At 38.3% G+C, this 70,886-nt stretch overlaps 1 protein-coding gene across 1 annotated transcript; it reads right to left on the bottom strand.

The window, feature by feature from the left end:
- Positions 1-40,796: 40,796 nt before the first annotated feature.
- LOC311588807 (vomeronasal type-2 receptor 116-like) lies at positions 40,797-67,642 on the bottom strand (the record flags this gene model as incomplete). The annotated part of the gene is made up of 6 exons (XM_084766775.1): positions 40,797-41,713; positions 45,498-45,621; positions 46,677-46,904; positions 50,732-51,538; positions 53,530-53,821; positions 67,434-67,642. The coding sequence occupies 6 exons, from the start codon at positions 67,640-67,642 to the stop codon at positions 40,797-40,799; spliced, it is 2,577 nt and encodes an 858-aa protein (XP_084622901.1).
- Positions 67,643-70,886: the final 3,244 nt, after the last annotated feature.

Here is a 70,886-nt window from a genome sequence, read left to right as displayed (position 1 = left end):
GTGTAGCCTGCTCTGAAAACATTAGTGTGGGAGAGAAATTCTTCCTGGTTCTGTCAAAAGTATAATAACCTAAATGCATCACACTGTGTCCTTAAATGTAATCTACTAAAGGATGCTATCATGAGCAGGGTTCTATTTCTAGCCACCAGGAGTTTATGGTAGTGAATGTACTAGATATTTTGATATGGCAGTGAATAAATTCCCCTCCCCTGAAACAAATTAACTCCCCTAAGAAAGGATGGGAGAAAAGAGTGAACAAAATCCAGATGAAACATTAAAACACTACAATAAGAAATGGTTGTTTTCTTGGTCTATAGATGTTTACTTTCATTGGAAACTGGTTATAAGTTATCATTGATCTTATTCAGAGAGAAAACAAGGTTGGAGTCAAGGAGTTCTCTTTTTTCCTTTATCCTTCTCTCTTAGATATAGAGATACTGGTGTAAAAGAAAGAAGGGGAAATATAGAAATATATAGAGAAGAGAGGTCAAAAAGTAGACTATTGTATCTACTCCTCAACCTAAGGCCTTAACTGTTACTCACAAACAAGGTTATTTTTAATTCATTGGTATAGAATTTTGTGTATTGAGGCAAAGAAGTTCAATTTTCAAACTTTGTTATAGAATTCAAATTCATGATTATTCTTCATACACATTAAATATATTGCTACTCTAATAGGAGACAGTGTACTCATACAACTCAAATATATTACAAAATTTACTTCCAATACATTGAAGGTGTTATTGCAGGCTGTTTAGGATAATTAAGTAAGACAAGTTAGTTGTTAGTTGATAAACTCATGGTCATGTCAATTACTAGTCTATTTCCATCACAAGAATATATACCCTAGATTTAACAGATATATAGGACTCTATAGATAGGTAGGGTAAAATAGATAAGGTTTTCAATAATCTCAGAGACTTACAGACTATGGCATTTAAAGATGTTTTAATGATTTTAAGGGTCCTGTGACAGTCAGACAGGTTAACTCCTGGCAACAACAAGCCTACCTCAGAGAAAATGATGAGCATCAGAAAACCTCCTTATGGAGATGGCTTCAATTGTGGCAAAAAAGGGCCACTGGGAAAAATGTCCTACTTTCTGCTACAGACAGAATTCTGCCTAAAACTTGGCAAGCTTGACTGCAGACAGAATTGATGGCCAAACTCTGGCAAGACAGGGTAAGCAAGTCCTCAATAGTTCTTGCTTCACAAATATGACTGCCAGATATAATGGGACAGAAGGCTGAAGATGATCCTTCAGTGTTCTAGAGAGTTTGGGGTGACTGTCCATATTTGACGATGTCCCTTTGATGAGGAGTCCCGGTGTCACTCAGAGGAAGGATAACAGGCTACTAAGAAGATACTTGATAAACTATGATCCAATAGAGGGGAAGGAGGTACCCCTCAGTCACAGACATAGGGGAGAGGAATAAGGTGAAGATGGGATGGAGGGAGGAATGGGAAGACACAAGGGATGGAATAAAAATTGAGATGCAATACGTAACAATTATTTTTTAAAAAAGAGTAGACAGTAGAGCACTTTCTCCAAATACATATGGACTTGACACTGTGATCTAACCTGATATTCTCACAGTTGTTCTTATTGTATATAATTGATATTTAGAAGAAAGAAGCCTTTTATTGCACATAAAAAGGGTAATGTAAAGAGGATATCTTGTGTATTGTGTGGATACAACACCTGTAGATAAAAATCTATGGACTATAGGAAAGTATAGAATAGAAGGTGGGACGTCGTCAGACAGAAAGTATTCTGAGATATCCTGGTGTGAGAGATTTTTTGGTGAAAATGTGGGAGGAGATATGTATGGTACCAGAACAGAGGTAACTAGCCATGTGGCAGAATGTAGATTAGTATAAATAGATTATTTTAAATGATGAGCTAGCAAAAGAAGAGCCTAACTGAATGGCCTATGTATTTGTAAACATATGAAATATCTCAACTTTTCAAAATAAAGAGATTATGAAGAGAACTGTGAGGCGAGATGTTATATGAATGTAATGTTGATTTAATGTTGATTTTTCCCTCTTCTTGCCGTGTATTTTGTAAAGGATACTTACACATGGTTTTGTATTGACCTCCAGACAGGGAAGAAAGTATGTTTATGATCTAAATCTTATGCTTCCCTATTGCAGTGCCCAGGAAATTAATAAAAAAAAGTCACAGTGCTGATATTACAATGCACTGGAAAGATTATTACCTGCCAGTGGAAGAATACCATTTCTTATCCATTACCATATTGCTGTATCTGTGTTTGTTGAAGAATCATTTCATGCAGACTGTAGGCCACAGCATACACTGCATTGTATATATTATAACTCTCCTCACTCATGGCTGGGTCAAAAATATGTCTGGGCAGTAACTGCAAAGAAGCATTTGGTTGGCAGTTCTTCAAAATTTGACAATGAAACCCATAAAATGAGCAGTTGATGAATAAAGCCCAAAGCTTAGGAAGAAAAGTGTCTTCTGGATATTTGTAGGGAGTAAGTGTGTGAAGAAAATCGGTAAATCCAACCATCTCTTCATGGTGGTGTGAAAATATGAGACTCCCATGAAGTGAGCCTACCATGAAATAATCATAATGGTTGTCAACATCCCATGGAAAGTTCAAGACCCAGACTTTCCATGTCACTAAGAGTTTTGCAATGTGAAACATTAAGCCTTGTGAAGAAACAATGTTCCCATAAATAACTGTCACATTTGCTGATGATTTCAGAAAGATCTCCAGATTTTCCTCCAAGTTATTGGAGTCTATATATGAAGTGGCAGGAATGATATTCACAAACTCAATACAGATGCTACCATTGTCCATATTGTCTCTCAATTCTGACAGAAACTGAGTCCCTTTGTGGTCGTTTGGGAGGATCAGACCAACCCAGGACCAGCTGAAATGAAGCAGCAAAGAGACTATGGCAAGTGAGAGATAGGTGTCCTTAGGAGCCATCTGATAGAGAGAAGGAAACTGACCTTGGTCATTCAAGGTAGAATCAAAAGGCCCAAAAGTGAGCTGAAGAGAAAACACAATGGGAAACCAGAGAAAGTACACTGGCATCAAACACAAGCTCAGTCTTGAATCAACAGACGGAAACTGTCATGATGAGAATGGGATTGATACTTCTTTGTACAAACCCATTACAAAGTTATCCACAAAATTTGCAGACAAGTGTTCAGTTTAAATAATCTAGCAGGTCTCATCCACCTCTCCTTCCTTTCAATTTCAAGTACTGGAAATGTGGATATATCATGTACCCTTATACTTTCTTTTGGTAACTTGACATCAAACCATTTTTTTCACCTGAAGTCATTGTAGGCCTAGGAACCTAAGCCTCATCCTTAAAGCCTTTAGTCTTCATAAAATCTCAATTAGGACTATAATGAGTTCAAACTCTGAGACTTACTGCTGAATAAGCTCACCCTTTCTTGTTCATTCTGAGTTCATTCTGACTGATTCTACTCAGATGTTCTGGATCAAACTCCTTTCTAGGATGATTGATTCAATCTGGGTACTGTCTCTGACTCTAACTGAATTGCTCTGCTTGGCCTTAAACTGACTCTAGCACTCTAGCAGTCTGTTTTAATCTTTGTGCTTCTTATTCTCTGGCTCCTTTTATCTTTACCTTTGTCTCTCTTGTCCTCTCTTCAACCCATCAGTAAAATCTCTAGGTAAAACTTTTTTCCCCATCTCTCTGTGCCCAGATTCCCTAAGTCTGCCACTATTCCTTGGAAGAGTTGAGCATACTTTATGATGATCCATTCTCTTTGCTTTTTCCCCCTATGTTCACTGCCTGTCAACTGGTTGCTAGCTCTGCCTGCTGACCTGTTGTTGACATAATTTAATCTTGTTTACAGAAAACTCTTGGATTAAAGGATGCATGGAAGGGGTGAGTGACACTACAGTAAGAGCAAGTTTTTCCAGTACACAATTTTGGGGTTCACATTGTAAGCAAAGAGACTGCAACAATATGATTAATTCAAATGTACCTATTTTGCATTTTGAGACATCTATAATGTCAACATAGGATATTTGTCTCCTGGTACTATTTGTCATCTTCAGGAGCCATTCTCTCAAAGGAGATGATTAGGCATGTGAGCTTTCTAGGAGCTGACCTCTTATTTTGCAAGATCTGTACCATGATGCACCCAAAAAATTGCTTCCAGCCTCTGAACCGTTCCGTAAAATGAGTTTTAAAAAAGGCATATGAGCTTTCTGGTAAGGATCTATTAATTTTCAAGGTCAGTACCATGATGCACCCTAGAATTCCTTCTATCCCCTGACGTGATGTCAAGAGTCATTTGATGATGTTCTGTAGGCATGAGAACTGCCTGGAAGGGATCTGTTATTCTGCAAGTCTGTACCTTGATACACCCCAGAATTGCTTCCGATGTCTGACAACTCTCTCAGTTGTACACTGCTGCATCTTTTCTTTCTGGGAATTGACAAGATCAGTTTGACCAAACTGAGTAGACTATCTTAGTGAAAGATGTACTGCTGTTTCAGATGAACTAATTCCTGATTATTGAATTCCTGATTTGATTCAAACAATTTTATTTTATTTTTATTTTTTAATTAAAAAATAAAATCATTCATATTGTATCTCAATTGCTATCCCATCCCATGCATTCTCCCATTCTTCCCTCCCTCCTGCTTCCACCCCACTCCCCTTCCCTATGACTGTGACTGATGGGGACCTCCTCCCCTTGAATATCATGCTAGGGTATCAAGTTTCTTCTTGGTAGTCTGCTATCCTTCCTCCGAGTGCCATCAGGCCTCCCCATCAAGGGGACATGGACAAATAAGGGGGACCAGAGTTCATGTGAAAGTCAGTCCCAAGTCTCCACTAACTGTGGAGAATATTCTATCCCCTGGCTAGGTCTGGGTAGGGGTTTCTGATGACTGCACATATTGTCCTTTGTAGGTGCCATAGATCGAGCAGAACCCCTGGGCCCAGATCTGCCCATCATAGTATTCTTCTTGTAGGTTTCTAGGACCCTCTGGATCCATCTATTTCCCTATCTCCTATATTTCTCCCACCTTAGGATGTCCTCACCACTATCTCATTTTCCTGGTAGGTGAAGACTTTCATGAGACATACCCCTTGGCCTAGTGTCCAGATATAAGTGAGTATATACTATTTGAGTCTCTCTGTTTCTGGGTTAGCTCACTCATTATGATCATTTCTAGTTCAATCCATTTGTCCGCAAATTTCAGAAATTCCTTGTTTTTAATAGCTGAGTAGTATTCCATAGTGTAAATGAACCAGAGTTTCTTTATCCATTCTTCTACTGAGGGACATTTAGGCTTTTTCCATGTCCTGGCTAGTATGAATAAGGCTGCTATGAACATGGTTGAGCATATGTCCCTGTTATATGCTGGAGCATCTTCTGGGTATATTCCAAGGAGTGGAATAGCTGGGTCTTGAGGAAGCCCTATTCCCAGTTTTCTGAGATAGTGCCAGATAGCTTTCCAAAGTGGCTGCACTAGACTGCATTACCACCAGCAATGATAGAGTCTTCCTCTCTCTCCACATCCTCACCAGCATGTGGTGTTGCTTGAAGTTTTGATCTTGACCACTCTGATGGGAGTAAGATGGAATCTCAGCGCTGTTTTGATTTGCATTTCCCTGATGACTAAAGACATTGAGCATTCCTTTCAGTGTTTCTCAGCCATTTGATATTCCTCTGTTGAGAATTCTGTTAGTTCGGAGCCCCATTTCTCAATTGGATTATTTGGATTGGCGGTGTTTAATTTCTTGAATTCTTTATGTATTTTGGATATTAGACTTTTGTCAGATGTAGGTTTGGTGAAGATCTTTTCCCAGTCTGTAGGCTGTCACTTCGTTCTCTTGACAGTGTCTCCTGCCATACAGAAGCTTCTCAGCCTCAGGAGGTCCCATTATTAATTGTTGACATTAAGGCCTGGGCTCTTGGTGTTCTGTTCAGGAAGTTGTCTCTTGTGCCAATGTGTTCCAGGTTCTTCCCCACTTTTTCTTCTAACTGATTTAGTGTCTCTGGTTTTCTGTTGAGGTCTTTAATCCACTTGGACTTGAGTTTTGTACATTGTGACAAGTATGAGTCCAATTGCATTTTCCTACATGTAGACATCCAGGTAGACCAGCACCATTTGTTGAAGATGCTATTCTTTTTCCATTTAATAGATTTGGCTCCTTTGTCAAAAATCAAGTGACCATATGTGTGTGTATTAGTTTCTGGGTCTTCAATTTGATTCCATTGATCAGCCGGCCTATTGCTGTGTCAGTACCATACCATTTTAATTACTGTTGCTCTATAGTACAGCTTGAGATCAGGAACGGAGATTCCTCCAGAGGATCTTTTATTGTATAGGGTTATTTTTGCTATTCTGGGTTTTGTTTTTCCATATGAAGTTGAGAATTGATCTTTCAATGTTTTCAAAATATTGTGTAGGTATTTTCATAGGGATTGCATTGTATCTGTAAATTGCTTTTGGTAAGTGGGCATTTTTACTATGTTAATTCTCCTGATCCATGAACAAGGGACATCTTTTCATCTTCTGATGTCATTTTCAATCTCTTTCTTCAGAGGTTTAAGGTTTTTTTTTTAAAAAGTCTGTCACTTGCTTGGTTAAAATTACTCCTGGATATTTTATATTGCTTGTGGCTATTGTGAAGGGTGTAGCTTTCTTAATTTCTTCCTCTGCATGTTTTTCATTTGTATATAGGAAGGCTACTGACTTTTTTGAGTTAATTTTGTATCCAGCCAATTTGCTGAAGGTGTTTCTCAGATGTAAGAGTTCTCTGGTGGAATTTTGGGGGTCACTTATGTACACTATCATATCATCAGCAAATAGGGATAGTTTGACTTACTCCTTTCCTATTTGGATCCACTTTATCTCCTTTTGTTGTCTTATTGCTCTGGCTAGAACTTCAAGAACTATGTTGAAGAGATTATGGAGAAAGTGAGCAGCCTTGTCTGGTCCCCGATTTTAGAGGAATTTCCTTGAGTATCTCTCCATTTAATTTGATGTTGGCTATTGGCTTGCTGTATATAGCCTTTATTATGTTTAGATATGTGCCTAGTATTCCTTATTTCTCCAGAACTTAAACATGAAAGGGTGTTGGATTTTGTCAAATGCTTTTTCTGCATCTAAGGAGATGATCATGTGGTTTTTCTCTTTCAGTTTGTTTATATGGTGGATTACATTGATGGATTTCCGAACATTAAACCAACCCTGCATGCCAGGAATGAAGCCTACCTGGTCATGGTGAATAATGTCTTTGATATGTTGTTGTATTCATTTCGGTGTATTTTATTGAGCATTTTTGCGTCAATGTTCATAAGAGAAATTGGTCTGAAGTTCTTTTTTTTGTTGTTGTTGGGTCTTCATTGGGTTTAGATATCAAAGTGACTGCGGCCTCATAGAATGAATTTGGTAGAGTTCCATCCATTTCTATCTTTTGGAGTAGCTTGAAGAGTATTGGTATTAGCTCTTCTTTGAAGGTCTGGTAGAATTCTGTGCTGAAACCATCTGGCCCTGAGCTCTTTTTGGTTGGGAGACTATCAATAATTGCTTCTATTTCTATAGGAGAGATAGGACTGTTTAATTTGTTTATCTGATCTTGATTCAATTTTGGCAAGTGGAATCGATCAAGAAAATTGTCCATTTCCCTTAGATTTTTAAATTTTGTGGCATATATGCCTTTCAAATAGGATCTTATGATTCTTTGTATTTCAGCAGTGTCTGTTCTTTTGTCTCCCTTTTAATTTCTGATTTTGTTGATTTGGATAGTTTCTCTGCCTTTTAGTTAATTTGGCTAGTGGTTTGCCTATCTTGTTGATTTTCTAAAAACACCAGCTCCTGATTTTGTTGATTCTTTGAATTGTTATCTTTGTTTCTAATTTATTGATTTCAGCCCTGAGTTTGATTATTTCCAGACATCTACTCCTCTTGGGTGTTTCTGCTTCTTTTTTTTTTCTAGGGCATCTAGCTGTGTCGTAAAGTTGCTGATGTGGGATGTTTCCACTTTCTTCTTAAAGTCACTTAGTGCTATGAATTTTTCTCTTAGCACTGCCTTCAATGTGTCCCACAAATTTGAGTATGTTGTTCCTTCATTTTCATTGAATTGTAGGAAGCCTTCTATTTCTTTCTTTATTTCTTCTCTGACCCAGGTGTCATCAAGTAGAGAGTTGTTTAGTTTCCATATGTGTGTAGGCTTTTTATTGTTTCTGTTGTTGTTGAAGTCCAATCTCAGACCATAGTGATCTGATAGTATACAAGGTATTATTTCAATCTTCTTGAACCTGTTGAAGCTTGCTTTGTGACCTATTGTGTGGTCAATTTTGGAGAAGGTTCCATGGGGTGCTGAGAAGACAGTATAATCCTTTGTGGTTGAGTGAAAAGTTCTATAGATATCTGTTAGATCCATTTGATTCATGACATTGGTTAATGTTGTTACTTCTTGATTTAGTTTTTGTTTCAATGACCTATCCTTAAGTGAAAGTGGGGTTTTGAAGTCTCCCACTATTAGTGTCCCAGGATCGATGTGTGACTTGACCTTTGTTAATAGGTCTTTTACAAATGTGGGTGCCCTTGTATTGGGAGCATAGATGTTCAGAATTGTGATGTCATCTTCTTTGACTTTACCTTTGATGAGTATAAAGTGTCCTTCTCATCTCTTTTGATTAATTTTGGTGTAAAGTCTAATTTATTAGATATTAAAATTGCTACACCAGCTTGCTTCTTTTGTTCATTTGCTTGGAATACTTATTCCCAGCCTTTTACCCTGAGGTAATGTCTATCCTTGTGGGTGAGATGTGTTTCTTAGATGCAGAAGAACATTGGGTCATGCTGACACATCCATTCGATTAGTCTGTGTCTTTTTGTTGGAGAATTGAGACCATTGATGTTGAGAGATATTAGTGACCAGTGACTGTTAAGTCCCATGATTTTGATGTTGGTTGCAGTAGACTACTAATGTGGTTGTCTTTGCAACAGTATAGTTATCTAAATCCCATATAGTTTTGGTTGTAGTTTGTCACTTTGGTTTGGAGTTTTCCTTCTATTAACTCCTTTAAGGCCGGATTAGTTGGTAGGAACTGTTTGAATTTGTTTTTATCATGGAAAATCTTGTTTTCTCCATCAATATTTATTGAGAGCTTTGCTGGGTAGAATAGTCTTGCCTGGAACCTATGGTCTCTTAGGGTTTGCAGGACCTCTGTCCAGGCCCTTATGGCTTTTATGGTCTCTGTCGGGAAGTCAGGTGTAATTCTGACAGGTTTGCCATTAAATGGTAATTGTTCTTTTTCCCTTACTGCTTTTAATATTTTTTCTTTATTCTGTATATTTTGTGTCTTGATTATTATGTGGCAGGAGGATTTTCTTTTCTGGTCTATTCTATTTGGTGTTCTGTAGGCCTCTTGCACGTTTGTTAGCACCTCCATCCTTAGATTGGGGAAATTTTCTTCTATGATTCTGTTGAAGATATTTTCAGGTCCTTGGTGCCAGGCATCTTCTCTTTCCTCAACTCCTATTATCCTCAGATTTTGTCTTTTTATGGTGTCCTTTATTTCTTGGATGTTTTGTGTCAGGAACTTTTCAGATTTAGCATATTCTTTAATGTTTGTTTCAAGTTCTACCATAGAATCTTCTACTGCCAAGATTCGTTCCTCCATCTCTTGAATTCTGTTAGAGAAGCTTAGGTCTGTATTACTTGCATGCTTCTCTGAGTTCGTTTGTTCCCATATTTCTTCTGTCTGTGTTTTTATCATTGTTTCCATGTTCATCTTCAGATCTTGAACCATTTTATTGATTTCCTTCATCTGGATGTTTGTGTTTTCTTGAGTTTCCTCCAGTGATTTTCTATGGGCCTTCAGATCTTGAACTGTTTTATTGATTTCAATCATCTGGCTGTTTGTCTTTTCCTGGATTTTTTCTAGTTCCTCTCTATAGGCCTTTTTAATGTCTTCGATTTGTTTCGCTGCATCTTTCTGCATTTGTTTTCAGATATTATTCATTTGCTCCATTATCATTTTCATTACTATAAATTGGAGGTCATTTTCTTGAATTTCAATTGGGTTTGAGTTCTTAGGGTTGTTTTCATTGGGATAGTTGAGATCTAGAGATGTCATATTTTTGGGTTTTTTTTTTTTAAGGTTTGCATTGACCTCTAGTCATTTTGCTGTCTCTGAAGTTGGGGCCCTGATCCACCCTCTCTTTTCCGCCTGGACCAACAGGCCCACTGAGCATCGAGAGAGGGAGACAGAGGGTAGGCAGGTGTGAAATGCCCACAGGCATGCCTGCTTGGCAGTGGGAAGCCTTAAAGCTGTGGCTGGAGGTGTGACTGCAGCTGCCTGTGACCTTGTGTGGACCCTGGGTCTCTCCGAGGGCTGGTGTGCTTGATACACACTCTCCATTCCTCCTGGGCTAGCATGTCTGCAGGTGGTCAGGGAGGAAGACAGGGGGCACAACTGATACAAACACCCTTGGCTCAGAGTTCTGGTTTTGTGCTCACACTGCAGTGGTTTCCAGACCCTGAGGCTTTCTCAGGACTTGCAGGTTTTTCTGAGATCAGAACCACCTGTTTTCCTGAGCTAGTAGCCCCCGTCTGCAGTTACACTACCCACAGTTCAGTCTCAGATACCAAGTTCCTGGTTATCACTGGCGGGAACCTGCTCAGTTGTTGGGCAGTGTGCACCCTTCCTCCAGGTTCTTAGATTAAACCATCTGGGTGTACCACTTTAGCGCTGTGTCTTGGGGGGGGGGGAATAACCACAGCTGCTTGGTCCCCTGTGATGGTCCTGGGTTTCTCTGTGGACTGAAAGGCTCAGATCCACGTTTCCTGTTCCCCCTGGGGCAACAGGCCCATGAATGGTCTGAGAGGAAGACAGGGGGCGCAGGTAAGGCTAACACCCCCAGCTCTGGCTTTAGGTTTTGCACTCTGCTCACCTGGACACTGGCCCCTGGGGCTTTCTCAGGTCTAGTGGGTTGGTCTGGTGTCAGAGCCACCTGTTCTTTTGTGTTTTTCCCGGGACAGTCGAGATACACCACCCACAGTTCAGTCTAGATACAAAGCTCCAGGTTAACGATGGCAGGCACCTGTCCCATTTCTGGGAAGAGTACACCCTTCCTCTAAACTCTTAGAACAGAACAGACAAGCTGTAAGCACAGCTTTAGCGCTGTAGCTGGTGGGTGTATCCCCACCTGCCTGGTCTCCTGTCAGGCTCTGGGACTCTTTGCAGACTGGTGGGCCCAGAAACACACTCTCTGATCCCCTTGGACTTAGTATGGTCCAGATCTTCCAGACAACGTGCCAATCAATCACACCTGTAGGCAGGTCACCACACTAATCACCTCCGTAGGCGGGGTCTTGTCTTTGCTTCTGTTTAGCCACTTGGGTGGCTGCAGGCCTCGTGTCTACTCTTCAGGGCGGTCTGTGCTCTCTGCCAGGGCTCTAAAACTTTCTGTGGGTTCCCAGAAATATGCTTTGTTCCTACTGGGCCTAGTATTGTCCAGATTTTCCAGGCACCATGCCAATCACCTCAGCCGGCAGGACCTTGTATACTCCAGGCTATCCACTTGAGAGTCTGCAGCCGCAGTGGCTGCTAGCCGGTTCTGGGTCTCACTGTGAACCCCCAGAAGCAAGCTCTCTGTTACTCCTAGACTTGTTACTGTCCAGATCTTCTGGACTCCGTGGTAAACACCTCAGTAGGCGGGGCCGTGCCAATGACCTCCATTACCCATCTGAGTGTCGCAGGCACAGCAGCTGCTCTCTAGGGGGTCCGTGCTCCTCACGGGTTCAGGGTCTCACTGTGGACCCCCAGAAGCATGCTCTCTGTTTCCCCTGAACCTATTTCTGTTCAATTCTTCCAGACTCCCTGGCAATCACCTCAGTAGGCAGGGCCTTGCCAGGGATGTGCACTACCCATTTGAATGTCTGCAGGTGCAGCGGCAGCTCTCTAGGGGGTCTGTGCTCTGCATAGGATCAGGGTCTCACTGTGATCACCCAGCAGCATGTTCCCTGATCCCCCTGGACCTGTTACTGTCCAGGTCTTCCAGACACTGCGCCAAACCACTCTGCAGGTGGGATCTTGCCTGTATCCCCGGCTACTTGTTTGTGCGACTGCTGCCACCACAGCAGTTCCTTGCCAGTTGGTCCATGCTCTCCGTGTGTTCTGGGGTTGCAGGACTTCTGTAGTTTATTTCTGTTGAACAGTGGAATTCTCCCACTGTGGTGGACTCAGAAGCTCGGTATTCCTGGTTAAGAAAACAGTCCAAATCTCTGACTCGATTACTCTGCTTTCTAAACAAGGTCCACCCCGCTTGCCGCCATCTTGGATCTCCAATTCAAACAATTTTAAAAGCTTAAATTGTTTTAGATCTTCTAAAACAATAGCATCAATAAATACCTTTGAGGACCTCTAGATGACTCACTAGGGAACAACCTTGAAGCAGAATTGTGGCCTCAGATAAGCTTTCAATCCAGATGGCATCATGTATCTTGGCACATATCATAAATATGAACAAGTTGGTTTTAACTTCCCATGAACCCAAAATATGATGGAGCTACCTGAACATGTCTAAATTAAGTATAAAATTTACTCTCTAAATGTACAAACTGTTCTGTTATAATTCCTTATGCCTTGTCACTTTATGTTGTTACATGCTATCATTTTAAATTTACTTTGTTTCTTAGAAAGAAAGAAAGAAAGAAAGAAAGAAAGAAAGAAAGAAAGAAAGAAAAAATAATTGTCCCGAATTCACTATAAACTAAGAGATAAATAGAAAATGGGTGGTCAGGTCAGTCTTACTGGAAAAGACACATATTCTTGGAAATTTTAGACCGTGTTAAGCTTTATTCTTTGACAAACTTTGTCATTCTGAAGTCACTATGAGATTATGTAATGGACACATAGAGAACAAATTTTTAATTTTAAAACATGTAACCTGATGTATTTTAGCATGTATCTGTTTTTTTTTGTGATTAATTGCCTTTTTTACAATGAGGCAATTCCTTTTCTTATAAGTATAAACTTTAAACCCCTACCCAGATCTAGCCAATGGACAGGACATTCTCTACAGTTGAGTGGAGAGTGGGGTATGACTTTCACACCAACTCTGGTGACTCATATTTGACCATGTCCCCTGGAGGGGGAGACCTGGTGGCACTCAGAGGAAGGACATCAGGTTACCAAGAAGAGACTTGACACCCTATGAGCATACACAGGGGGTGGTAATCCCCCCAAAGAACAGTCATAGTGGAGTGGAATAAGGGGAAAATGGGAGGGAGGGAAGAATGGGAGGATACAAGGGATGGAATAACCATTGAGATGTAACAAGAATAAATTAATAAAATATTTTTTAAATGTATAAATATGATGACCAACAATAAATGGAATTGAAATTAAGATGTTTAACTTCATCCATATTTTCTCTTGAGTGTGTGTGTGTGTGTGTGTGTATTTTCTATTTTTCTCTTATTTATTATTTCCCTGTGGATTAGAAATAAGTGAATAGACTCAGGGCTACCAAACAGCCCTCTCATACAAACAGGGAAACTTTAGCTTACCAGGGATCTCCACAAAAGGGCTTATCTACAGAGCAAAGAGCCTCTTTTCATGACTCTCCCAGGTTTTTTTTTTTTGCTTGAATCTGCATTTACTGCCCTGGATGTAGGAAACTTGTGGTCAATTTAAGTCCTCCTTAGCTGCAGTAAAGCCAGTCCCTAGAGAAGGCACCCTGGGCTCCCTCCTGTTGTACCTCTTTAAATCCCAATTAGTTGCCTGAGATGAAGTGAATGGAGATTCTGCATCCAGTACCAGAAATCTAACTCTGGACTTGCCAGAGCAAAGACAGACATTGGCACCTCACCCACCTGAGGTATGTTGTAGAGTTGTAGCAATGTAACAATATGGGAAGATTGGTGTTCCTGTGAATGTAGCAAGTAATGTTTTCTTTTCCCTACAGTTGTAATTAACCATGGGATTGATGGCCTGTGTTAACCAGAACATGACATAATAAAAACTCTCCCTTTCAGAATGTAAAGTACAATAAAGATCAAAGCCCAGAGTTGTGTTGGGTGGAAGATAAGGGTTCCTGTTGACCTACTCAATGGCAAATATCAGGGCCAGAAACACCTGGTAGTTCTTAAAATTATACCTGCACAGATTTCATAAAATTACACAGTATAAAGACATAGACCATAGAACCTTCCTGTTTAGTACAATGGCTTTTCTAATTCAAATCCCGATAATTTTATAAAATCCAGTTTTTCATATCTTTTCATGAATGGCAAGAATTCCCAGCAACCACATGGTGGCTCACAAACATCTAAATTGCAGTCTGATACCCTCTTATGTTCTGCAGGTATACATGCAGGCAGAGCACTGTGTACACAATAAATAAATAAATCTTTTTAAAAATTGCACAGAGTTAGCACTCATTAATTGTGAGCTCTGGTACTTTAATTTATTATTAAATTGCTTTATTTATCTTTTATTTGCAAAACCTATCCATGAATAAGAAATCAGAGTCTGACAAAACATCCAAAATTTGATGTCTGCATCTTGGACCTTCAGCCTCCACAATTATTTTAAAAAATCAGTTTATCTTCATCCAATCACCTTGTTTTCTGTGACAATATCCTATTTAAAAATAACACAACGTTAATTCAAACAGTATATATCCACATTTGTCATCTCTATTATTTATCTTTTAATAGCATCCTAGAATATAATATGTAGAGTGTTCTGGTCTCAAATTCATGGAGATATTCCTGCCTCTGATTCTTCACTGGTGGAATTAATTCATGTGAACCCCCATCCAAATTCATTTTCCTTTGTGTATATTCGTGAGCTGTGTGAATTGATTCTGTGTACTTTAGTCTGTCCATGCATAAGTACATGAAGGTCAATAACTAAGAGAGAAAGACATTTAGCGTCAGACCATGCTGTCCAAATTATTTCACAAAGTGTCTCTTGTCTAGTTGAATTGAATATCGACTGACTGACAGACTCATTTGATTAATTTAGACAGCGTTTGACCATGTAGTCAACACTCTGAAACCGATCTGGACTTGAAATTACTAAGTTTATTTCTGCCTTTCCTTCTTCAGTGCTGTGAAAAAGAGAGAATAGCACATCAACTGACACCACATTTGCTTTATTGTTTTCAGTCCGTAAGCCTGGCACTCTGGCCATCTCTCCCTGTTGCTATCCTCCATATAACAAATAGATTACAAGAGGACATGCATGCTGTCTAGGATATGTAAATCCAGGTCCTCACACGTGCTCCTAGAACATTTCATGTTATTACTCAATTTTTGATCTGTTTAATAATAACATGATGAGGAAAAAAACCTTACACATTTTATGATGCCAAAACTCCCCATCCAAAGTAATGGCATTTCATTTTACCATCAAAATGTGCTGTTCACAAACAGTCTTTTTAAGGTTATATTTAGTAAAATGTTCTTCAGTTGGGTATAGAAATATTCAATATTAAAATATTGTAAGGTTTCATAGAAAAGCAACATTATGGGTATATTTTTCAAAGGTATATAGAATAAGATGTTAAATCAACCTTAAACATATTTGAAAAGTAAAGAGACAGAGCATCTCTAGATATATTTTTTTTCTGCAGAATTCTGTCCCTTTAGCCACATATATTTGTTTTTATTTTATTTTATTGGTTTTTGCTTTGTTTGTGTTTTGATTGTGTGTTCCTTTGTTTGCTTGCTTGCTTGCTCCAAAAAATATTGGCATCTCTGATTCTCCATGTTTCCCTACATCTTTTTCAACCATTTTCCTCTTTTGATAGTTACAGGTCTGCTACATATCTGACACACATGTTGACTCAAAGAAAATTCTTTGTTTTATTTCTTTCTCTATACTCCTTTTCAAGGATGTTGCTGATATTTACAGATTGCATGCAGTGAGGTGTGTTTCTTTTGAAATTAATGGATTTCTCTAGAAGTTTCACACAAAATGAAATGCAACAAAACACTTAGTATATATCATAATTAAAAACAAATAATTAAGGATTCAATTGTAGCCAGGCATGGTATCCCATGCCTTCAATCCCCGCACTTGGGATGTAGAGGCAGGTGGAGCACCATGAGTTCAAGGCTAGCCTCGTCTACAAAGTGTATCTAGGGCAGCCAAGACTACACAGAGAAACACTGTCACAAAGAAACAAACAAAAAACAAACAGAAGGATTCACTTGAATTTACAAGGATGAAATAAAAAACACAACATTTAGGACCAGTGTGACAGAATAAAAAGAGTAAAGTAACAATGCAGAAACTAGAAATAAAATATTTTAATTAGTCTGGCCTGGAATCTGTGGTCTCTTAAGGTTTGCAGGATCTCTGTCCAGGCTCTCCCTAGTTTTATGGTCTCTGCTGAGAAGTCGGGTATAATTCTAATAGGTTTGCTATTGAATACTATTTGACCTTTTTCCCTTGCAGGTTTTAATATTTTTTTCTTTGTTCTGTATATTTTGTGTTTTGATTATTATGTGACAGGAAGTTTTTCTTTTCTGGTCTAGTCTATTTGGCGTTTTGTAGGCCTCTTGTATGTTTATAGGCATCTCTCTTTAGATTGAGGAAGTTTTCTTCTATGATTTTGTTAGGAATATTTTCTGGGCCTTAGAGTCTGACATCTTCTCTTTCCTTGATGCCTATTTTCCTCAGATTTCTTCTTTTCATGGTGTCCTTGATTTCTTGGATATTCTCTGTCAGGATTTTTCCAGATTTAGCATTTTCTTTAATGGTTGCTTCAAGGTCTACAATAGTATATTCTAGACCTGAGATTCGTTCCTCCTTCTCTTAGATTCTGTTAGACAGGCTTGCCTCTGTGATGCTCACCTTGTTTTCTTAGCTCTCATGCTCCAGTTTTTCTTTGGTCTGTGTGTTTATCATTGAATCCATTTTCATCTTCAGATCTTCAACTGTTTTATTGATATCTTTCATCTGATTGTTCATATATTCCTGAGTTTCTTCCATTGTCTCTTTATAGGCCTTCAGAGCTTGAATAATTTTATTGATTTCCTTCATCTGGTGTTTGAATTTTCCTGCATTTTTCCAGTGCCTCTCTGTAGGCCTCTTTTACATCTTCCATCTGTTTGGCTGTGTCTTCCTGCATTTGATTATGAATTTTATGTTTCTTCCATTACCGTCCTCATTACTAAGGATTTGAGGTCATTTTCTTGTATTTCTGTTATGTTTGAGCTCTGTGGGTTGCTTTCCTTGGCATAGCTGGGATCTAGAGACACCATATTGTTTTGGTTTGTGTGTGTGTGTGTGTGTGTGTGTGTGTGTGTGTGTGTGTGTGTATGATTTTACGCTGTCCTTTAGTCATCTTGCCATCTCTATTTTTGGGAGGTAGCTTCTGGAGTTGGGTGGAGGGAGTCTGAGGATAGATTCACAGGGTTTTTCATGATTTACCAGGGCCAGAATCTTTGATGCTTCACTGATCTGGATGGCAGGAGGCCAGGCCTGTAGTTTGGGTTTCTCACAGCCAGTGATCCCCAGCTCCCCTGTACTGTGGGTCCTGTAATCATCCTGGGTTTCAGAAAGTGTGCTGGATCAGTCCAAAGTGACCACAGTCTTCTGGGTCCCCTTGTTGCACTGGAGCTCTGCACGGACTGAAGCAGGTCAGGTGGACGGGGTCTGATAGCCACTCTACTCCCTGTTTCCCTGAGATTTCCTTAGTCCTGGAGCTCCGATGCTCTGCTGCTCTGTGGTTCCTGGTAGCATTTTGGGACCCAGACTGCTCACAGAATCCAGGTAAGTGTCACGGGGCCCAAACTACATACACACTGAGTCCAGTTAGCATCTATGGATGCAACCTGAGTGTTCAGTCCAATTTGTGTCTCTGGACCAAAACAGGTCATGGGGCCTAATCCACACACTTAGTCCATTTATCATGGAGTCCAACCAGGGTCTCAGGACCAAACTGCACACTGAGTTCACTGAGTTCAGCTGTAATCTTTGGGCCCAGAACATGAACCAAGCTCAGCTAGAGTCTCTGGGCCCAAACTACTAGCCAAGTTCAGTTAGGTTCTCTAGACCCAAACTGCACACTGAATTCAGCTAGGGACTCTGGGCCAAAACTGCTCCCTGAGCTCAGCTAGGGTCTTTGGGCTGAAACCGTGCACCAAGCTCAGCTAGAGTCTCTGGGCCCAAACCACCCACCATGCTCAGCCAGGAATTCTGGGCCCAAACCGTACACCATCAAAGACAAAGCTAATCTGAAAAATTCCTGACACAAAATATCCAAGAAAGCACCATGAAAAGATGAAACCTGAGAATAATAGGCATTGAGGAAACAGAAGAGACCAAACTCCAAGGCCCAGAAAATATCTTCAACAAAACCATAAAAGAAAATTTCCCGAATTTAAAGAAAGAAATGCAAATAAACATATAAGCAGCTTATAGAACACCAAATAGAAAAGGCCAGAAAATAAAATCTTGCCACCACATAATAATAAAAACACAAAATATACAGAGCAAAGAAAAAAATGTTAAAAGCATCAAGAGAAAAAGGCAAAGCAACATACAATGGAAAACCTATCAGAATTGCACCTGACTTTTCAGCAGAGACCATAAAAGCCATAAGGGCCTGGACAGAGGTCCTACAAACCCTAAGGGACCACAGATGCCAAGTCAGGCTACTATACCCAGTCAAATTATCAATAACCATTGATGGATAAAACAAAATATTCCATGATAACAACAAACTGAAACAGTACCTATCCACAATTCCAGCTTTACAAAAATTACTAGACAGAAAACTCTACCCTAAAGGGACAGGCCACAACCAAAACTACACAGGAAATACATAACTGCACCATCACAAGAACACAGCTACATAAACTTTTACTGTAACCATCATCAAAAATTAAGGGACTTCACAGTCACTGGTCATTAATATCTCTCAACGTCAATGGTCTCAATTCTCCATTAAAAAGACACAGACTAACTGAGTGGATACATAAACAAGATCCAACATTCTTCTGCATTCAAGAAACACATCTCATCCATAAAGATAGACATTACCTCAGGGTAAAAGGCTGGAAAAATATACCAAGAAAATGTTGGCAAAGAGCAAGCTTGTGTAGCCATTATAATATCAAACAAAATAGACTTTCAATGAAAATTAATCAAAAGGGATGAAGAAGGACACATCATGCTCATCAAAGGTAATGTCAACAAAGATGACATCACAATTCTGAACATCTATGCTCCCAATACAAGGGCACTCACATTTGTAAAGGATCTATTAATGAAGTTAAACCACACATTGATCTCCACACAATAATAGTGGAAGGCTTCAACACCCCACTATCACTGAAGGATAGGTCATTGAAACAGAAACTAAGCTGAGAAATAACATTATAAACTAATGCCATCAATGATGCAAACTCCAACCCAAGGAGTTTTACTACAACTAGGAAAATACAGGAAACAGATAACTTCACTTTAGCAAAACATGTTAGAAAAGCACATAAACACAGTACCACAACCAATATCAAAATAAAAGAACCTAGCAGTCACTGGTCATTAATCTTTCTCAACATCCCAGGTCTCTACTTTCCAATAAAGACACAGACTAACAGATTGATGCATGAAAGGACCCAACGTTTTGGTTCATACAAGAAAAACACCTCAGCCACAAAGATAGACATTACCTAAGAGTCAAGCGCTGGAAAGATGTCTTCCAAGAAAACTAACAAAAGCAAGCTAGAGTAACCAATTTTATATCTAATAAAAGAGACGTTTAACCAAACTTAATCAAAAGAGATGAAGAAGAACATACTCATCTAAGGATAACTCACCCTAGATGACATCACAATTCTGAACATCTATGCCCTAAATATAAGCACATGACCAAACTCATTGTATGTGGCCATAGTCACCTTGATACCTAAACCACACAAAGGCCCAACAAAGAAAGAGAATTCCAGACCATTTTCTGTTATGAAAGATAATGCAAGAATAGTCAATAAAATATTCACAAACTTCATCCAAGAACACATTAAAAATTTCATTCACCATGACCAAGTAATCCTCATAGCAGACATGCAGGGATTGTTTAATATATAGAAGTCCATCAAAGTAATCCACCATATAAACAACCTGAAAGAAAAAAGCACATGATCATCTCCTTTGATCCCAAGAAAGCATTTGACAAAATTCAACACCCATTCAAGTTTCAGAGAGATTAAGGAATATACCTAAACATAATAAAGACTTTACACTGCAATCAGATAGCCAACATCAAATTACATGGGGAGAAACTCAAAGAAGTTCCAATAAAATCAGGAACTAGACAAGAATTCCCTCTCCCTCCATATCTTGTCAATATAGTACTTGAAGTTCCAGATAGAGCAATAAGATTACAAAAGGAGATCAAGGTGATCCACATTGGAAAGGAAGAGGTCAAAGTATAGTTCTTCACAGATGACATGATAACATACATAAATGATTGCTAAAATTCCACTACACAATTCCTACATCTGATAAACACCATCAGCAAAGGGACTGGATACAAGATTAATAATACAAAAATGAGTAGCTCTCCTGTATAAAAATGACAAAAGGGCTGAGAAAGAAATTAGGGAACGTACATCCTTCACAATTGCCACAAATAGCATAAAATGTCTTGCTGTAAGTCTAAACAAGCAATTTAAAGTCTTTAATGAAAAAAACCTCAAGCCTCTGAGGAAAGAATTTGAAAAAGATACCAGAAGGTGGAAAAATATCCTATGCTTGTGGATCATGAGGATCATCAAAGTAAAAATGGCCATGTTGCCAAAAGCAATCTACAGATTCAATGCAAACCCTTTCGAAATACTTTTACATTTTTACAGACATTGAAAAATTAATTTCAACATTGTATGGAAAAACAAAAAACACAAGAATATCTAAAACAATCTTGTACCATAAAAGATCTTCTGGAGGAATCTCCATTCTTGGTCTTAAGTTTTATTATATAGCAACAATAACAAAATAAAAACTGAGCATGCCATACTGGTATAGAAATAGGCTGTTTGATCAATGGAATCAAATAGAAGACTCAGAAATAAATATTTGTACCTATGTACAATTGATTTTCAAAAAAGAAGCCAAAAACAAACAATGGGAGAAAAGATACAATCTTCAACAAATGATGCTGACCTATCTGCTTACCTATAGAAAAAGTAAAATAGATCCATATTTATTGCTCCATGAAAACTAATGTCCAAATGGATTAAATACCACAATATAAAACCAGACACACTAAATCTGTTAGAAGAAAATGTGAGAAGAGCATTGAACTCATTGTCACAGGAGAATAGTTCCTGAACAAAGCACCAAGAGCTCAGGGTCTAAGATCATCATTTAAGAAATTAGATCTCTTGAAACTGAAAAGCTTCTATAAGCAAAGGACAGTGTTAGCAGAACAAAATTAAAGCCTATAGATTGTGGAAAGATCTTCACCAAATCTACATGAGACTGAGGGCTACTTTCCAAAATATATAAAGAACTCAAGAAATTAAACACCATCAAACCAAATGACCCAAGTTTCAAAAGGAGTCTAGAGTTACACAGAGAACTCTAAACAGAGGAACATCAAATGGCCAAGACACACTTAAAGAAATGCTCAATGTTGTTAGTTGTCAAGGAAATGCAAATCAAAATGACTCAAAGATTCCATCTTATACCTATCATAATGGCTAAGATAAAAAAATTCAATTGAAAACACATGCTGGTCAGGATGTGGACAAAGGTGAATACTCCTCCATTGCTGATGGGAGTGAAAACTTGTACAACCACTTTGGAAAGCAATCTGGTGCTTTCTCAGAAAATTGGGAATAGTGCTGCCTCAAGACATAGCCATACCATACCTGGGCATTTACCTGAAAGATGCTCCACCATACAATAAGGACATTTGCTCAACTATTTTTATAGCAGTTTTATTAGTAACAGCCAGACTTGGAAACAACCTGGATGTCCCTCAATTGAAAAATGGACAAAGAAACTGTGGCACATTTACACAATGGAATACTACTCAGCTACTGAAAACAAGGAAATCTTGAAATTTGCAGGAAATGGATGGTAGTAGAAATGATCATCCTGAGTGAGGTTACCCAGACCTCAAGAGACACAAATGGTATATAACTACTTGTAATAAGATATTAGCCACATAATACAGGATAACTATCCTATAGTACACAGGCCTGAAGAATCTAAATAACAAGAAGAACCCTAGGGAGAATGCTTAATTCTCATTCAGAAGGGCACAGAAACTAGACACTGCAAGCAGTTGAAGAAACAGAGCAGGACAGGAGCCTACCATAGAGGTCCTCTGAGGTATTCCACCCAGCAAGGTATTAAAGAAGATGCTGAGACTCACAGCCACACTTTGGAGTTGAGAGCAGGGTGTGTTATGGACATATTGGGAGATAAATGGACATGGATTAGACAGGAGCTCCACAAGGGGTCTAAAGAAGCCAACAAATCTGGACCAGTGTTAGGGGCTGCTGCAGAGAGTGATGCATCAAGCAAGGACCATGCATGGTCAGGAGTTCTGTTCAGATGTAACTCATTGGTAGCATAGTCTCCCTTTTGGTTCCCATATTATGGGGAGTAGAGGTTACTTCTGACATGGACTCTCATGACCACTCATTGAACACCTTCCCCTGGCAGGCAGCCATGTTAGATACTGAAGAAGTAGATACAAGCAGTCTAGAAGAGACTTGAGGGGGTGAGGTCACATGATAGGGTGGGGGGAGGGGCTTCCCCTTTCTGAAGACTTGGAGAGGGAGAGGGGGAAGGGCATGAGGTAGAGAGTGTGGAACTGGGAGTCGATGAAGGAGGGAGCTACAAATGAGCTGTAAAGTGAACAAATTAAAAATAAAATAAACATAGAAAAAAAGGTCAAATTTTAGGAAGGTACCAGATTGAATCCTGTAGAAAATATTAGGTATTTGAATTAACTAACATGATGAAATAAAACCGATACTCATCTGGATACTTTATCTTTCCTGGCTGAAAGGGTCTATGCATGCTACCAAAGAAGATAAAGGTAACCATCACTGTCACTCATCTGTGAACCATGCGGGATCCAGTAATGACAGGCTTAATATGATATTCTGTCTGATGTTAAAATGGGCACACATCATATATGTGGACCTACCTTCATCTGATTTGGTTAAAGTCCCCCACATGGTATGGAACCAATGCTTGGCATCATAAAAATGGCCAGAGTCTGTTACTAAGTAGGTCATAGACCCAAGGGGAGAACTTAATACTGTTAGTCTTCTAAATGGACACAGTTGAAATCAACTCCTAATGTCTTATTGCTTTACCATTAATTAGTGCATCCCTCAGCCCTCACCAGAGCAGCTTCCTTTTGTAGTAGATGGGAAATAATACAGAAACTGAAGACTGATCATGGTACAGATAATAAAAGACTATCAGATTCTCAGCCATAATTGTGGCTTATATATCACAACTGTACAAACAAGGCTGACAGATCATGGTTAAAGAGAAGTGGGAAGATTGTCAGGAACAGAGGCTTTGGGGATAACCTCAAAGAGGGAATATTTTCTGTCCATGAAGTTGCACATTTAACTCAGAATGATTATGAAAGTATGTACAAGATGATGTATGCTTAAATATGACAAAATGCCAGCATGGAGAAGGAGATGGACATGAAATCTAACCCCTAGCAGAGATGCTATTGAGATTCCATAGTTACTGGGGGAGAGATGGTCAGGTTCTTCACTGTTGTCACTAGATCAACCCCACATAAGGGAAGACTCCAACTACAATAGTACTTTTAGAAAACAAAGTGTACTTGACTTGAAAAAACAAGTGAAGCACTTGGTTGGGTAGAGGCTAAAGTTAGAGACAGTGAATATGGAAGGTGTGATGGTATGGGTGAATATGTTCAAAATGTTTGTGTGAAATTATTAAGAATTAATAAATACTTTTATAGGCCAAATTAAATACAATTATGTCTAGTGGAGGGACATTTGTCATAATAATGAGAAACAACAGAAATAAGTATAGTTTTTGCTAATGGATGGTATATTTAAAAATGTATACATATATAAAATATTTATATATAATATTGAACATATACAGTGGGAGGAGGTCCCCCTCATCCACAGTCATAGGGGAGGGGAGTAGGGGGAAAGTGAGAGGTAGAGAGGAATTGGAGGATACAGGGATGTGATAACAATTGAGATGCATTATGAATAAATTACTAATATATATTAATAAAAATATTAATAAAATGTTTTGTTTGACAATTTCATGCATGTGAGCAAAGGCTTGCAACCACACTACAGAGTGCAATCTCTACTGCATATTTCATGATAAAGCAGAAGAGAAGCTACAAGCATCCAAAGCAACAATAAGAAAATGGAATCTTTATAACCAAGATTTCATTCCTGTTTTAGAGACATGTTTGACAACACATTGTGTGTAATAAAGTTGTATGATTCATATATGATAATTAAAACTTTGTTTAAAATTCAAAAAATTTTTATTTGATACTTTCTAATTCTTACAGTAAGTTTAAAATTTGCATTCTAGACATTGCTTAAATCTTTGTCTTGATTAATAAGTTTTAAGTATCTACATGTTTGTGAACACATGTAATATCACTTTTCTTTTATGATAGAATTTTTCCCCTCATTTCTGTTTAGTATCCATCTTTTCATCTATTCAGATTCATGGTTTTCTCTCTGTCTGTCTCTGTCTCTGTCTCTGTCTCTGTCTCTGTCTCTGTCTCTCTCTCTCTCTCTCTCTCTCTCTCTCTCTCTCTCTGTCTCTCTGTCTCTGTCTCTCTGTCTCTCTCTCTCTCTCTCTCTCTCTCTCTCTCTCTCTCTCTCAAATTCTAAAACTCCAGCACAGCTTGTTGTACATACAGTGTTAAGACAGTCAAGGCTACAAGGAGAACCCCTGTCTCAAGAAAAGAAAGAAAAAGAAAAGAAGGACGAGAGTAAAGAAAAAAAAAGAGAAATGGGAGAGGGAGAGGGAAGAGAGAGAGAAGAGAGAGTGGAGGATATAAATGTTTAGTTAATATGGTATTGCATGCCTGTAGTCCCAGAACTCAGAAGGCAGAGGGAGGCAGATCTCTGTATGCTCTAGGTCAGCCAAACTACATAGTGAACCCAGGACTGCCAGGCTATGTGACTGAGAGAGACCCTGTTTCAGAAAAACAAAAATAAAAGCAGTGAAGGAGCGCATAACAGACAACACACACACACACACACCAAGTGTTTTACTTAGTTTAGTTAAATAAAACATCATACCCAAAGCAATTTGCTGAGGAAATAATTTATAGGACATTTTATTTATATTAACTATTACTGTAATGTAATAACCACATCCAAATGCAAGATAGAGAGGAAAGCCTTTATTCCACAGTTTCTCCATCACTGAAAGACATCATGACAGGAACTCAAGGCCAAAATGTAGAAGTAGGAGATGACACAGAGGCTACGGAATGTTTATAGTCACTAGCTTGTTCCTAATGGATTTCTTAGGCCGCTTCCTTGTAGAACTGAAGACTACTAGCAAAGGAGTGGCCCCACCCACAACGTTCTGGGCCACCCCCCATCAATCACTAATTGACAAAATGCCCCATAGGCTTGGCTCTAACCCAGTCTTATGGAAGAGTTTTCTTAAGTGATATTCCTTTCTCTCAGATAGCTTTAGCAAGTCTCAAGGTGATATGCATCTATGCAGTGCATTTGGATAATACTTCACCACTGTCCTTTGTTGGAGGAAGTTAGAATAGGAACTCATGCTGGGCAAAACTTGTAGGCAGGAGTTCTGACCCAGAAGCCATGGAGGAATGCAGTTTATTAGCTAGATCACTGTGACTGCTCAGCCTGCTTTTAAAAATGAAACCCAGGACTACCTGCTCAGAGGTGGCACCATACACTATTGGTTAGGCCCTTCCACTAAATCAATGATTAAAGAAATACCATAAAGGACTGTCTATATCCTGATTTTATTGAGGCATTTGTTCAATTGAGTCTTCCTTCTCTCTACTGACTCTAGTTTGTGTCAATTTGAGATAAAACTATCCAGCACAGAGAGAAATATTAGACAAAAACACAAATGTTAAGAAATTAATAATACTAGTTTAAAGTAAAAATAATGATTTCCTAAAAATTAATCTTATGTGGTCATATACAATATTCTTGTAAGGATAATGGTAGTAACAACATGCAGAGAAATTAGTAGGAAAGGGCATAAATCTGAGAAAATTTTTGTATTATTTGTAAATGTACCTGCATCAGATAACTTACATTGAAAATCAGAAAATATTTTATGACTAATGTATTTATTCAATTAGAGTAGATAAAGTTAGAACACCATGAAAATAAATAATTTCTCCTTGAATTAATTTAACAGGAAATTAATATATAAAGACTTCAGTTCATGACTATTTCTTTAAATGTGTTTGGATAAATGGTAGAAAAAATTGCATAGTGCTGACAATGACTGCCTTTGGTCTGTCCTCAGCCAGATTCTGACAAAAATCTCTTACATCAGAGAGGTTGGTGTACAGGTGATGGGATGCTTGTGTTTGTTTCCGGCTATGCTGAAAAAACACCTCTACACATTACTGCCTCTTTGTTAATTGACTTGAGAAAAGGGGAGTTAAAACCACAACCAGAATTCCAATTAAAGAACAACCTGGAGATGAAGGAAGATCAGTTGATATAAAAAGAAAAACAAAACAAAACAAACAACAGCAGCAGTAACAATAACAACAAAGACAGACACCAAAGTCATACTAGTGAAGTAAACACAGGACAGATACATGATAGCCCTCCATTAAATATTTAGAGGACACTCAATAGCCATTCTGACTGTACACCAAGAAATGACCACAGGGCTGCAATTCATAGAAATAGAGACTTAAATTATAAGGCCACAGGAAAGAGTGGAGAAATGTGCTCAGGACTGAGATAGATTTGGGGATGGAGCCATTGTCATTGCTGGTACACAGAAGGATTAAAAATGGAGAAATCAATCCAGGATGATTTTTAGACACTGGAGCAAATGTCCTAGAAAACTTGTAGTTGCTCCATTCAATCTTTTTTTTTATTCTGGGGGAAAATGTAATAAAAATTTGTTTAATAGTATGCAGAAAATATATTTGGGAATTGCATTCTATAAGAAAAGATTTTTAATCTTTTATGACAAAAATACCATTTTCTTTTCATGATCTATTTTGATTATATTTTTGACGGTATAAAAAGTTGAATTTTTATGACCTGGGCTAGTTCACCTCTCTTAGGCAACCTGGGAGTTCCTCATCCCTGAGAGGTCACCATATCCATGCCGAACTTAGTGTGGTCACCTGATCTGAATAGTGAACTACAGCCAAGAACTCCTGGATTCAAGCAGTCTTCCTATCACAGCCTCCTGACTCTCTGGGTCTGGTCAAGGTATTGGAAATAAATGGCTGCAGAGTGTTCAGCCCTAAATGGGGCTGTCATATCACATCCTCCAATCCCAATGCTTAAAATGATTGGAAAAGTTGGGTCAGAAAGGCTGTAAGAAGCAGAAGACAGAATGACTAAAAGGAGAGAGTGTTTTCAGGAACAACAAAACAGTTGCTCATATGAATTCGTTGTGACCTGAAAAACATGAAGCCTGACAGAATCCCATGGTGGAGAGGAAAAGTTGGCAGGTGGTCTGGAGTGAAGTTCCACCCACAGCTGGGGAGCTTTTGGCCACCCATTGCTGATGAGAAGGCCAGAATCATTTTCCTTTAAGGGTGTGATCCTTGACAGTTCTAGCACACTTCAGTGGATGATCACACATCAACAGTGTTTTCTGGCAGTGCTAACTGGGCTCAATAGATGCATTTAAAGCAAAACAGAACAGAAAATAGTGATACACAGTTGGATGAGCAAGGAATGGGGGTGAATCTGGAAGGAGATGGGAGAAGGGCATGAATATGATCAAAGCATAATGTATGGAATATTTGAAGACTTAATAAATAAAACAAATACTTTAAAATAAAAAGGTGAATTTTTGATACAATTCTATACTGATCATGGACAAGCCAGACACTCATGGATCACATAACTGAAAGTATATTATTTTCATATATAGGCTTGTTGCAGGATGACCTAAAGAAAAAATCATACAGATGTACATTTGTGACTGAGCTACTGAAAACAGACAGAGCAGATGAAAAAAGAGAGTAACAAGAGGCATTAATTATAATGTATAGAAGGGGCTCCAACCAGCATCCAAAGTCCTCAGCCTGCTAGGTTAATCAGACAAATTTGTGATCTTATTTGAGATATGATCCTTAAGAATTTGGATCTAATTTTAATTATTGCACTGAGATACAAATTATTTATCTAGATGTAAAATTTTGGTACTGTGAGCATCTTTGTTATGTTAGTTTCCAATGTAATGTGAAGACCACCAAACATCCCATGAATTTTATATATGAACACATTTCTTCCTCCACCATCTTGTAGTTTTACTTAACACACCACCATGGTGGTAAGAATTAAACATTACTGTCACACCGAGCACAATTTACCTTAAGGAGGATATTTTTCTTGTAAAATTTTACCTATTGTCTTTCTACCAATTTTCTTATGTATTTAAAGACATATTCAAGCTGTATTGCTCTATTTCATTTTTTTACATTTATCCCTAGAGATTTGGGATGTGTATAAAAGATAGCCACAATATATTTTCTCTATAAAGAGACACACTTGAATATTTGTCATTATTTATTATAGGAATCAGCATTCTTTTGACATTATTCCTTTATGTGCATATTTCAGAAAAGCTAAAAAAAATGCCTTAAGTGGCCAAGCTCCCATCAAGAGTATCTTTGTGATCACATCCATATAAATGAAGAAAAGCACTGGAAACATATATGACAAACAGATATACATTAAAATCTGTACATATATGTGTATATATATACATAGACACACACATATATATAATGTATGTGAAGAATAATCTTACAAACTGTATCTGTCATGTTCTCATTTGGAAAGCTACTAACCTGCACTCCTGGTATACTCAGGTAATCAATTTTATTCCTTCTCTAGTCTCTGATGAGATTGAAGACTAGACAGTTTAGTTTTACAATTAAGCTTAGGTGTTTAGGGATTAACATGTTTTCATGTCTAGATAGATGTTTTAATTTGATAATGATGAGATATGACAGATATTGGTTTACATTCAGAGTTGTAGACTCACCAAGATAGGAAAGATGTTTTCTTCAAGGATGCCAAATACAAATAACCAAAACACTAAGAATGTAACATTTATAAAATTCATGATTGTGTCATAGTTCTTCTTGCTATAGGTAGTATATTGTATATGTGTGTAATAATATAAATATATATATAATAAAATTTAATAAAAATATTTAACAAGCAACGTTGAAATGTTAAAAAATGGGGGGGCTGTAGAGATGGCTCAGCAGTTAAGAGCACTGGCTGCTCCTCCAGAGGTCCTGAGTTCAATTCCCAGCAATGACATGGTGGCTCACAAGCATCTATAATGAGATCTGGTTTTGGTGTGCAGGTGTACATGCAAGCAGAACACTGTATATATAATGAATAAATCTTTAAAAAATAATATAGACAATGATATGGGTAGAGAAGCAAAGTGCTTCCAAATGTTAACGATAACAGTACTGTTCTGAAATATGCTGCATGTAACATAGTCAAGACTTGTCACTCTAGCAACATTCCAGGCACTCAGGAGTCTCTGCATTCAATGACATCATCTCTTCTCTCAAGAGCATATCTGGATGGAATAAAAGCCTAGAAGTATCAGGTTATACTAGATTAAATTATCCACACTTTGAAACCTTAACATTGATAACAGTCACATCATTTGACATTCTCAAGCATGACAAAAGATCACAAGTTTTCAGTTCATATGTGGAAAGCACAATGAGTAGCATCAAAGTTGTCACGTTTCCTTGAAAGAGGAAAAAAGTACAGATGAAAATATGCTTGAAGCGATCTGAAACTCAGAGAGAGTAATTGTGAAAAACTCAAGAAAGTCTTAATCCATACATTGTTTAAGTTTTAGAAATCCCCAACTCTGAGAATATATAATTGTACTTACCATACATTAAGGTTCTGCAAGCGGTGTGGCACATATTCATTTCTAATATACTTTTCTACATGGAAGTCAGCAAGAGGAAGAAATGCACCAATCATCATATCTCCTTCACGGAAAAGATAATCATCAGTTGCATAGCAGAGATTGTCAGTTGAATCACACACAAAATTGGGAATATACAGAAGCCCAAAGATGAAAATCAAGAACATCCTATTAACATATGCATCTGCCCAGGCACAAGACTGATAGATGCATACCTAATGATGTCCATCAGGTATATATTGATCTCTAGTGTTTGTGAGCATGTGTGCTTCTCACTTTGTTAATGTGTGCAGCTGTCACACTAATCAGCACAGTTTTTCGTGATGCTTCTTCCACTGCCATTGAGAGTTTGGAAACCCTTTTTCCCTTAGGCTCTCTCTACATCTGAGTCCTTGTTTTCTGCTTAAGAATAAGTTGGAAGCTCTATTTTGTATTTTCTTCTTTAGCCACAGGCATCATGATTTCAGCCAAGAAAACAAACATCAGAGCTCAGGGATCAATTTCCCTATTGGGCTGTTTTGGCCAAACTGAAGCAGGAAACTTTTCATGTGACAACAACTTTGGCTGATGAAAACAGCATCAGAGGTTGCCATGGTAAGTGAATTGTGAGAATGTCAGAAAATGTCCATGGATGACACACACAAATAAAATCAGTGGGCCATGCTTTTCTAAACCAAAGACAACCAGTGAAGTCCCCTCTTCTTCCTGACTATAAGTGTCTCACAATTTTATTCTGTCTTTTGAGCAGAGAAAGGGATTACTCTATCCTCTACTTGAATTGCACAGAGATCTATCTGGTCAGAATAACTGCTAGTAATGTCCTCTGCTGTTCTGTGGAAAATTGTTCCTGGCTAAAAAGTTTATCAAGTTCCCATGGGGATTGTCTGGGTCCTGATTTATAATAGGGCTAATATTAACTGGGAATCCTTGGGATTCCTGATATTCTGGCTCCAAATTGTAGTCATGAGTTCCTCAGGGGTTTGATTTGAGTTTTGTTTTTTGTTTATTTGTTTTGATGTTGCAGCAAAATTACAGAGTAGTAAGACAGTAGGCCCACAACATGTAATTCACTGGTCTTATCAAGTTACCTGTGGTTCTGACGCAGGTGCCTTGTTAGGGAGTTGAAATGGCTTTTTGAAAACACAGTTACAGCACCCTTAGGTAACAGTAGCCTGGAGGTTGGGGACTGGTTCTATAGAAGGGTGGTATTTGCTTTGAATCAGTGTCCAATATATTCAGTTTATACAAGATCTAGGATTCACTAGTGTAGGAATAAAGGGTTAGAAAAGGGAAACAGTTCCAATATCTCCTCTAGTGACCAATTGCAAAATTATGTTTCCTGTGCCCATAATCTTGAGTCCTTCTAGCCTAAAAATCTTGGTTCCAGAGCAGGAAGTGTTTCTGCTAAGAGACACAACAAATATTCCAATGAACTTGAATTTCACACTTCATCAAAGGCCAGAGTGATTTAGTGATGCTGTTAAGTTGATACACTAAGGAAAAAAATTGTCAGGAGGGTTATTGACCTATCTTACTGTTAGTAAACTGCATTTCATTTCCACAATGGAGGTAACAAAGGTTATTTCTGGAATTCAATTGATCATTTAGGGCATCTCTTAGTGTTAAAATGTCCTGTGATTTAAAATCACTGGTAATAAATTCCAGATCCAGTGCCTCATCTGTTGAATTTATTTTATGGGACTGTGTTTGTTTCTCTTAGCTTATTTCTTTACCAAGCTATAACACAAATACTTGAGCCTCTTTTATAATACAAGGCTTCATCTGGTGAGATGGCTCAGAGGTTAAGAATATTGTCTGCTCTACCAAAGGTCCTGAGTTCAATTTCCAGCAAACACATGGTGGCTCTGAACCATCTATAATGAGATCTGGTGCCCTCTGCTGGAAGGCAAGCAGAACACTGCAAATGTAATAAATAAATAACTAAATAAATATTTAAGAAAATAGTAATACCAGACTTCTCAGCACAATCTGAACCATTTAAGTCTGTACACTTAACCCTCTAAGGTTTTCTGTCTTACTTCCAGCCAATATCCCAGAGATACTTGTTCTTTTGTAGTTTTCCTCTACTCCAACGCCTTCCTCCTCAACCTCACACTCTCCTTTTTGTCCTTTCCTAATTCCTCCCCCTGTCTGGCTGGAAGCCTAGCCCCATTTTTTCCCTGCTCAATGATTGGATGTAAGGTGCTTTATTGACATATCAGGGGGACAATTGGGAGACAGAGTTTTCACAGTGAGACAGAAAATTCAGAATTTAAACTACATAATAATTTTATGCTTACATTTCCTCCTTTTCATCTAATAAAAGGCTTCTTTTCTTACAATAACAAATTATAACATACCAATTATGAAAATTATTAGGTAAGACTTACATTTGTGTAAAATAAATGTATTTTACTACCTATTTATTTCTATCTCCTAAACAGCTTTAGTTTAACTATGTGACAATAACTATCTATTTTTTAACCCCATCTGAGACTCAAGAAGGAATAGATATTATTTAGTTATATAGGAAATACAGGCAAGCATCTCCAAAAAGTATATAAAGGACAGAGATATTTAGCTGCCTAGACAGTCCCTCAAATTTTTTCTATAATGTTGAAGCATCATTGTCAGCCTTCTGGCCCATACTATTGACAGACTTTTCTGTGAAATAGGAATTATAAAGGACTTATCTACCTTGTCCTTGCAAAGCTCGGCAGTCAGTTAGGCAGTTTGGACTGTATTCTGCCTAGTTGATACAGTGGAATTTTCTCACCCAGTGGCCATCTTGCCACATATGGAGAAGCCTTTGGTGCTGCGTGAAGTAGAATGGGATGCTGTCAGGAGCAGACCTGTGTCATGTCAAAAAAGCCTTAAGTTACTGCAATCTTTAAATACCATATTCTGTAGACCTCTGAGGTTTTTTGAAGACCATCTATGTATCTGTTTTATCTGAATTGTTTATTTCTAGCTATCTCTTATTAGTCAATCTAGAAAATATATTTTTGTAATTAATTAGAATAGTATCTAACTTGAACTTAAGAGTTATCTTCAGACTAACATACATTTCATACTTATCTTAAACAGTTCATAATAATAGCTATCAAAATGACTAGAACTTAACATACAGTTTTAAGAATTACATAGGTACAATACTTTAGCATGTTGCAACAAAATATAATACAAAGATCTACACCAATGTAAGATTTTTTATAAATGTTCTTTGGTATATAATCAGATTCAATAATATATCCTTTTACTTATCATTCTTATAACCAATCTCTAAACACTAGCAAACATCTATCACCCGTAGTATGACCCAAAGCCATCCACCAGTTCCCCCATGAATATGGCACAAAGTTTTCTTTTTGGGGCCACAGGAAATTTAGGATGTTGTCTAGTTTTCTTAAGACTATGGTGCCTGATATATAGGTCAGGCCACTACCTGTTTCCCAAGAAAACGCATGCCTGTTTTGAGACAGGCTAGTTGCCCTGAGCAAAAGAAAACACATTTTGTTTTAAATGAACTTTATATAAACTTTTTCAGTTTTTGAGTTTAAGCATACCATAGGCACCTGTACCTGGGTTTATACATTTGTTGTGGCTATTTTTTTCTCACCCGTTTTCTTAATATGGGATGGATGGTTCTGCCTTTCAAACATATGAATTGTAGCCTTTCAGTTTTGGGGGGACCTAACTAGGCTACTGTGTACTTTGCCACTTGTATAGTCCCCAAGATCACTTTGCAACAGGCACAACTGCTACCTGTCCTCCACGGAGGTGACTCACTTTTAGAGGGATAAGCCAGCTTCTAGAGCAGTGACACCTCAACTTAGTCAGCATACAAAAGCTTTTTGTCTTGGGAGGCATGCAGCTTGCATGTCTTTGTACCTACGGAAACTTGGCCCTCATATTGACCAACAGAACACATCTATTACGCCAGTTACACTTTGGCGCCATCTCTTCCATGGAAGGACACCTTTCAAGGTGATTGACTGGCCATTTTAGAGCAGTGTGACATCATCTCTCCTTACACAAACCTAAGATTGATGTGATCCATCTTTTAGATCAGTAAGGAAATATTAAGAAAAAGGGATTTACAAAGTAATTTTAAGGAAAAATTTGTCATTTTGAATCCTAGGCTGTCTTTGTAAGATGTTTATCTTATCAGCAGTGGGTCATGCCACTGCTTACTGTGTAAACCAGGCTGGCCTTAAACTCACAGAGATTTGCCTCTCAAGTCCATATCATTGTAACTTAAACCTATCAGACAAAGGTCAAGCAAAAGTTTTGGGTAAGTGTGCCAATTTAGGCTTTAGATATGAATTCCTGTTCAATATTGGAATTTAATTGTTAAGCCTTACAGGCAGACCCTTTGCAGAATTAGCTGACAAGCATCTTGTAGCTACAGAACCTTGAGCTCCATCTGCTCTCTATTTTCCATTCTTTATCAGGAAGAGTTCTCATTGGTCTTGATTTCTCTCTTGCTTCTTCAACTCTCCCTTATTCTGCTTTCTCTTAAAGGGAACATACAAAACCGCAATTGTTTTTTAAAAATATTTGTAGGCTAAGAGAAACAAGTTCAACTGGAATCCAGAAGCACTGTGTCAATATTTCTCCCAACTTTTTAACACAGAAAATAATCATCTTTAATCTCAAAACACCTTCCTATAGGATTTCACTTTCTTAGACCCAGCTTCCCTTCTAGACCTTCCCAGTTAAGAGACTGAAAGCTTTTCAGTCTGTGTCTTGCTCCTACTTCTAGGACAGACCTTTTTTATACATGTAATACAAGGCTTCACAACACAATCTGAGAAGTTTAAGTCTGTTCTTAACCTCTAAGCCATTTTGTCTTACTCCCAGCAAACATCCCAGAGATACTGGCAGTTTTGTAGCTTTCCCAGGCTCCAGCTCCTTCCTCATCTTCCCTTGCCCTCTCCCCATGGCTCCTTCTCTAACTCTTCCTATCCTGGCTGGCAGGAAGTCCAGCTTTATTCTCTCTCATGCTCTGCTTTATTGACATAACAGAGGGAAAATTGAGAAGCAGATTTTACACAACAATTATACAGATTTTAAGCCACACTCTAACCTTATGCACATACCCATCCCTGCCCTGAATGACCTAGGTGGATACCTGGCAAACACAGGCAAGATCTCTATGAACCAGCCTCCTGGTTGCATCAAGCCACTGTGCAAACACAGGAACTGTGAGCTCCACCCAGCTCCTGTACCCACCATCTACAGGACATCATTCCCCAATGCCAGGTGGCCAGAGGGACCACCAGCACCTCATATCCTGGAGTCCCTTGGTGGACATCTGGGCACAGCCTTTAATAAAGTCAGAAATATTTCAGAGTTTTTATTGGCCTCCCCAATGACTGACATGCAGGCCTAGCATTTCCAAAGACCAATTGTTTTAAAGGATATTTTTGTCTCAGGGGTAGGAACCATTCTCTCCACTGTTTCTCTTAGTCCAGCAATGAATTCTTCAAAATGTTCTGCTGTCTTATGTGTTATACTAGAGAGATGTCTGGTATTTGTATCTCCCACAGATATGCATTTACATGTTCCTATAGCAGCCACTATAACTATCAGTAAAGCTTCTCTAGGCAATTTTAGTCATCTTAGATAATTTGTCATGAACTGAGTCCTCATATTCAACTTTCCAAAGTAAAATACTGCCTCCTCCTAAGCAGGCTTTAGCCACCTGGAACCAATCAAAAGTTGTCATCCATCGAGAGGCTAACTTTCCACATGAATGAGAGTGTATGGAGATGTGGGTCCATAGGCAGATGTAGCCTGTTTTAGCTCCTTAAGATGTTTAAATGGCAGAGGATCCCAGGAAGGCTCCTCATTCCGTTCATCATCTCCCATAACCACAGGAAAGCATCTTAGAGGTTCACCCTGTTGTTGGGACTGCTTAACAGCAACAGCAAAGCTCACAGGTCCTTTTGTCTTCCTTTTACATATTTTAGGGGATGCTGGGGGTTTGGCTTATGGCCAAGTGCTGCACAGAAGGCCACTTTGGTTCATGGTATATTTTTTCCCCTTTCTAAATCAAGTTCTTCCTCTGAGGCCAAATTTTCCTGTCCTGATTCATCAATATCTTTTTCTGAACTGCTTTGCTGGGGCTCTTCTACTAAATGATCAACAGTGTTCCTAGATCCTCTGTGGGATTTCAACAAATGGAGTTCCTTCATGAGGAAAAGAGGCTAGAGATTCTGATTTATGTGGGGGTTCTCCTTCATCTGCTAATGCCTGTGTAAGCACATTCCATCTAGTAAACAATGTCATTGGCAGGCCTTTACCTCCAGTCCCCTTGAATTGGATTGAAATGTCTGTGTCTATATTATCGTTTTTCTTAAGAGTACGTTTGATAATATGGATGAAAATCCATCTATCTCTGGATTTACCTTGTCCCATCTTGAGGGATATGTAAGGGGTATACACAACAAAATGAGAGCTAATGGCACCTGACACAAATCTGGTACTGCTGGTACCACAAATGCAGCTAGGTGCTGATGGCATGTACATTATCGACCTGTGCTGATGGCAGCACGTGAATTGAACTCTAAGACAGGCAACTGAGACTAGCTTTTGTTTCTTTGTTACTTTCTCTGTTCTTCGGGTCCAGTTAGACTGGCAACTGACGCTTAGTTCTCTATACCTGCACGACTAAGAATGATGATTTTTTTCTGTTTCTTTTTTCTCATTTCCAGAGCCACTTAGACTGGTAACTGGTGTTTTATGGGTATCTGAAGAACTTAGACTGACGATTCTTGCTCTGTTTCTTTGTCTCTTTTCTGGAGCCCATTAGACTAGCGACTGACGATTCTTTCTTTTGTGGGACCAGTAAGACTGGCATTGACATTTCTTTCTCTATATCAAGACTCACGATTCTCTGTTGTTCCATCTATCTTTTTAAGCTCTCGGGATGACCTTATCCATGTCAACTTATCTATCCAAGGTCCCTGTCCGGGTGCCAGTTGTTAATGCCTGGCTGCTGTTCTGAAGAGGTCCAGAGTAGGGTCTCAGGTGCTGGATACAGATGCCCTTCCAGTTGGCTTCATTTCTTGTGTTCTCTCCAGAATAAATGAGGTCTCAGATGGTCAAGGTGCAGGAATGGTGACCAAAACAGCAAGTGCCTTCCACCTCCAGCAAGCAAGCCAGTCTTTGTTTATAAACCTTGGGCTGTTGGCAAGGTGTTTCAAGAGTCAAAGTGTCTGGTTTGTTATGGGTAAGGGTGCCAGGATACTTAATCTACATAAAGTGGTATGCTCTCTCATTTATAATCAGTAGCCTGGACTCTATCACAAGAAGGAGAAAATAATACTTAATTATCTACTGTCTGTGGAGTGATTTCTAGGTATAATTAAATCTCAGTTTCTGGAGGGTAGGATCTTCTCAGTATGGACTGGAGTATGCTCAGGAATCTCCTGTGCTTGCTGGTGAAGTTCCTTATTAGAAAAGGGTTTGGTTTCTAATCTTCCCCGAGGGCTATGCAACCGTCCTTCTAATTTCTGGGGATACCAGACAAAATGGAGTGAGAAACTTGTTAAGAAAAGAGAGTCTGTCTTCACAGACCAAGCATGAAACAGCTACCTGGAGAAGTCAGACTTCAACCTTATCTAGCAGAGTCCCACAATACTCATTTTCTCACTGTAGAATATCTTTCCCTTATTAGGGATTAGGAATAAAACAATCTCTACTTCTGAGGGCAGACCAATATCTTTCTGCCTTATCTCTGTCTTCATTACCTCAGAAATGGGTCCATGGTATTAAAAACCTTCTATCCCACTTCTGAAAAGCCCAGCTTTTCAATCACATCAGAAAGATAACAAAACCAATAATGGAATGCACCTGTCCAAACTACATCAGCTAATGCTGACTCATACAGATGGCATTTAGGATGTTATTAGAATAAGAGACTCTAAAATCCCCTGTTTTCATGCAGCCATAAGTTTTCTTCTGGGATACTCACTATCCAAACATGGTTTCTATGATCAGGTTCAAGATCTTTCCCTGAGATCATTTAAAATTATATTTTCACTTCCATTGTGAATTATCCATCTATGGGTGGTCTCTGCCAATGTTATATGCTAATCAAAGCCAGATTAAAAGCATAAAAAGGGCAGGTTTATTGGATAACTGAGGCTCCTGTGTGAATTCAGCACCCTCAAAGGTCAGGGCCAGAAGAAGTCACACCTCAACTATGGCAGGTAGGGTTTTTAAGAATTGCAGGTGAAGGAACATGATGTGTCTGCCTCCTGCTGGGCTTGAAGAGAGGGTGGCTGCAGGTGAAGGGGTGAGGCTGTCCTTAGGAATGCCAGGAATATGGATACTTTCCTTCAAGGGGAACTGGACCATGTGGGGAAGAGGAGGGCAACTGGAGATTCCATCTGAACATCCATTGCTTCTAATTCTCTAGGAAAGAAATTTAATTTGTAATTATGTATATAATGTTCATGTACCTAGGATTATGAATTAATTACCTTAATTACTCCATGCATCCAGCAAAGCTTGTTGCTAACTGAGCTCAGCATGGTTCAGTCAGTGAGTGGACAGGTAGTGCAGTGGAATCGAGTTTGTGGGATTTTAGTTAGTGGAATTCAGAGGCAATTTTACCAGGAAAGTTTTACAGAGACAGGTTGTTGAGAGTACATTTTAGACACAGGTGAGGATGGAATGAATGTGAAGGAACCAGAAAATTAGAACAGATTGCTGGAGTTAGTTTGAGGCCAAGTGAGCAGTTTAGTCAGATGCTGAGAGAAGCCAAATTGAATTAACCAGCTTGGAGTGGATTTTGAACCAGAACAACTGAGTTGAACCAGCCAGTAAGAGTTCAGAAGGATCAAGAAAGGGTGAGCTTATCCAGAAGTTAGTCCTATAGGCTGAAAAAATTATGTCTATTAGTTTGTACTGAAGCTAGGAGCTTCCCGGGCTAGGCCTAGGTTAGAAGGCAGAGGCAATAAGCTTCCAAGAAAACAATTTCATCAGACAAATTTCGGGTGTTGTGGTGCACACCTTTAATCCCAGCACTTGGGACACAGAGGCAGGTGGATCGCTGTGAGTTCGAGGCCAGACTGGTCTACAAAGATAGTCCAGGACAGCTAAGGCTAACACAGAGAGACCCTAATTCAAAAAAAAAAAGATACTTTTACACAAAGCTTTGCATATATATATATATATATATATATATATATATATATATATATATATATAAAATTTACTCATATTACATCTCACTTGTTATCGCATCCCTTATATCCTCCCATTTCTCCATCCTTCCCACTTTTTCCCCCTCCCCTCCCCTATGACTGTGACTGAGGTGGACCAACTTCCCCTGTATATGCTCATAGATGTCAAGTCTCTTCTTGGTAACCTGCTATCCTTCATTTGAGTGCCACCAGGCCTCCATATCCAGGGGACGTGGTCAAATATGGGCCTCTAGAGTTCATGTGAAAGTCAGTCCCCACTCTTAGCTCAAAGGTGGAGAATGTCCTGTCCATTGGCTATATCTGAGACGGGGTTCAAAGTTACTACATGTATTTTCCTTGGCTGGTGCCATAGTTTGAGCAGGACCCCCTGGGCCCACATCCGCCCATCATAATGTTCTTCTTGTAGGTTTCTAGGACCCTCTGCATCCTTCTATTTCCCCATTCTCTCTTGTCTCTCTCATCTAGAGTACCAATAGGATGTCCTCCCCTGTGTCCCACTTTTCTGGTAAGTGAAGCCTTTCATGGGACATGTTCTTTGGCTAGTGTCCAGATATAAATTTGTATATACCATTTGACTCCTTCTGCTTCTGAGTTAACTCACTCATTATGATCATTTCTAGTTCACACTATGGAATGCTATTCAGCTATTAAAAACAAGGAATCCCTAAATTTGTGGGCAAATGGGCAAAGCCTTGTCTTAATTATAGCCTATGAACTACCAGATCAGTCCTGCACATCCTATTCCTGGGCTCTAGGTTTTTAAGCAATTACTAGTTATCAATCAGGTATTTATGTATGTCCCCCAAAGAGGAGGTTTCATTTTCTTTCATGTACTAAAATAATGAGATATGAAAATAGAATATTTTACTATAATTTCAAACTTTGAATACTCACCTGAAATAATTGAAAATGAGAACCTGTCAAACTAATGCTTTAAAAACAATCAGCTCTAGTAATGTTCAATTTATACAGTAGAATAAGATAAAATCTTCTTGAGTCAAAAATCAATAGAAGCAATCACATGACATTTAATCTTTTATCATAGAAGGACAAAATGAGTATAGCATGGCTGAACACAGTGACACATCTTCACCATAAGCACTTGGTAGACAGAGGAAGGCAGATTTCCATGAGTTTATGCCACACTGGTCTACTAATGGGCCTTCAAGACAAGGAAGGATACAAAGTGAATTCTTATTGCATTAAGAAAGTATAACATGAATCTCAAGCATAAGATAAAGTTAATGGTTTCAGTACAAAGATACTTCAGTACAATGGATGAAGACTTATGGACCCACATAATCAAATCATATTACACCTGAACATTAAAAGTGTCACAGTATGGCACTAGTTCAAATCATTGTGTTACATTTACTAACATAGATTAAGTTCATTTTAAAATGAATTTTATATGTCTATCCTTCCTGAGTGTGTTTTGTGTCTAATGTCACAAGAGTTCTTATCTGGCCTTAACAAAATGATGTAACATTTTGGGGCAAAGATCAAGCCAAGGAGAGCTGTACTGGAAGCCAAGATAGAGAAGGCTTCCATAGCCACCATGACCTTCCCCTTTGTGCTGTGGTAGACAGGGAGGAAGGTGACCCAGACACAGAAGAATACCTGCATGCTGAATGACAGGAACTTGGCTTCGTTGAAAGTGTCAGGAAGATTCCTGGACAAGAAGGCCATGGTGTAGGTCCCAAGTGCCAAGGAGCAGAGGTATCCCAGGACACAGTGGAAGGCAACCTCTGAACCCTTGTTGCACACAAGGATGATGTGACCATGTTCAGCATGAGCATCTTGATCAATGAAGGGTGGAGAGGTAAACAGCCAAGCTGCACAGAGAACAGTTTGGATCAGTGTGCAGATGGGAATGATGAAGTTAGGGGCCCTTGATACCATTAACCACCTCACCATTCTAGCTGGAACAGTGACCTTGAATGCAAGAACCACTGTGATAGCTTTGGCTAAGACTGTGGAGAGAGCCACAGTGAACAAAATTCCAAATGCTGTCTGCTGCATGATGCAGGTGGCTGTGTTGGGCTGTCCAATGAAGAGCAGGGAACTGAGGAAACAGGCGATGAGTGTCAATAACAGGGTGTAGCTGAGACCCTGATTGTTGGCCTTGACAATGGGTGTGCCTCTGTGCTTCACAAAGATGAAAAGTACCACTCCTGTGAGTACAGTGAAGAACAGTGCTGTGGTGGTGAGAGCCATCCCCATGGGGTGTTCATAGGTCAAAAAGCTCACAGATTTCTGGAGGCAATAGTTCTTTTCTGAGTTAGCATAATGACTTTCTGGACACTTCACACATTGATCCATATCTGTTCAGAAAGGAGAGTTATTTTGAATTAATCCTCAGGGTGTTTTTTTTCTACTTCAGCTGTTATTCATCTTCAGGTCATTGAGATGCTTCTTTTTTTAAAGATTTATTTATATTATTTTTTGCATATAAGCTCTTTATCTGCAGAAGCAGGCATCAGATCACATAATAGATGGCTGTCAGCCACCATGCAGTTGCTGGGAATTGAACTCAGGACCTCTGGAAGAGTAGATGAGGCTCTTAACCTCTTAGCCATCTCTCCAGCCCTGAAATGCTTCTTGAATGGGCTTGCTTTATTTTTTTTAGTATCAAATTTTAAGTATTCTATGAATTATTTCAAATTAATACAGCCCTATACCTATGGTGACAAAATCAAAGAAGCTCATTGCTTTTCCTTTTTTGTGTGTGTACTTTCCCTGAATATGTGACTTTTTTTTTCTTGTTGTAGATTTTAAATTACAAGCTTGATCTGACACCCTTAAGTACAGTTCTTAAGAAGAAGGTTGGTTATATATAGTTGTCAGAACTTTCAAAGGAAAGGAGAGATGACATCTCAGTACAACAGATGGATGCTTTGTGCTTGGAATGAATTTGTGACTTTTTTGCATCTATTTTATAGTTTATAAATATAATTTAAAAGTACACTGTATAATTATAAATATCCTTGCAGAAGCTCCATGTAACAGCAGCTCTAAATTGATGCTGATACTCACCACCAAACATCTACCAGAGCTTGGCCAGTTTCATGGAACAGGTGGGGTTAGGACAGAAGGACCTGGGGGATAAGAACTCCCCAAGTTGCAAAGTGTCAACTAACATACGTCCAGAGGACATGTGGAGACTAAAGCCCCAACCAAGGACCATGTCTGGAATGGACCTAGGCCACCTACACACATGTACCCAATTGGCTGCTTAGTATTTCTATGGGCTCCCTAGGAAGGCAAGCAGGAGCTTTCTCTGACGTACTATCTCCCCTTCTTTCTGATAACTTCCCTCTGGTGTGGCTGCCTTGCCCAGCCTCAGCGGAAGAGGATGCATTCAGTCCTGATGTGACTTGATATGCAGCCCTGTGCTCATTTTGGTGGCTTGCTCCCTTTTATTAGTAGTAGGGGAGGCAGGATAGGAGAGGAAGGAGGAATGTGTGACTGGAGCAGAGGAGAGATGTAAACAAAACAAAACAAAACAAAAACTTATACACCTTGGATTTTAATGCCACATTTCAATTAAATCTTTGTGTGTTTCTAAATCTTATCACCATATCAATACATCTGCCTATTTTATTGTTTGAGCAAAACATTTATGAAGTTTGTTTTTTATGAGAATCAAATTCTCATTTAATAACTTGGGTGATTTTTGTTTATTAATCATGGAACTCTAATGAATTTTTCTTCAGATATTTTCTCAAGCTTATCACACTTTCACAACTTATTCTTTTATTTTGAATGCTTTGTTTTCTTTTCTATAGTAGAATGTATGCTTCAAGTATAGATTTTGACTTAATTTGGGTACATGCTATATGTCTCATTAACTAATTTATATAAGGATAACACTACTCTTTAAAAATATTTCCTTATTCTACAATATTGCATCAGTATATTTTGAATTTCAAAGTTTGATCACGCATGCTTTCACCCTACTTTATCTTTTATGTATAAGTAATATAGTCAATAACACAAAACCCTGACTAAAGTGCTACTATCTGCGCATATTGACAATATTTATTGACACACATTATAGCTAATGTGCAAATGATAAATATTTATCAAAACAGTATTTTCTGGTATTATGAACCCACATTCAATGTCAAGGGGAGAGAGAGCATATCACACAAGGAAGAACTTGATGATGTCATTAAGCTTAATGATATTATTGTGAAACACCTTTTTAAATCTTTGTGTTTATGCACAGTGACAAGCAACACTCTCATTCTTACACAAAGAAGCCTCTCCTTACAATGATCTGTAATAAAGGCCAAGAAATATGATTGGAAGATCCTGAGAATAACTAATGATTTAATGCCCATTCATAAACAAGTATTTGTATATCACACATTGTAATGTTCAAGAAATATAATGGAAATGAAGGTGTAAACAATTATAAGATGAGAACTGCAAATTGTCTGCTTCTAGGCAACATATGCATTGCACTAAGGAACTCTGTACAATTACACACAAGTTCCCTGGTTCATGAATAAGAAAGAGTAAACTATCTTACTAACCTTACCTACTAAACTATCTCCTGCAAAGATATTCAAAGAAAGGAGAAGTTAGTTATTACACTTGTGTAAAAACTGATGACCAAATCAGGCCCCGAGGTACACTCAGAATCCAAGGGTCATGAAGATGACGATAAATAAATAAAATAAATCACACACAAAAATGAAGAAAATCATGAAATGCGGAAAGGAACAATTATGGACAAGATGAGTTGACAAGTGTTAATAGGGGGAATCATACATTGGTTACATTGAATACATATGGAAAATTATAAAATAAAGAACTTGACAAAAATAAACCAAATGTATGCCATTCTTGCGAGAAAACCAGGTAGATTGTCTGCAAATCTTCCACTCTCTAGTTTTCCCTATATCCTATCTGCTGTCAGAAGTCTATGGGAGGGGAATAGGAGAGAAGGGGGAGGGAGAGTGGGAATGGGAAGCTGCAAGAGAGAGGATAACAATAAGGATGTAATCTGAATAAACTATGACAAAATTTTAAAAAGCCTATTCTGTCCTGAGAGACAGATGAGGACTGCTTTTTTGATAAAAAAAAAAAAAAAAAAGGAGATGGGAAGGAACTGGGAGAAGTGTAAGGAGAGGAAAATATATGCAGATTATGTTGTATTAGAGAAAAGTCTATGGTTAATAAAAGGAAGACAGATTTAAAAAGAACATACTACAGGAAATCTATCTTCAGTTAAACAAATGAAACTTAGTCATGATGAAATAAATTATATGTAATAGGGAAATAAATACAACTCTTCAGTCACCTACTGTTTAAAAAATACAAACCTATACAGGGAATAATAAGAAAGAGAATGTGAGAAATCCAAACCTTAAAAGAATACTACATGTAATTGAGCATGGTGTGAAAACATAGAGAAATGTTGTGATAAACACTGTGTTCTTGGTGAAATAAAGCAGACTGATAATTTTAGTGCAAAATAGGTCACCTGAGGGAACAGTGTCTGCAATGGAGCAACAATGTAAGTCAAGATGATTTCAGTGTCTAAGCTGTGTCTCTTCAAAGGAAGGAAAAGTAACAGCAATGCTCAAATTTTATAGTCAAGGAAAAAAAGTTTATCTCTTACTTCTCTCCCACCCCTCTTCTTTTTTTTCCTCCTTTATTAATTTATTCTAGTTACATCTCAATGGTTATCCCATCCCTTGTATCCTCCCATTCTTCCCTCCCTCCCAATTTCCCCTTATTCCCCTCCTCTATGACTGTTCCTGAGAGGGATTACCTCTCCCTCTATATGATCATAGGGTATCAAGTCTCTTCTTGGTAACCTGCTGTCCTTTCTCTGATTGCCACCAGGACTCCCCATCCAGGGGACATGGTCAAAGGTGAGGCACCAGAGTATGTGAGAAAGTAGTATCCCACTCTCCACTCTACTGTGGAGAGTGTTCTGTCCATTGGCTAGATCTGGGTAGGGACTTAAGGTTTACCGCATGTTTTGTCCTTGGCTGGTGCCTTAGTTTGAGCGGGACCCCTGTGCCCAAATCTGCCTAAGTATTGCAGACTCCTGTGATCAAGTCTGAGAGTTCTCTGTAAACAAGATTTTACCTGTCTCATTGGAAATCTCATTGTCTACACAAGGAATGCAATCAAAGCAGCAGGCAGCCTTGCCTTCCTGGGCAGCTTTCCTGAATCCAGGCCTACAGCTCTCACTGCACACAGACTGAGGGATCTGAGAGAAATAACAGCTATTAGAAAATGCTCTGGACTTTTGTGAACATTTAGAGTAAATAGAGAATTTATGAGTATCATCAACAGTAAATTTGCAAATACTTATACTGATAAATGAAGGTAATGTGTTTTGGTATTATTAATTTTGGCTGTGGGTTTGATTCTGATTAGTCCACATGCTTAAATCTTGGTACAATACCACAAAGCTGTTGTTAAGAGTAGGTCATTAAAGTAGTGTTCTAGAAGGTCATAGTATGATTTTTGGTGAACCGGTCTCTGTACTTACTGGCTCCTAGTGGGGACTTTTATATTCTATATGGTTGGCAATGTTGATTGACATCTTTGCATTGTTTGGGTTCATCATGGGAACATATCTTAGGCATCTGTGAGGAGTTTTATGAGATATTTACTTGAGGTGGAAAGAGCCACCACAAAATGGGCATAATCATTTCACTGTCTACTGTGACAGAGAAAATGAAAAGGAGATAGAAGGGGAGCAGCCATATTCTTTGGTCTCTGACTGTGATGTAATCACCTCCTCTGACTCCTAAAATATTCTCTCTGCACTAACATATAAATACATGCTCACAGTGTCATCTATTTCAAGCCTGTATTCCTTTACTTGCTTTTGTTACTATTTATCTGCTGTAGCAAAGCAAGTATAACACACACACACACATACACACACACACACACACATACACACATGTCATGCTATCCTACCTTTTAAAAGCTTACAAAATAAAAAAGCCATTTTACCCTTCACTGAAATATACTCATCTGCTGACAAACATAAAGCTCTTATTGTTTGAAACAGTAACAGAAATCTAACAGACACTCTATTCATAAGAACTGTATAAGCATGAATAAAATTTAGGAAAAACTTTTCCATTGATCAGAGTCAGGGAATGAGAAATTAGTCTATGTTGGATATGAGTAGATTCTTATTGTTAATTGTATATGGGTTGGTATGAAATAAATGTCCAAGTATCATTTTCCTGAGAATTATTTTTACTTTTCTGAAAGGTCAAAGCGGTGATATATGTCATAACTCACTTTTGTAAACTGTATTGGCCATTGAATCATCTGCTCAGTTAAAGAGAACTGCTGACCCTGAGGAGTCTTTGGAGAGAAGGTTCCTACTTTGACCTTTAATCCCATGCCCTTTGGAAAATTCCAAATATTGAAAATGTCATACTCTGAATCTAAGTCTCTTCTCCCATCCATTACGATGTGACCTCTCACATGATCTTTCTGTAGGGTCTTCTTTAGGAAATGGAGGAGCTAGAAGAGATGCAGGAACATATGTTGAAGTACATCTGAGGGACTATTGTCATTTTCTGATGTCGTAAAAAGAATCTCAGTTGGCACAACTATATCCACTGGAAATGGTGAAAGTCATGAAGCCAGCACAGCTGTTTGTCATTGTTAGATCCTGCTGCAGGGTGTGGCTGGCAGGGCCATCCCTCTACATAGGGGTGGGGCTTCCCCTCTCTCTGAGATTCACTATATCAACTGGACAGTTTCAGGTCACCCTTTTCCCTATCTTTCTACCCTCTCGACTTCTCTTCCCCCTCCAATGCCACTTCCAAAATACCTATATTTATATTATAGTTTCCTGGCCAATTAGCTCATTCTGTTTATTTAATCAATCCGACACCATTTTCACAAAGCAGAGCCCAATGCTGTGATCACTGTTTTTCTGTGTTTTTCAAGTTTTATCCTCTGCATGTTGCATTTTGTGGACATTATGCATTATGACACATTTTATGTCTTTTCCTGAGAAAATTATTACTGGGTTTTTTTTTTAGAAAAATCCTAGATGTAGAAAGAGTATCTTGTGTATTGTACAATTCAACACCTGTCACTAAGAACATATATGGCATATAGAAAAAGATAGAATTGAAGGTGGACATCTGTTAGCCAGGAAGGATTCTGGGATATGCAGGTGTGAGAGATTCATTGGTGAAGATGTGAGGACAGATGCTTGATACCTGAGCAGATGTAAGCAGACATGTGGCAGAATGTAGATTGGTATAAATAGATTATTTTAAGCTGTGAGCTAGTCAGTGAAGAGACTAGCTATATGGTTTAGAACTTTGTAAACACATTTTAAGTCTGTTTATTCCCACAGCATTGGCCTTGGAGGAAAACACCCAACAACATAATGACATACCATCCATGGGACATAAAATCCAAACTAACATGCTAAAAGTCCAGGACAGAGAGAGAAATCTTAGCGTCCCCATCCCCTGAAAAAAAGCTTCAAAGCTATTTTTTTAAAAGAGGCCTGAAGACAAAACAATTCTGAAAATAGGGACACAAATGCGTCCAGAAAAAAGCAGCTGGAAACAAGATTTTTCTAACTAAAAAGCTGGAAAGGAGCAGCAAATTGCTGAGGTTAAGCAGAACTCATCCTCTTTAAACAGAGCTCCTGGATATCAATTTTTAAAAAGCTGCCAATGATTGAAAGTGGTCTGTGAACACATGGCTCAGTGGGTAGTGGTCAGAGCTGTGCAGCCATCTCTCCAGGAAGTTCAGTCACAGCCAGCAGAGTCCATATTATCTGGAGCAGCCAGCAGAGCAGGAGGGATCCCACTGAGAAGCCCACAAACAGCTGACAACATTGCAGGACCACCCCTTCCTATCTGGTAGGTCATGGCAGGAGGCTTAGCCCTTTAAGACTTGAACTCTGTGTCAGAGAAAGACAGCCTTGCATGAGCAAGCACAGCACAGCACAGGAAGCTGGGTCCAAGTTCAAACACAGGAAGACACCAAAAAAATCCTGACTCAGTCAAACAGCTCAAAAAGACCCAAAACTAAACTAAACATTTAAACTCGTGTTTTAGTGCTGATGGATGCTTATCATTAAAAGGGTTTAGTTACAAGTTGTTAATGATTTTGATTAGGGAAAAGACAAGGTATAGAAACAGAATCACAGATTTATCTTTCCTTTTCTCTATCCTTTCTTTCATTAGGTATTGGGAAAGGTGTTCAGAAGCAATGGGAGCAGGATTTAGGAATAACATAGGATTAATAGGAAAAGGAGGTATATTATTGAATCTGCTCTTAAACCAAAAATCATTTTATGAACTGATAATCTAACACTGCTCTAATATTTTCTATGTTGATATAAAAATAAGGTTATTATTGCTTATAATAGTCTGGAATTTTGAACCTTGATACTGAATTATGGTTGTTTTTGATACCTTGGTATTGATTATTGTATATTGATAAAAATTTAAAGTTATTTTGATACACATATGTGCATATGCTTCAACTTTTGTATAACTTATTGGATCTATACAATTCATTCATAAAGAGAAGGCTTACTTCCAGTCCTTTTAAAAGCTGCTATTAGAAACTCTTTAGGATAATTAGGTAATGCAAGTTAATAGTCAATCAAAATCATGGCCAGGTCAGATATTAGTCTAGCTTATCACATAAATATACATCCTAGGTTAAACACATAGTAAGTAGCTAGGAAAAAACATTTGCCTATTGAGATATACTAGAGGAAGGTAGATAATTATTAAGCACTATATAAATATGTGCAAATATACAAATGGTCTTCAAAGGCCTCACAGACCAGCCTTAATTGCATTTAAAAATATTTTATTATTTTAAGGAGTTTGCTTAAAAAATGGCAAGCTGCAACTGAACAAAGAAATGTCCTTACTCCATCGGCAGACAATGGGCAGAACTTGGACACAGGCAAAGTCAACTGCTAAGCTCTGTGAAGACAGGGTATGCAAGTCCTTCCTAATTCCTGCTTCACAAATATGTGTCAGATATTCTGGGCAAGAAGGCTGAAGATGGTGTTTCAACATTATACATAAGTTCTGGATGACTATAATGGCAGCCAGTTGTCTGACAATTCTCTATTTTGTAAAATGCTTGCTTATATTTCTGACATACTAAGGTAGTATTTTGTTCTCCAGCCTTGATGAGGTTGAAGACTTGACAGTTACAGACTTAAAATTAATCTTAAATTATTTAGAATTTAGGGAGAAATTTTTAGGCCAAAAATTTTAGGTTGTTGAATAAAAGCTATAATAAAAACTAAGGTACCAACCAAGGACAATCTGTGCATTAAACATCAAACCCCTAACCAGATATAACCAATGGGCAGGACATTCTCCACAGTTAAGTGGAGAGTGGGGACTGACTTTCACAAGAAATCTGGTGCCCCATATTTGACCATATCCCCTTGATGAGGAGTCCCGGTGGCACTCACAGGAAGGATAGCAGTCTACCAAGAAGAGACTTGATAAACTATGATCCAATAGAGGGGAAGGAGGTCCACCTCAGTCACAGACATAGGGGAGGGGAGTAGGGTTAAAGTGCAAGGGAGGGAGGAATGGGAGGATACAAGGGATGGGATAACAATTGTGACATAATATGAACAAATTAATTAAAAAATAGAATAGATAATAGAGCACTTTCTCCATATACATATGGAGTTGACACTGTGATCTTACTTGATTTTCTCATAGTTGTTCTTACTGTATATAGTTGATTACTAGAAGAAAAAAAGCCTTTTATTGCACATAATAAGGGTACTGTAGATAGAAGATCTTGTGTGTTGTGTGGATACAACACCTGTAGATAAAAATCTATGAACTATAGGAAAGTATAGAATAAAAGGTGGGACATCGTCAGACAGAAAGTATTCTGAGATATCCTGGTGTGAAATAATTTTTGGTGAAGATGTGAGGAGGAGAGATGTATGGAACCTGAATAGAGGGAACCACCCATGTGACAGAATATATATTAGTATAAATAGATTATTTTAAGTTATGAACTAGTAAGAGAAGAGCCTAACTGTATGGCCATGGTATTTGTAAACATATATGAAAAATCTCAACTGTTCACACTAAAGAGATTATGAAGAGAACTATGAGGCAACTTGTTATGTGAATTTAATGTTTACTTTTTCCTTATTCTTGCCATGCCTTTTATAAAAGACTCTTACACATGGTTTTGCATTTACCTCCAGAGAGGGAATCCAGTATGCTTATGATCTAAAACTTATGCTGCCCTACTGGAGTGCCATTGAAAAGAATAAAAGTCACAATGCTGGTATTACAACACACAGGAAGTGATATTACCTGCCAGTGGAAGAATTCCATTTCTTGTCCATTAGCATATTGCTGTGTCTGTATTTGTTGAAGAATCATCTCATGAAGACTGTAGGCCACAGCATACACTGCATTGTATATGTTATAACTCTCTTCACTCATGGCTGTGTCAAAAATATGTCTGGGCAGTAACTCCAAAGAAGCATTTGGTTGGCAGTTCTCCAAAATTTGACAATGAAACCCATGAAATGAGCAGTTGAAGAATAAAGCCCAAAACTTAGGAAGAAAAGTGTCTTCTGGGTATTTGTAGGGAGTAAGTGTGTGAAGAAAATTGGTAAATCCAACCATCTCTTCATGGTGGTGTGAAAATATGAGACTCCCATGAAGTGAGCCTACCATGAAATAATCATAATGGTTGTCAACATCCCATGGAAAGTTCAAGACCCAGACTTTCCATGTCACTAAGAGTTTTGCAATGTGAAACATTAAGCCTTGTGAAGAAACAATGTTCCCATAAATAACTATGACATTTGCTGATGATTTCAGAATGATCTCCAGACTTTCCTCCAGGTTATTAGAATCTATATATGAAGTGGCAGGGATAATATTCACAAACTCAATACAGAAGCTACCGTTGCTTATATTTTCTCTCAATTCTGACAGAAACTGAGTCCCTTTGTGGTCATCTGGGAGGATCAGACCAACCCAGGACCAGCTGAAATGAAGCAGCAAAGAGACTATGGCAAGTGAGAGATGTGTGTCCTTGGGAGCCATCTGATAGAGAGAAGGAAACTGACCTTGGTCATTCAAGGTAGAATCGAAAGGCCCAAAAGTGAGCTGAAGAGAAAACACAATGGGAAACCAGAGAAAGAACACTGGCATCAAACACGAGCTCTGTCTTGAATTAACAGATGGAAACAGTCATAATGAGAATGGGATTGTAATTTTTAATACAAACCCATTACAATGTTTTCCACAAAAATTGCAGGTCTCATCTACCTCTCCTTCCTGGAAATATGGATATATCAAGTACCCTTACACTTTCTTGTGTACCTGACATCAAAGTATTTTTTTTCACCTGAAGTAATTGTAGGCCTAGGAACCTAGGTGTCATTCTTAAAGCCTTTTGACTTCATACAATCTTAATTAGGCATAGAATGAGTTCAACCTCTGAGACTTACTGCTGAATAAGCTCACCGTTTCTCGTTCATTCTGAGTTCTTTCTGACTGATTCTACTCAGGTGTTCTGGATCAAACTCCTTTCTAGTATGACTGATTCAATCTGGGTACTGTCTCTGACTCTAACTGAATTGCTCTGCTTGGCCTCAAACTGACTCTAGAAGTCTGTTGTAATCTTCATGCTCCTTATTCTCTGGCTCCTTCTATCTTCACCTTTATCTCTCTTGTCCTTGTTCTGTAGGTATGAGAACTTTCTGGAAGGGATCTGGTATTCTGCAAATCTGTACCTTGATGCACCCCAGAATTGCTTCTGATGTCTGACAACTACATCAGTGTGCATTGCTGCATCTTCGCATTCTCGGTATTGACAAGATCTATTTGACCAAACTGAGTACACTATCTTACTGAAAGATGAACTGCTGTTCAGATGAACTATTTCCTGTTTATTGAATTAATGATTTGATTTATACAATTTTAAATTAGAAATTGTTTTAGATCTTCTAAAACAATAGCATCAATAAATACCTTTGAGAACCTACAGATGCCTCATTAGGGAACAGCCCTGAGCAGAATTGTGGCCTCAAATAAGCTTTCACTGCAGTTGGCACCATGTATGTTGGTGCCCACAATAAATATGGGAAAGTTGGTTTAAACTTCCCATGAAGCCAAAATATTATGGAGCTACCTGGAAGATATCTAAAGTATAAAATCTAATGTCTAAATGTACAAATTGTTCTGTTATAATTCTTTATGCCCTGTCACTTTATGGTGTTATATGCTAACATTTTAAATTTACTTTGTTTCTTAGAAAGAAAGATCAAATAATTGTCCAGAATTCACTATAAATGTATGTGTGCATGCATGTGCGTGTGTGTGTCTATTTTCTATTTCTATTTTTTCATTTTAAAATATTTTATTAATTTATTCATAGTACATCTCAATGGTTATCCCATTCCTTGTATCCTCCCATTCCTCTCTCCCATTTTCCCCTTACTCTCCCCCCACATGACTGTGACTGAGGGCGACTTCCTCCCCCAGTATATGCTCAAAGGTATCATGTCTCTTCTTGATAGCCTGCTATCTTTCCTCTGAGTGCCATCAGGTCTCCCCATCCAGAGGATATGGTCAAATATGGGGCACCAGAGTTTTGTGAAAGTCAGAACCCACTCTCCACTCAACAGTGGAGAATGTCCTGTCCATTGGCTAGATCTGGGTAGGGATTTGAATTTTACTGCATATTTTGTTCTTGCCTAGTGCTCTTATTGATTATTTACCTGTGAATTCAGAAATAATTGAATAGGCTCAGGGCTCCGCAACAGCCCTCTCATACAAACAGGCAAATTTTAGCTTACCAGGGATCTCCACAAAAGAGCTTATCTACAGAGAAAAGTGCCTCTTTTCATGACCCTCTCAGTTTTTTGCTAGAATCTGCATTTACAGCCCTGGATGTAGGAAACTTTTGGTGAGTCTGAGTTTTTTAGCTGTCATAAAGCCAGTCTCTAGAGAAGGCACCCTGGACTCCCTCCCATCATTCTTCTTTAAATCCTGATTAGTTGCCTGAGATGAAGTGAATGGGGATTCTGCATCCAGTACCAGAAATCCAACCCTGGACTTGCCAGAGCAAAGACAGACATTGGCACCTCACCCACCTGAGGTATGTTGTAGAGTTGTAGCAGTGAAACAATATATGAAGATGTTGACATTGGTGTTCCTGTGAATGCAGCAAGTGATGTTTTCTTTTCTCCACAGTGGTAATTAACCATGAGATTGATGTCCCGTGTTAACCAGCACATGACACAATAAAAACTAATTACTTCATAGTATAACCAAGTATAAAAATCAAAGCCCAGAGTTGTGTTGGGTAGAAGATATGGATTCTTGTTGACCTCCTCAATGGCAAATATCAGGGCCAGAAACACCTGGTAGTTCTTAAAATTATACCTGCACAAATTCCATAAAATTACACAGTATAAAGACATAGACCATTGAAACTTCCTATTTAGTGCAATGGCTTTTCTAATTCAAATCCCAATATTTTTTTATAAAATCCAGTTTTTAATAGCTTTTCATAAATGGCTAGAATTAGAAGAATGCATAATTAAGTAGGATTAAGCAAAATTTCACAGTATTGTGCTGGAGAGATGGCTCAGAGGTTGAGAGGACTGACTGTTCTTCCAGAGGTCCTGAGTTCAATTCCCAGCAATCACAAGGTGGCTCACAACCATCTACAATCCTGTCTGATGCCCTCTTCTGTCCTGTAGGTGTACATGCAGGCAGAGCCCTGTACACACAATAAATAAATACATCTTTTAAAAAATTCCACAGTAGTAGCACTCATTAATTATGAGGTCTGGGACTTTAATTTATTTTTAAATTGCTTTATTTATCTTTTATGTACAAAAACCTATCCATGAATAAGAAATTAGAGTCTGGAGCTGGGTGTGGTGGTGCACACCTTTAATCCCAGCACTCGGAGGCTGAGACAGATGGATCGCTGTGAGTTCAAGGCCATCCTGGTCTACAAAGTGGGTCCAGGACAGCCAAGGCTACACAGAGAAACCCTATCTCGAAAAAAAAAAAGAAATTAGAGTCTGACAAAACATCAGAACTTTGATGTCTGCATCTTGGATCTTCAGCCTCTACAATTATTTTTAAAAATCAGTTTATCTTTCTCCAATCATCTTGTTTTCTGTGACAATCTCCTATTTTTAAAAAAAGCACAAAGTTAATTCAAATAATATATACCCACAGTTGTCATCTTTATGATTTATCTTTGAATAGTGTCCTAGAATATACTATGTAAAGTGTTCTGGTCTCAAATTCATGGAGATATTCCTGCCTTTGATTCTTCATTGGTGGAATTAATTCATGTGAACCCCCATCCAAATTTATTTTCTTTTGCATATATTTGTGAGCTGTGTGCATTGATTCTGTGTATTTTAGTCTGTCCATAGATAAGTACATGAAGGTCAATAACTAAGAGAGAAGGACATTTAGTGTTAGTCCAAGCTGTCCACATAATTTCAAAGTGTCTCTTGACCAGTTGAATTAAATATCAACTGGCTGATTGACTGACTCATTTGATTGATTTAGACAGAGTTTGACCATGTAGTCAACGCTCTGTAACCAATCTGGATTTGAAATTACTAAGATTATTTCTGCCTCCCCTTCTTCAGTGCTGTGAAAAAGAGAGAATAGCACATCAACTGACACCACATTTTCTTTATTGTTCTCAGTGCATAAGCCTGGCACTCTAGCCAGCAACCTTGTAGGGAGTCATCTCTCCCTGTCTCTCTATTCCCTATAACAATTAGATTACAAGAGGACATGCATGCTGTCTGGGAGATATGAATCCAGGTCCTCACACATGCACCTACAGCACTTTATGTTATTACTCAATTTTTGATCTGTTTAACAATAACATGGTGAGGAAAACAACTTACACTTTTTATGATGTCAAAACTCCCCCTCCCAAAGGAATGGAATTTCATTTTACCATCAAAATGTGCTGTTCAGAAAACAATCTCTTTAAGGTTATATTTGGTAAAATGTCCTTCAGTTGGGCATAAAAATATTCAATATTAAAATATTGCAGGGTTTCATAGAAAAGCAACATCGGTGGATATATCTATATCTATCTATATCTAATCAACCTTAAACATACTTGAAAAGAAAAGAGACAGAGCATCTCTAGATATAATTTTTTCTTCAGAATTCTGTTCTTTGTGTCACATATGTTTATTTTGATTTTTGATTTTTGATTTTTGCTTTGTTCGTGTTTAGAGTGTGTTTTCCTTTGTTTGCTTTCTTGCTTCAACAAATATTTGCATCTCTGATTCTTTGTGTCACTACTTCTTTTTCAACCATTTTTCCCTTTTGATTCTTAATGGTCTGCTACATATCTGACATACATGTTGGCTCAAAGAAAATTCTATGTTTTATTCCTTTCTCTATACTCCTTTTCAAGGATGCTGCTGATATTTACAGAGTGACTGCAATGAGGTATGCTTCTTTTGAAATTAATGGATTTCTCTAGAAATTTCACACAAAAAGAAATGCAACAAAACACATAGAATATATCATAATTAAAAATGAATAACTAAGGATTCAGTCGTAGCCAGGCATGGTATCGCATGCCTTCAATCCCCAGCACTCGTGATATAGAGGCAAGTGGATCACTGTGAGTTCAAGGCTAGCCTGGTCTACAAAGTGTATCTAGGGCGACCAAGACTACACAGAGAAACCTTGTCTCAAACAAAAAACAAACAAACAAACAAGCAAACAAACAGATTCACTTGTATTTACCAGGATGAAATGAAAACCACAACATTTAGGACCAGTGTGAGAGAATAAAAAGAGTAAAGAAACAATGCAGAGACTAGCAATAAAATATTTTAATTAGTCTGGCCTGGCATCTGTGGTCTCTTAGCATTTGCAGGATCTCTGTCCAGGCCCTTCTAGCTTTTATGGTCTCTGCTGAGAAGTCATGTGTAATTCTGATAGATTAACCATTGAATATTATTTGGCCCTTTTCCCTTGCAGCTTTTAATATTTTTCTTTGTTTTATATATTTTGTGTTTTGATTATTATGTGATGAGAAGTTGTTATTTTCTGGTCTATTCTGTTTGGTGTTCTGTAGGCCTCTTGTATGTTTATAGGCATCTCTTTCTTTAGATTGGGGATGTTGTCTTCTATGATTTTGTTGTGACTATTTTCTGGGCTTTAGAGTCTGGCATCTTCTCTTTCCTTGATGTCTATTATCCTCAAATTTCTTCTTTTCATGGTGTCCTTGATTTTTTGAATGTTTTGTGTCAGGATTTTTCCAGATTTAGCATTTTCTTTAATGATTCCTTCAAGATCTACGAATATATCTTCTAGTCCTGAGATTCACTCCCCTTGTGGATACTGTTAGACAGGCTTGCTCGCTTTCCTCTCTGAGCTCTCACATTCCTGTTTTTCTTCTGTGTGTTTATCATTTAATCCAATTTCATCTTCAGACCTTCAAATGTTTTATTGAATCTTTCATCTGATTGTTTGTATATTCCTGAGTTTCTTCCATTGACTCTTTGTAGGCCTTCAGAATTTGAAGTTTTATTGATTTCCTTCATCTAGTTGTTTGTATTTTCGTGAATTTTTCCATTGCTTCTCAATAGGCCTCTTTTTTGTCTTTCACTTGTTCGGCTGCATCTTCCTGTATTTGATTATGAATTTTATTTGTTTCCTCAATTATCATCCTCATTATTATGGGTTTGAGATCATTTTCTTGTATTTCTGGTTTTTTTTTAGTTCTCTCGGTCATTTTCTTTGGGATAGCTAGGATCTGGAGATGCCATATTGTTTTGTTTTGTGTGTGTCTGTGTGTGTGTGTGTGTGTGTGTGTGTGTGTGTGTGTGTGTGTGTGTATGATTTTACACTGTCCTGTAGTCATCTTGCCTTCTCTGTTTTTGGGAGTTAGCTTCCAGAGTTGGATGGAGGGTGTCTGAGAATAAATTCACCCATTTTCTCTTGATTTCCCTAGGCTAGAAGCTCTGATGTTTCTCTGTTCTGGATGGCAGGAGGCCAGCCCTGTATTTTGGGTCTCTCACAGCTAGTGATCCCCAGCTCTCCTGTACTGTGGGTCCTGTCATCATCTTGGATCTCAGAATGTGCACTGGGTCAAGCCAAAGTGTCCACAACTTTCTGGGTCCCCTTGTTGCACCGGAGTTCTGCAGGGACTGAAACAGGTCGGGTGGACAGGGTCTGATAGCCACTCGACTCCCTGTCTCCCTGAGATTTCCTTAGTCCTGGAGCTCTAATGCTCCACTGGCTTGTGGTTCCTGGTAGCATTTTTGGACCCAGACTGTTCACAGAGTCCAGGTAAGTGTCACGGGGCCCAAACCAAATACACACTGAGTCCAGTTAGCATCTATGCACCCATCCAGAGTGTTGAGTCCAGTTTGCATCTCTGGAACAAAACAGGTCTTGGGGCCTAATCCATACACTTAGTCCAGTTAGCACTGAGTATAACCTGGGTCTCAGGCCCAAACTGCACACTGAATTCTGGTAGGGACTCTGGGCTCGTACCATGTGCTGAGCTAAACCAGAGTCCCCGGGTCAGGACCGTGCACCAAGCTCAGCAGGAGTCTCTGGGCCCAAACCACCCACCAAGCTCAGACAGGGACTCTGGTCCCAAACCGTGCACTGTCAAAGACAATGCCAAATCTGAAAAATTCCTGACACAAAATATTCAAGAAATCAAAAACACCATGAAAAGATGAAACCTGAAAATTATAGGCATTGAGGAAAGAGAAGAGACCACTCCAAGGCTCAGAAAATATCTTCAACAAAATCATAGAGAAGAATTTCCCCCAATTTAAAGAAAGAGATGCATATAAACATAAAAGTGGCCTATATGACACCAAATAGAATAGACCAGAAAAGAAAATCTTCCCACCACATAATAATAAAATAACAAAATATATAGAACAAAGAAAAATATTAAAAGCATCAAGAGAAAAAGGCAAAGTAACATACAATGGAAAACCTATCAGAATTGCACCTGACTTTTCAGCAGAGACCATAAAAGCCAGAGGGCGTGGACAGAGGTCCTGAAACCCAAGGGACCACAGATGTCAAGCCAGGCTACTATAACCAGTAAAATTGTCAGTAACCATTAATGGATAAAACAAAATATTCCATGACAAAAAACAAATTAAAACAGTACCTATCCACAAATCCTGCTTTACAAAAGGTACTAGACAGAAAACTCGACCCCAAAGGGACATGCCACAACCAAAACGACACAGGAAATAGATAACTACACCATCACTAAAACACAACTACACAAACTCTACTGTAACCAACATCAAAAATTAAGACTCTTAACAGTCACTGGTCATTAATATCTCTCAACATCAATGGTCTCAATTCAATCAAAAACACATGCTGGCCAGGATGTGGACAAAGGAGAACACTCCTCCATTGCTGGTTGGAGTGAAAACTTGTACAACCACTTTGGAAAGCAATCTGGTGCTTTCTCAGAAAATTGGGAATAGTGCTACCTCAAGACACAGCCATACCTCACCCGGGCATTTACCTGAAAGTGTTCCACCATACAATAAGGACATTTGCTCAACTATTCTTAGCAGTTTTATTAGTAACAGCAAGACTTGGATACAAGCTGGATGCGCCTCAACTGAAAAATAGATAACGAAACTGTGGCACATTTACACAATGGAATACTGTTCAGCTACTAAAAACAAGGAAATCTTGAAATTTGCAGGAAATGGATGGAAGTAGAAATGATCATCCTGAGTGAGGTAACCCAGCCCCCAAAACACACAAATGGTATATATCCACTTGTAATAAGATGTTAGCGACATAATACAGGATAACTACCCTACAATACACAGACCAAAAGAATCTAAATAACAAGGAGAACCCTAGGGAGAACACTTAATTCTCATTCAGAAGGGCACAGAGACTAGACACTGCAAGCAGTTGAAGAGACAGAGCAGGACAGGAGCCTACCACAGAGGTCCTTTGAAGTACTCCAACAAGCAAGGTATTAAAGAAGATGCTGAGATGCACAGCCATACTTTCAAGTTGAAAGCAATGGGTCTTATGGACAATTTGGGAGATAGAAGAACTTGGAGTAGACAGGAGTTCCACAAAGAGTCCAAAGAAGCCAACAAATCTGGGCCAGTGGTGGGGGCTGCTGCAGAGAGTGATGCATCAAGCAAGGACCATGAATGACCAGGAGCTCTGCTCAGATGTAGTTCAAAGGTTGCCTTGGGGTTCCAATATTATGGGGAGTAGGGGTAACTTCTGACATGGACTCTCATGACCACTCATTGAACACCTTCCCTTGGCAAGCAGCCATGCCAGATACTGAAGAAATTGATACAAGCAGTCTAGAAGAGACTTGAGAGGGTGAGGTCATAGAATAGGGTGGGGGGAGGGGCTTCCCCTTTCTGAATACTTGGAGAGGGAGAAGGGGAAGGGCAGGAGTTAGAGAGTGTGGAACTGGGAGTCGATGAAGGAGGGGGCTACAGATGAGCTGTAAAGTGAACAAATTAAAAATAAAATAAAATAAAACATAGAAAAGAAAGTAGAATATTAGGAAGGTACCAGATTGGATGCTGTAGAGAATACTAGGTATTTGAATTAAGTAACATGATTAAATAAAACTGATACTCACCTGGATGCTTTATCTTTCCTGGCTGGAAGGTTCTATGCATGCTACCAAAGAAAATAAAGGTAACCATCACTGTCACTCATCTGTGAACCATGCGGGATCCAGTAATGACAGGCTTTATATGATATTCCCTCTGATGTATAAATGACACACGTCACAGCAGGGGAGCTGCGCCTCAGGCACCAGCCAAGGACAATACATGCGGTAAACCTTAAGCCCCTACCCAGATCTAGCCAATGGACAGAACACTCCCCACAGTAGAGTGGAGAGTGGGATATGACTTTCTCACATACTCTGGTGCCTCACCTTTGACCATGTCCCCTGGAGGGGGAGACCTGGTGGCACTCAGAGGAAGGACAGCAAGTTACCAAGAAGAGACTTGATACCCTATGATCATATAGAGGGGGAGGTAATCCCCCTCAGGAACAGTCATAGGGGAGGGGAATAAGGGGAAATTGGGAGGGAGGGAAGAATGGGAGGATACAAGGGATGGGATAACCATTGAGATGTAACAAGAATAAATTAATAAAGGAGGAAAAAAATGGCACACGTGTTATATGTGGAACTACCTTTGTCTGATTTGGTTAAAGTCCCCCCCATGGTATGGAACCAATGCTTGGCATCATAAAAATGGCCAGAGTCTGTTACTAAGTAGGTCATAGACCCAAGGGGAGAACTTAGTACTGTTATTCTTCTAAATGGACACAGTTGAAATCAACTCCTCAGGATTTACTCCTTTACCATTAATTAGTGCATCCCTCAGCCCTAACCAGAGCAGCTTCCTTTTGCAGTAGATGGCAAATAATACAGATATTGAAGAGTGATCATGGTACAGATAATAAAAGAGTATCAGCTTCTCAGCCATAATTGTAGCTTACATATCACAACTGTACAAACAAGGCTGATGGATCATGGTTAAAGAGAAGTGGGAAGATTGTCAGGGACAGAGGCTTGGGGGATAATCTCAAGGAAGGAATATTTTCTGTCCATGTACTTGCACCTTTAACTCAGAATGACTATGAAAGTATGTACAAGATGATGTATGCTTAAAGATGACAAAATACCAGCATGGAGAAGGAGATTGACATGAAATCTAATATGCTATTGAGATTCCATAGTTACTGGGGGAGAGATGGTCAGGTTCTTCACTGTTGTCACTTCTAGGAGATCAACCCACATAAGGGAAGACTCCAACTACAATAGTACTTTTAGAAAACAAAATGTACTTGACTTGAAAAAAAGAAACACTTACTTGGGTAGAGGCTAAAGTTAGAGACAGTGAATATGGAAGGTGTGATGGTACGGGTGAATATGTTCAAAATGTTTGTGTGAAATTATTAAGAATTAATAAATACTTTTATAGGCCAAATTAAATACAATTATGTCTAGTGGAGGGACATTTGTCAGAATAGTGAGAAACAACAGAAATAAGTATATTTTTGCTTCTGGATGGTATATTTTAAAATGTATACATATATAAAATATTAATAATATTGAACATATACAGGGGGAGGAGGTCGCCCTCAGTCACAGTCATAGGGGAGGGGAGTAGGTAAGAAAGTGGTAGGGAGGAAGGAATGGGAGGATACAAGGGATGTGATAACAATTTATATGTATTATGAATAAATTAATATATATTAATAAAATAGTAATAATATATATTGTTTTGACAATTTAATGCATGTAAGCAAAGGCAAATTCTAAAACTCCAGCACAGCTTGTTGTACATACAGTGTTAAGACAGTCAAGGCTACATGGGGAAACCCTGTCTCATGAAAAGAAAAAGGAAAGCCGGGCATGGTGGCACATGCCTTTAATTCCAGCACTCGGGAGGCAGAGGCAGACGGATCACTGTGAGTTCGAGGTCAGCCTGGTCTACAAAGCGAGTCTAGGACAGTCAAGGCTACACAGAGAAACCTTATCTCAAAAAAACAAAAAAAGAAAAAGAAAAGAAATGAAGGAAGAGAGAAAGGAAGAAGAAAGGGAAATGGGGAGGGAGAGGAGAGAGAGAGAGAGAGAGAGAGAGAGAGAGAGAGAGAGAGAGAGAAGAAAGTGATATAAATGTTTATCTGGGTATGGTAACAAATGCTTAGTCCCAGAACTCAGAAGGCAGGTCTCTCTGTGTGTTCGAGGCTAGCCTAATCTACATAGTGAATTCCAGGACTGCAAGCTATGCGACTTAGAGAGGCCCTGTTTCAGAAAAATAAAAATAAAAGGAGTGAAGGAGCACATAACACACACACACACACACACACACACACACACACACACACATACACACACACTTAAAAAAGTATTTTAATTAGTTTACTTAGATGAAACACCATACCCAAAGCAAATTGCAGAGGAAAAGAGTTATTTGGCATTTTTTTTATCATATTAACTATTGCTGTGATGAAATAACAACATCTAAATGTAAGATAGGGAGAAAAGCTTTTATTCCACATTTTACTCCATCACTGAAAGACATCAGGAAAGGAACTCAAACAACATCAAAATGTAGAAGCAGGAGGTGGTGATACAGAGGCCATGGAATGTTTATAGTTACTGGTTTGTTCATAATGGAATTCTTAACCCACTTCCTTATAGAACTGAAGACTACTAGCAAAGGAGTGGCCCCACCCACAATGTTCTGGGCCACCCCCCATCAATCACTAATTGACAAAATGCCCCATAGGCTTGGCTATAACCCAATTTTATGGAAGAACTTTCTTAAGTGATATTCCTTTCTCTCAGATAGCTTTAGCAAGTCTCAAGTTGATATGCATCTATGCAGTGCATTTGGCATATTCTTCAGCACTGTCCTTAGTTTGAGAAAGTTAGAATAGGAACTCATGCTGGGCAGGACCAGTAGGCAGGAGCTGTGACCCAGAAACCATTTATTGGCTAGCTCACTGTGGCTGCTCAGTCTGTTTTTTTTTAATGGAACCCAGGACTACCTGCTCAGAGGTGGCACCACCCACAATGGGCTGGGTCCCTCTACTAAATCAATGATTAAAGAAATACCACAGGATTGCCTATAGCCTGAACTTTTTTTTTTGCTTCATATCATATATTTACATTATAATTCACAACAGTAGGAAAGTTACAGTTGTGGAGAAGCAACAAAAATAATTTTATGGTGGGGGAGGTCACCACAACATGAGGAATTGTATTAAGGAGTTGCAGCATTAGGAAAGTTGGGAACCACTGAATTTGGTGGATGTTGATTATTGGTTACTCCTAGGACAGAAGTGCCACTATTGACCTTTCATGATATCTGGCCACGTTGGTCATTATTGCAGTTCATAGGAATTACAATAGGTAGAACTTTTATCCCTCTGTAGCTTACATGGTACCTTCATATATTATGAGCCTGATCTTTTTGAGGCATTTATTCAATTGAGTCTTCCTTCTCTCTACTGACTCTAGTTTGTTTCAAGTTGAGATAAAACTAGCCAGCACAGAAAGAAATATTAGACAAAAAAACAAATGTTAAGAAATTGATAATACTAGTTTAAAGTAAAAATAATGATTTCTTAAAAATTAATCTTATGTGGTCATATGCAACATTCTAGTTAGGATAATGGTAGTAACAATATGCAGAGAAATTAGTAGGAAAGGCCAAAAATCTGAGAAAATATTTGTATTATTTGTAAATGTAACTGCATCAGATAACTTACATTGAAAACCAGAAAATATATCATGACTTATGTACTTCTTCAATTAGAGGAGATAAAGTTGGAACACCATAAAAAAATACTTTTCATTTAATTAGTTTAACAGAAAATTAATATATAAAGGCTTGAGTTCATGACTATTTCTTTATATGTGTTTAGATAAATGGTAGAACAAATCACACAGTATTGAGAATGACTGCCTTTGGTCTGTCCTCAGCCAGATTCTGACAAAAATCCCTCACATCAGAGAGGTTGGTGTACAGGTGATGGGATGCTTGTGTTTGTGTTCCCAGCTATGCTGAAAAAACTCTTCTACACATTACTGCCTCTTTGTTAATTGACCTGAGAAAAGGGGAGCTAAAAACTACAACCAGAATTCCAATTAAAGAACAACCTGGAGATGAAGGAAGATCAGTTGATACAAAAACAAAAACAAAACAAAACAAACAACAGCAGCAGTAACAACAACAAAACAGACACCAAAGTCATACTACTGAAGTGAATGATTACAGGCCAGATACAGGGTAGCCCTCCATTAAATATTTAGAGGACACTCAATAGCCATTCTGACTGTACACCAAGAAATGACCACGGGGCTGCAATTCATAAAAATAGAGACTTAAATTATAAGGCCACAGGCAAGAGTGGAGAAATGTGCTCAGGATTGAGATAGAGTTGGGGGTGGAACCATTTTCACTGCTGGTACACAGAAGGATTAAAAATGGAGAAATCAATCCAGGATGATTTTTAGACACTGGAGCAAATGTCCCAGAAAACTTGTAGTTGCTCCATTCAATCTTTCTTTTTTTAATTCTGGGCGAAAATGTAATAAAAATTTGTTTAAGAGTATGTAGAAAATATGTTTGGGAATTGCATTCTATAAGAAAAGATTTTAAATCTTTTATGACAAAAATACCATTTTCCTTTCATGATCTATTTTGATTATATTTTGAAAGATATAAAAAGGTGAATTTTTATGACCTGGGCTAGTTCACCTCTCTTAGGCAACCTGGTAGTCCCTCATCCCTGAGAGGTCACCATATTCATTCCAAACTTAGTGTGGTCACCTGATCTGAATAGTGAACTACAGCCAAGAACTCCTGGATTCAAGCAGTCTTCCTATCTCAGCCTCCTGACTCTCTGGGTCTGGTCAAGGTATTGGAAATAAATGGCTGCAGAGTGTTCAACCCTAAATGGGGCTGTCATATCACATCACCCAATCCCAATGCTTAGAATGATTGCAAAAGATGGGTCAGAAAGGCTGTAAGAAGCAGAAGACAGAATGACTAAAAGGAGAGTGTTTTCCAGAAACAACAAAACAGTTGCTCATATGAACTCTGTTGTGACCTGAAAAACATGAAACCTGACAGAATCCCATGATGGAGAGGGAAAGTTGGCAGGTGGTCTGGAGTGAAGTTCCACCCACAGCTGGGGAGCTTTTGGCCCCCCATAGCTGATGAGGAGGACAGAATCATTTTCCTTTAAGGGTGTGATCCTTGACAGTTCTAGCACACTTCAGTGGATGATCACACGTCAATAGTGTTTTCTGACAGTGCTAACTGGGATCAATGGATGCATTTAAAGCAAAACAGAACAGAAAATAGTGATACACAGTTGGGTGGGCAAGGAATGGTGGTGAATCTGGGAGGAGATGGGAGAGGGGCATGAATATGATCAAAGCATAATGTATGGAATATTTGAAGACTTAATAAATAAAACAAATACTTTAAAATACAAAGGTGAATTTTTGATACAATTCTATACTGATCATGGACAAGCCAGACACTCATGGATCACATAACTGAAAGTATATTCTTTTCATATATAGGTTTGTTGCAGCATAACCTAAAGAAAAAATCATACAGATGTACATTTGTGACTGAGCTACTGAAAACAGAGTGGGCAGATGAAAAAAGAGAGTAACAAGAGGCATTAATTATAATGTATAGAAGGGGCTCCAACCAGCATCCAAAGTCCTTAGCCTGCTAGGTTAATCAGACAAATTTGTGATCTTATTTGAGATATGATCCTTAAGAATTTGGATCTAATTTTAATTATTGCATTAAGATACAAATTATTTATCCAGATGTAAAATTTTGGTACCGTGACCATCTTTGCTATGTTAGTTTACAATGTAGTGTGTCAAGACCACCAAACATCCCATGAATTTTATGTATGAACACATTTCTCCCTCCACCATCTTGTAGTTTTACTTAACACACCACCATGGTGGTAAGAATTAAACATTACTGTCACACAGAGCACAATATACCTTAAAGAGGATATTTTTCTCATAAATTTTTACTTATTGTCTTCCTACCAATTTTCTTATGTGTTTAAAGACATATTCAAGCTGTATTGCTCTATTTCATTTTTTTACATTTATCCCTAGAGATTTGGGATGTATATTAAAGATAGCCACAATATATTTTCTCTATAAGGAGACACACTTGAATATTTGTCATTATTTATTATAGGAATCAGCATTCTCTTGACACTATTTCTTTATGTGCATATTTCAGAAAAGCTAAAAAAAAAAAAAGCCTTAAGTGGCCAAACTCCCATCAAGATTATCTTCGTGATCACATCCATATAAATGAAGGAAGGCACTGGAAAGATATATGACAAACAGGTATACATTAAAATTTGTTCATACACACACACACACACACACACACACACACACACACACACACATATATATATATATATATATATATATATATATATATAATGTAAAGAATAATCTTACAAACTGTATCTGTCATGTTCTCATTTGGAAAGCTACTAAACTGCACTACTGGCATATTCAGATAATCAGTTTTATTCCTTCTGAAGCCTCTGTTAGGGTTGAAGACCAGACAGTTTAGTTTTATGATTAACCTTAGTTGTTTAGGGATTAAAATGTATTTATGTCTAGATAGATGTTTTAATTTGATAATGATGAGATATGATAGATATTGGTTTACATTCAGAGTTGTAGGCTGACCAAGATAGGAAAGATGTTTTCTTCAAGAATGCCAAATACAAATAACCAAAACACTAAGAATGTAACATTTATATAATTCCTGATTTTGTCATGGCTCTTTTTGCTATAGGTAGTTTATTGTATATATGTGTAATAATATAAATATATATGTAAAAAATAAAAAATAATTAAAATATTTAAAATCTGTTTGAGAATAACACATTTAACCAAGCAATATTGAAATTTTATAAAATGGGAGACTGGAGAGATGGCAGCAGCAGTTAAGAGCACTGGCTGCTCTTCCAGAGGTCCTGAGTTCAATTCCCAGCAACAATATAGTGGCTCACAAGCATCTATAATCAGATCGGATGCCCTCTTTTGGTGTGCAGGTGTACATGCAAGCAGAACACTGTATATGTAGTGAATAAATCTTTAAAAAAATAGAAAATGATATAGGCAAAGATATGCGTACAGAAACAAAATGATCCCAAATGAATAGATAACAATCCTGTTCTGAGATCAGCTGCATGTAACATAGTCAAGACTTGTCACTCTAGGAACATTCCAGGCACTCAGTAGTATCAAAGTTGTCACGTTTCCTTGAAAGAGGAACAAAAGCACATATGAAAATATGCTTGAAGTGATCTGAGACTCAGAGAGAGTAATTGTGAAAATCCCAAGAAGGTCTTAATCCAGACATTGTTTAAGTTTTAGGAATCCCCAACTCTGAGAATAAATAAGTGTACTTACCATACATTAAGGTTCTGCAAGCGGTGTGGCACATATTCATTTCTAATATACTTTTCTACATGGAAGTCAACAAGAGGAAGAAATGCACCAATCATCATGTCTCCTTCACGGAAAAGATAATCTTTAGTTTTTGCATAGCAGAGACGGTCAGTTGAATCACACACAAAATTGGGAATATACAGAAGCCCAAAGATGAAAATCCAGAACATCCTATTAACATGTGCATCTGCCCAGGCACAAGACTGATAGATACATACCTAATGATGTCCATCAGGTATATATTGATCTCAAGTGTTTGTGAACCTGTGTGCTTCTCACTTTGTTGATGGGTGCAGCTGTCACACTAATCAGCACACGGTTTTTCCTGATACTTCTTCCACTGCCATTGAGAGTTTGGAAACACTTTTTCCCTTAGGCTCTCTCTACATCTGAGTCCTTGTTTTCTGCTTAACAATAAGTTGGAAGCTCTATTTTGTATTTTCTTCTCTAGCCACAGGCATCATGACTTCAGCCAAGAAGACAAACAGCAGAGCTCAGGCATCAATTTAATTATTGGGCTCTTTTGGCCAAATTGAAGCAGGAAACTTTTCATGTGACAACAGCTTTGGCTGATGAAAACAGCATCAGAGGTTGCCATGGTAGGTGAATTGTGAGAATGTCTGAAATGCCCATGGCAGACACACACAGACAAAATCAGTGGGACATGCTTTTCCAAACCAAAGACAACCAGTGAAGTCCCCTCTTCTTCCTGACTATAAGTGCCTCAGAATTTTATTCTATGATGTATTTGTGTCAGAAGATCACTAAGATGTCTGTAGCTATTACAATTTTTTATTACTCACTTTGGAAAAGGCCAATAGTCCTGCTGCATTGATTACTTCCAAATTGTGTACTTAACTCATCCTGTGTCAATCTCTGAGTACAGGTGTCCTTAAGACCCACCCCTTCATGTAGAGCAGTGTGTTCATCCACTTTTTACCATGCTCTGAAAAAACTAGTGTGTGAGAGAAATTTTTCTCAGTTCTATCTATTTTTCTCAATTTTTAGATATAGAGATAATGGTGGGAAAAAAGAAGAAAAGAAGGGGGGATATAGAAATATATAGGGATGAGAGGTCAAAAAGTATATTTTTGTACCTACTCCTCAACTTAAGGCCTTAACAGGTACTCACAAACAAGGTTATTTTTAATTCTTTGGTATAGACTTTTGTATATTGATGTAAAATAAGTTCAATTGGAAACGTTGTTATAGAATTCAAATGCAAGATTATTCTTCACACACATTAAATATATCATGTACCCATGCAACTCAAGTATATTACCAAAATTTACTTTCAATACTTTGAAGGTTTTATTGTAGGCTGTTTAGCATAATTTAGTAAGACAAGTTAATTGTTAGTTGATCAACTCATGGTCCTGTCAATTATTAGTCTATTTTCATGAAACGATTATATACCTTAAGTTTAACAGATAGATAGGATTCGATAGATAGGTAAGTTAAAATGTTAGATAAGGTCTTCAGGAACCTCAGAGACTTACAGACTATGGCATTTAAAGATGTTTTTTATGATTTTAAGAGTCCTTTGATAGTCAGACAGGTTAACATCTGGCAACACCAAGCTTACCAAAGAGAAGATGATGAGCATCAGAAAACCTCCTTATGGGGATGGCTTCAAAAGTGGCAAAAAATGCCACTGAGAAAAATGTCCTTGTTTCTGCTATAGACAGCATTTTTCCTAAAACTGGGAAAGATTGGATGCAGGCAGAGTTGATGGACAAACTCTACCAAGACAGGCTAAACAAGTCCTCAATAGTTCCTGCTTCACAAACATGACTGCTAGATATAATGGGCCAGAAGGCTGAAGATGATGCTCCAATATTCTATAGATTTTGGGATGACTGTCTAGGCAGAGAACTGTCTCTGTCATTTTCTCATTTTTAAAAGCTGCTAACTTGCACTTCCTGTTTACTCAGGTAATAAATTTATCCTTCTCAAGTCTCTGATGGGGTTGAAAAACAATCAGCTTAGCTTTACAGTTAAGCTTAGTTGTTTAGGGGTTAAGATGTCTTTTGGTCTAGATAGCAGTATTTAGGTGGATAGAGATGAGCTATGATGGATATTGATTTAGATTCAGAGTTGTAGACTCACCAAGATAGGAAAGATGTTTTTTCCAAGGTTGCCAGATACAAATAGCCAAAACACTGTGAATGTAACATTTATATAATTCCCAATTGTTTCTTTTTCCTTCTTGCTATTTGTATTCTATTGTACATATGTTTAATATTATAAATGTATATGTAAAAGTAAAAAAATAAAAAAGAGGAAAAAGTAAATAAAAAAGAGATTTTGTTTAATAAGAAATAAATAGTATGCTGTTTTACTGTCCTTCATCTTTCCATCTTCTGATCTCACCTTCAATATCTTTTTTCAGATACTTGATGATCTTGTCATATATGTCTTTGACTTGCTTGATTATCGTTATACCAAGATATTTTATATTCCATGTGGCTTCTGTGAAGGGTATAGTTTCCTAATTTCTTTCTCAGTCTGTTTGTCATTTGTGTACAGGGAGACTACTGATTTTCTAAAATTAATCTTGTATCCATCCACTTTGCTAAAAATATTTATCAGCTGAGGGAATTCTCTGGTAGAATTTTTGGGGCCACTTATGTGTTCTATCATATCATTTGCCATTAGTAATACTTTGATGTCTTCCTTTCTGGTTTGTATCCCCTTGATCTCCTTTAGTTGTCTTACTGCTCTAGCTAGAACTTCAAGTACTATATTGAAGAGATATGTCCAGAGTGGGCAGCCTTGCCTTGTCTCTGATTTTAGTGTAATTGTTTTGAGTTTATCTCCATTTAATTTGATGTTGGCTATCCAGTTTTTATGTACAGGCTATATTATGTTCAGGTAAATGCCTTATATCCCTTTACCTGAATAATGAGGTAGCAGAAATTGATCCTTTGGCCTTCAATTGAGTTATCCAGTCCCTCTGAGAGAAGAGTGGGTTTAAGATGGATTCCTGAGGTGAGGATAATATCTGTTTTGTAAAATATGATGGGTGAAATAAGTGGTATTTTGTGAGGTACGTTATTTTATATCCTAGGGTAGACAGGGAAGATAATAGTTGGTCATTAAGTTGTGAGGAGGGAGATGGAAGGACCTCCCCATACCAAGATGTATATCGAGTCCTTTCTCTAAGTGAGGTTTTAATGCATTGACCACAGCTTCCTGGAAAAGGATTGGGCTGTTAGCTTGAGTCTCCTCTGTCCCTGTTAATGAGGGTGGGGGTACTGAAAGTGCAAAGTATTCACAGTCTTGATGGTGGAAAGGGATAGAAAAAATAATCTTTGATATCTGTTACGTAAGAAAGGACATTGGGTGGGATGTCTGTGCTATTGCTAACTAAGCAACACTGATACAGATGGCTGAGGCACAGAGTAGCTGTTC

The sequence above is a fragment of the Acomys minous genome, assembly GCF_964271855.1.
Source record: "Acomys minous genome assembly, chromosome: 17".
Lineage (NCBI taxonomy): Eukaryota > Metazoa > Chordata > Mammalia > Rodentia > Muridae > Acomys > Acomys minous.
The sequence above is the reverse complement of the archived record's forward strand: the minus strand, read 5'-3'. Positions and strand labels throughout refer to the sequence as shown.